We start from the raw sequence: 67,266 nt of genomic DNA on the forward strand, positions 1-67,266 counted from the left end.
GGGGGGCGTGCCCTGCTCACAGGCCCAGGGCACAGAGCAGGTCAGGTTCCCGGGGCAGCCAGACTCCAGGGTCCCAGAAATGAGGATGTGGGGTGTGTGAGTCAGGGCTGATGAACAGGGGGGGAGACGGGGTCAGGAGGAGGCTTAGAGGTGCAGCCCTGAGATAAGCTTCAGGCTTTGGTCCAGCTCCTCTTTCTGAGCCCCCGCTTGCTTTACCCCCGACCCCTCCCAGGAGGGGGTCCTATCCGAGTCCTGCCCTGGGGCTCCATGTCCTTCCCCTGAGGCCTCTCCCGGACCCCACTCCTTACCCGTCACATGCAAGGAGAGCTGGTTAGACTTATAACTCCATAGTGTACTTCCTCTTTCCACACGAAAAAAGTATGAACCTTCATCCCTCCTCCTGGCGTCTCTGATGTCCAGGGAGCAGTTGTTGTCTCCACGGTCCCCTAGGAGGTGGAATCGGCCTTGGGTCTCTTCCTGAACTTTACGATCTGGGTTGTTTGTGGCCACTGGGGCATCCAGCTTCTCATTGGCCCCTTCCCGGAACCAGTAGCCAAAAGCTGGGACAGAGTCGTCCCAGTAGCTCCAGGGATAGTAGAAGGAGCAGGGCACGCGGACACACAGGCCCTCCTGCACCGTCACGGACTCCCGCACTTGCAGCCAGTAGTAGCTCGAACCCTGAGCCAGGGACCCTGCGGGGGAACGAGGGTCAGCCGCAGCCCCTGCCCCGCCCAGCCCTCTCCCCGCCGCCCACCCACCTGCCCACAGCAGGGACAGCAGCAGCGGCGGCATCTCTGAGACGGAGGGCTCCTGGGCGTCCTGTGTGTGAAAAGAGAAGCAGGAGGCGAGAGGGAGGCAGGGCTGCGGGGAGACCCCCGGGAAGCCGGGGAGGAACACGAGACTCCGCTGTGCACAGAAGAGGAACTGCAGAGCCGCAGCTCGTCCCCCCTCCGCGCAGAGCGGACGGACACCCCGCGGCCCAGAGACCCCGGAGACCTGCCCAGAGAGGAGCAGGCGAGGAGGAGACCCCTGCCCTGCCCCCCATCTCGGGTGGGTCCTTCCCGCCCCAGAGCCTCTGAGGACACGGGGACGTAGGACACGGCGAGCCTCCTAAGGGCCTCCCGTCTGAGCACCGCTGTCCACACCAGGGAGCCGCTCAACCCCCGTCTCGACCTGGAGGCTCACAGCCTCACCTAGACCCTCGGGTGGCCGGTCCTGCAAGACGTAGGGCTCTTTAGGGTCTGTGTGAGCGTCTGGGGCAGAAGACAAGAAGGGGCTCCTGGGTGACGTGAAGGCAGCAGCCAGTCAGCCACTCACTCCTTCACCCAACAGTGAGCACGTTGGGCTGGTGACCTGGAGACCAGAAGGGCTAGGCTGGCCTGGTCCCTGCCCAGGAGATGCTCCCACCCGGCCCCATCACTTCCTCCCAAACAGGCAGCAGTGTCGGGCTTTAGAGCTGCATCCCTGGTGAGATTGCCGAGTGTCTGGCAGCGTACTGGGTATTTTCTAAAAATATGATATGGGATTTTTTTTTAACTTCTACTATGCTGATTCACAAACTTTGAATGGCATCTTCAGAATAAAAACCACGTAGAGGGCTTCCCTGGTGGTGCAGTGGTTGAGGGTCCACCTGCCAATGCAGGGGACACGGGTTCGAGCCCTGGTCTGGGAAGATCCCACATGCCGCGGAGCAACTGGGCCCGTGAGCCACAACTACTGAGCCTGCGCGTCTGGAGCCTGTGCTCCGCAACAAGAGAGGCCGCGATAGTGAGAGGCCCGCGCACCTCAATGAAGAGTGGCCCCCGCTTGCCGCAACTGGAGAAAGCCCTCGCACAGAAACGAAGACCCAACACAGCCAAATATAAATAAATAAATTAATTAATTAAAAAAAACAAAAAGCAAGAAAACCATGTAGCATCTTCATGTAAAACAAACGGGCAAGCACATGTTCTATGTCAGTGCAAAGGAAATTTCTTTTTTTTTAACGAGCCTCCAAATTATTTATTTTTCAATTTAATTTAATTTTTATTTTGTATTGGAGTATAGTTGATTTACAATGTTGTGTTAGTTTCAGTTGTACAGCAAGGTGATTCAGTTATACATATACATATATCTATTCTTTTTCAGATTTTTTTCCAGTATAGGCTATTACAGAATATTGTGTAGAGTTCCCTGTGCTATACAGTAGGTCCTTGTTGATTATCGATTTTATATATAGTAGTGTGTATGTGTTAGTCCCAAACTCCTAATTTATCCCTCCCCCATCCCCTTTCCCCTTTGGTCACCATAAGTTTGTTTTCTATGTCTGTGAGTCTGTTTCTGTTTTATAAATAAATTCATTTGTATCATTTTTTAGATTCCACATGTAAGTGATATTATATAATGTTTGTCTCACACACACACACACACGGTGACGTTTAAGACAGAGCCTGAGGGTGCTCAGGACTTGGAGAGGCAGGAATGGGGAGGGAAGGATGTCTCAGGGGAAGGGACTGAACATACAAAGTCTCAGAGTCACAGAGGTCCGGCCAGGCTGGGTGTGGAGATGCTGGGAGATGCAGGGAGAGGAGGGATCTGGGTGGAGAGTCCAGCAGGGCAGAGCCCGCCAGGGCTGCAAATCCAGCCAGTGGTGTGTGCACCTTGGTCTCTGGCCGTGGAGAGGAAACACAGCTGTTCCTGCTGTGCAGCAAGTGGCTGGTAACGGTCTCTGCGAACAGTCCGGAGGCCTGTGTTTCCCAGGGAGATGGAGGCAGGAGGCGGGTGGGTTCAGAGACCCAGGGAAGAGACGAGGCTGTTGGAATGACTGGGGTCAGGATGGGGAGGAGACGGGCATCAGGACGAGCTGTGCTTAGGAGGAAGGATGGACAGCACTTAGTGATGATTGGATCCTGGAGAAGAGAAGGGGGGATGAAAGGGGGGAAACCCCGTCCTTCCTTCTGGCCTTAGAGATGGGGGCCACCTTGTCATCAGTGTGGCAGGGAACCCAGCAGAGAAGTGGGTTTGGGGAGAAAGATGGCAGCTCCACTTTGGGTATGCTGAGTGGAGCAATCCTGGGGGCCATTCTGGGGCAGGTGTGCAGTGGGATGTTGGGTGGTAGGATGCTGACATCACTCACCTGAGGGGTAACCTGGAATGGCGTTTGCAACAGATGCGCCCCCTGCCGGCCTGGCGTTTGCATCTGACACGCTCCCTGCCGGCCTGGCGTTTGCATCTGACACGCCCCCTGCCGGCCTGGCTGCCTTCCTCCTGCGGGATGTCACTCTGAGCGAGAGAAGAGACCAGGCTCTGGTCAGATCGGGTGCCGCGGGCCGCAGACTCACTCACCCTGTTCCTTGTTCAGGGGCGGGGGGGGATGACCGAGGTGGGAGAGGGCAGGTCTGGCCCCACAGACCCTCTAGAGCACAGCGTCTACCTTCAACCCTGACACTGGGCGGGGAGGAGCCCCTGCCCCGGTGGAATCCTCACCGCCCCCAAGCCCCACCCCATTCCCCCTCCCGTCCGCCTCCTGCCGGCCCCGCCCCCGCCCCCTGCAGCGCTGCTTCCAGGGTGCAGCCACCTGCGCCCTGCCCTCCCCACCCCTGCCCTCCCCCCTCTCCCTGGGGGTGCTCACAGGAGGGCGATGAGGCAGAGGGAGAGGAGCGGGATCTTGACAGCCGCTTCCCAGATGGCCGTCAGAAACACCTCTGCTGCTCCGCGCCCCGACTGCCCTAATTCTCACAACAGCCTTATGGACAGGAGACATTTGATAGCCTCATTTTCCTGGAGGAAACTCTAATTTGAAAAGATACATACACCCCAATGTTCATAGCGGCTCTATTCACAACAGCCAAGACATGGAAGCAGCCTAAATGTCCATCGACAGATGAATGGATAAAGAAGATGCGGTACATATATACAATGGAATACTACTCAGCCATAAAAAAGAATGAAATAATGCCATTTGCAGCAACATGGAGGGACCCAGAGATTGCCATACCGAGCGAAGTAAGTCTGACAGATAAAGAGAAATAACATATGACATCACTTATATGTGGAATGCAAAAAATGATAAAAATAAATTTATTTACAAACAGAAACAGACTCACAGACATAGAAAACAAACTTATGGTTATGAAAGGGGAGGGATAAATTAATAGTTTAGGATTAAAAGATACACACTATTGGGCTGGGGCGGGAGCGCGGAGGTGTCGGCGGGCAGGGCAGCAGCCAGGAGCCGGGGGCTCGGGGCGTTGGTCGTGTTTCCCTTCGGGCCCGGTAGCCGCGGAGGGGACCGGGCGGCCGGAGCCGGGGCTCGGGAGCCGGCACCCCTCGCGAGACAGGCGGCAGCTGCCGGGCCGCTCCCTTCTCCGCCCCCCCGCGCGCCCAGCCGGGGGCTGACGCGGCCCCTCCCCCGTCGCCCTGCGGGGGCCCTCGCCGCCCCTGCGGCCCTTCACAGCCCCCGGCTGGCCGCGCGGGGGAGCTCGGGCCGCCCGGAGCTCTGGAGTCCTCAGCCGCTTCCGCCCGGGGAGAGCAGTCACCGCCCCCCGCGCCGCGCCGGCAACCCGGGCCCGACTGCAGGGCCGGGAGGCGGGGCCGGCCCGGCCTGAGCGCCCGCCTGGGCGGCCCTGGCGCTCGGGTGGCCGAGAGAGCGCAGCCCGGGCCGCGGGCTGTTCGTGGATCCGGCGCGAGGCAATTTCCGCAGCATGACTAACCTCTATGGTTCCGTCCATCCCGCGGACCCGGTGTACCTCAGCACCCGCACCCACGGGGCCGTCTTCAACCTCGAGTACACTCGCCCGACGGGTCAGTGCTGGTTGAACAGACGGAAGTTCTGCTTTTTTTTTTAAAAAATGTTTATTTATTTATTTATTTATTTTTGGCTGTGTTGGGTCTTCGTTTCTGTGCGAGGGCTTTCTCCAGTTGTGGCAAGCGGGGGCCACTCTTCATCGTGGTGCGCGGGCCTCTCATTATCGCGGCCTCTCTTGTTGCGGAGCACAGGCTCCAGACGCACAGGCTCAGTAGTTGTGGCTCACGGGCTCCAGACTCAAAGGCTCAGTAGTTGTGGCTCACGGGCTCCAGACTCGCAGGCTCAGTAGTTGTGGCTCACGGGCTCCAGACGCGCAGGCTCAGTAGTTGTGGCTGACTCACGGGCTCCAGACGCGCAGGCTCAGTAGTTGTGGCTCACGGGCTCCAGACGCGCAGGCTCAGTAGTTGTGGCTCACGGGCTCCAGACGCGCAGGCTCAGTAGTTGTGGCTCACGGGCCATTTGCTCCGCGGCATGTGGGATCTTCCCAGACCAGGGCTCGAACCCGTGTCCCCTGCATTAGCAGGCAGATTCTCAACCACTGCGCCACCAGGGAAGCCCTGGTGTTCTGCTTTTTGATCCTGTATCTTCAAAGCACGTAAAAACGCTTTCTGAAGCTCACGAAGACTGTGTAAATAATATAAGGTAATACATGCACGTGGTACAAAATTCAAAGGTACAAAAGGGTAAACAGTGAAACATTTCTTGATTATCGGCTGTTTGCTACCTGATCTGATGACACTGCAATAGCACTATGGGATCTGAGAAAACTGAACAGCAAAGTATGCACTTTACATGGTCACACTAGCTGGGTGAAGAACATTGAATATGATACTAATACAAGATTCTTAGTAATGTCAGGATTTGATGGAAATGTCATTATTTGGGACACCAACAGGTTTGTGAATAGGAGATCATGTTAGGATTATGAACAACAAAAAAATGTTTTTAAGATGGTAAACAAATTCAGTGTTCTATCTTAGCTCTCATTTCTCTTTAGGAGAAAGAAACTGGCTTTGGTAAAAAACAATCAGAAAGTGATTCCATCTTTTGTTCCTTGCACTTAGTCACATATTGTGACTAAAAAACTTGGAGAAAATTATGTGGAAAGGAGACCAAGTAATATAGTTAATGATGAAAACTGGTTTATGAGTTTCCTGAATTTAAGGGATTTAAGGAAAAATATTTTTGTTATTATTTCCTTTGTGGAACTGAAATGTTTTTCACTCTTTGGTCCTTCAATTCTAAGTCTATTTTGTAATTTTTGCACTGTGTTTTCATGCATTAAAAGAGTGGTTTCTCAGTTAAAAAAAAAAGATACAAACTATTATATATAAAGTAGATAAACAACAAGGACCTACTGTATGGCATAGGGAACTGTATTCAATATCTTTTTTAAAATTTAAAAAAATTTATTATTTATTTTTTTATTGGAGTACAGTCACTTTACAATATTGTATTAGTTTATACTGTATGGCAAAATGAATCAGCTATACATATACATATATCCCCTCTTTTCTGGATTTCCTTCCCATTTAGGTCACCACAGAGCACTGAGTAGAGTTCCCTGTGCTATACAGTAGATTCTCATTAGTTATCTATTTTATACATAGAATCAATAGTGTATATATGTCAATCCCCATCTCCCAATCAATATCTTGTAATAACCTATAATGGAAAAAAAAATAATCCTGCTTTTACAGGTGGAGAAAGTGAGGCTCAGGGGAAGAAGGTAACTTGCCTGAGATAATGTGGCAGATAAGTGGCAGCATTTGGATTGGAACCCGGGCAGTGGGGTTGGCGGGGTGTTCCTCTATAACCACAATCTCTCAAATGCTCTGCACCCACCCAGCGGTCCTGCATAGTTAGGGAGCAGTTCACAAGACTACTTTCATTTCTTTCTTTTTTTTTTTAAATTAATTTATTTTATTTTTGGCTTCATTGGGTCTTTGTTGCTGCATGTGGGCTTTCTCTAGTTGCGGCAAGCGAGGGCTACTCTTCGTTGTGGTGCGTGGTCTTCTCACTGTGGTGGCTTCTCTTGTTGTGGAGCATGGGCTCTAGTTGTACGGGCTTCAGTAGTTGCGGCACATGGGCTCGGTAGTTGTGGCGCACGGTCTTAGTTGCTCCGCGGCATGTGAGATCTTCCTGGACCAGGGCTCGAACCCGTGTCCCCTGCATTGGCAGGCAGATTCGTAACCACTGCGCCACCAAGGAAGTCCCAAGACTACCTTCATTTATAACGCAAGTTGCAAGTTCAGGGGTCCCAAAAACCACCATCGGTTCTGATGATTCACTGGGAGAACTCACAGAACTCACTAAAAGCTATTATCCTCATGGTGACAGTTTATTACAGCATAAAGATACGGATTCACGTCAGTCAAGGGAGGAATGCACGGAGCAGGGTCCAGGGGAGTTCCCAGTGTGGACTTTCCAGTTGTCCTCTTCACTGGAGTCACAGACAGGATTGGCTCTTCCCAGCACTGATGTGTGACAATATGCCAGCCAAGAAGCTCACCTGAGCCTTGGTATCTAGGGTTTTTATTGAGGCTCTGTTACATAGATATGGTTGGCTGTACACATGGCTGACCTCAGATTCCAGACTCTTCAGAAGTAGAGCTGATACCTCGTGACCCAAAGCCTCCATCATAAACCCCGAGACTATCTGGTGTAGCACAAGGCCTCCAGGTAAACAAAGACAGTCTTATCAAGAGGAGATTCTAGGGCTTCCCTGGTGGCGCAGTGGTTAAGAATCCACCTGCCAATGCAGGGGACACGGGTTCGAGCCCTGGTCTGGGAAGATCCCACATGCCGCGGAGCAACTAAGCCCGTGCGCCACAACTACTGAGCCTGCGCTCTACAGCCCACGAGCCACAACTACTGAGCCCACGCGCTACAACTCCTGAAGCCCATGCGCCTAGAGCCCGTGCACCGTAAGGAAGAGTAGCCCCAGCTCGTCAAAACTAGAGAAAGCCCACATGCACCAATGAAGACCCAACACAGCCAAAAATAAATAAATAAAAAATAAATAAATTTATAAATAGATAATAAATGTAAAAAATAAAAAAAAAAAAAAGAGGAGATTCTAAGGGTTTAGAACCTTCCCAGGAGTTGAGGACAAAGACCAGACCTCTCTTTGGTTAAAAAACCCAAAAGTCAACCGAGTAAATTTGAAGATCTACTTGGCTTTATTTAAGTGATTCATTAGTTGGACAGCGTCCCATTTAGCAAGCAGAAAGGCGCTCAGAAGGGTTGTACAAAATGTAAAGTTTTTATAGGCAGAAGGAGGGTGGGGCAAGTTACTAGCCAAAGAAAAGAAAAAAAGGATTGTTTCAGGCAACCTCACCTTTCTTTGGGGGAAAGGAAAGGCAGGGGTCTTATTATGTAGATCACCTAACTGGTGCCACCCCTGGTGTAAGCAGCTTTTGGCAGGAAGGAGCCCTTCGCAGGAAAGAGCTCCCTGCGGGAGGACCCTCTGTCTTCTCACTAACCTTAAACGAGGCACCCCCATGCTCTACTCATCTCTGGCCCTAGCACACCTTTCATATCTTTTGATCACACAATACCTTGCCTAACTTGTTGGTTCTCTCCATAGATCAAAGAAGCAGAAATGAAGAATAAGTAATTAACAGATGACCACGTCTCCGCCCTAGCTCCCCCTTCAGTAATTTTGTGAACAAACTGTGTGAACAAGATAGCATCTAAACAAAAATCACACGAAGTCCACGAGCCCGCACACAATGGGGAACGGCGATGACTCTGACGCTCTATCTCAAGGATTAACTGAGATTACTTCCCTTTTTCCTTTTAAAAGCTTTCACGTTGGGCTTCCCTAGTGGCGCAGTGGTTGAGAATCTGCCTGCCAATGCAGGGGACACGGGTTCGAGCCCTGGTCTGGGAAGATCCCACATGCCGCGGAGCAACTAGGCCCGTGAGCCACAACTACTGAGCCTGCGTGTCTGGAGCCTGTGCTCCGCAACAAGAGAGGCGGCGATAGTGAAAGGCCCGCGCACCGCGATGAGGAGTGGTCCCCGCTCGCCGCAGCTGGAGAGAGCCCTCGCACAGAAACGAAGACCCAACACGGCCATAAAAATTAATTAATTAATTAATTAATTAATTAAAAAAAAAAAAAAAAGCTTTCATGGCCAAGCAGAAACTTCGGAGATGGTTTCTGGGGACACCGAGTCCACCACCTCCCCAGATTGCCAGCATTCTGATTAAAAGCAACTATCCTTTCTACCGACATTTTTCTTTCTCTCGAGCATTGATTGTTTGCGTTTTGTTTTTGTTTTTTGGCCACGTCACGCAGCATGTGGGATCTTATTTCGTCCACCAGGGATCGAACCTGAGCCCCCTGCAGTGGAAGCGGAGTCTTAACCACTGGACCGCCAGGGAAGTTCCTCAAGGACTGATTTTTTTGAGTGGTGAGTAGCTGGACATGTGTGTGGTAACACTGGGAGAGGCTGAAACTGCCTCTAAGTTAGTGATTAAGTTTTGGTTTGGTGATGTAGCTCGGCAAGAGTGACCCCATTTTCGGCCCGTTATATCTCTTTAACAGTGTGATTCCACTTTGGTAAAAATATGGACATGTGCACAAGTGCACATAGCATATCAGAACTGAAAAGATATGTAGGAAAAAGCTGGATATACCTCTGGGTGGTCAAATAACTTCAAGTTATTTTTAACAGTATTAATTAAATTATAATAGATAATTGTGTGTTTATTTATAAAATATATATTTTTATGTATATAGTTATACAAGGGAAATATATACATGTATAAATATATATTTAGGTAAATATGTAAATATCTAATTAAAATTATTTACTAGAAATATTTATGTTTATGAATATATATTTAGAAAACATGCATAACATAATTTTATTTAAAATCCTTATTAAAATAGTATTTGTTCTATTTTTTTGTTGTTAAGAATTTTCCAAATTTTCTTCAGCCACTGCATTCCTTTTTGCAGTTAAGAAAGTAGTATGTGTTATTATGAAAATAAAAGATGAACATATTCCAGGGAATTCCCTGGCGATCCAGTGGTTAGGACTCAGTGCTTTCACTATAAGGGGCCCAGGTTGGGGAACTAAGATCCCACAAGCCGGCATGGCCAAAAAAAAAAAAGAAAAAGAAAGAAAAATATGAACATATTTCCAAGTACAGTTTTGAAACCACAGAATGGTTTTGGGACTTAGTAGAGCATAGGTTCTTCTGTTTCAGTGCAGAAAGAATTCAGCGAGAGGCAGAGTGGCAGGTGAGGAAAGAGTTTATTAGTAAAGAACACTTGTGAGAGATACAGCAAGCAGGCAGGGAAGTGCCACCCCCAGAACTTAGTGGGCTACAGTTTTATAATCAAAGGAGGAAAAGACCACCTTCTTCCTTGTTCTTTGAGTCTTCCATCATCAGCTCCTCCTACATGTTGGGCAGGGGAGTTTTGACCCTGTATGGCCCAACCAGGACTGTCAACGGTGCTATGGAAATGAGCATAAGGGCTGTAACATATACTAAAGTATGGTAGATCATCTCAGGTTTCAGTATAATGTCACCTTTCCCTATATTTTTGTTTTTAGTGCATGTAGAGAAGCATGTCGTAGGAATCATTAACTTACTGAGCTCACTGGGCAGGATGTGGGTCTCATTCCACCATTGTTTTATTGTTTGGGGGAATGTCTTATGCTTTCCTTGCATTTTTTTTTTTTTTTTTTTTTTGCCAAGCAAGCCCACTTGGTTTTGCGGTTAAGCAAGCCTGCTTTCTTGAGTGATCATTAACTTACAGGGGTCTCGCATACTTTTTTCTCTACTTGTAATCCCATAGTGGGATTAATGATTTAATCACCTACTTTGTCCCTTTATCTGTCCCTATCAGTTTGAAAGACCTTGGGTTTTTTTTTTTGCAGATATTTAATTCTTATTTTCTTCTTCTTTTGTACACAAAAGGTAGCAACAGCATATCTATTTTTCACTTTGTTTTTGAAAGACCTTGTTGATCAGACACTTCTGGGATGTGCACTCTCTCCTCCACCTTCTCTGTGTCTCACCTCTCTGTGTCTGCTTCTCTCTCTCTGAATCTGGTCTCAATAAGCACACATCACATTCTGCACAGCTCTATACCCGCTGCCCGACTCCCTCTGCATGGAGTACCTTTTGCTCCTCTCCTGCAGCATTACCCCTGATGCTGAATTTTAGGAATAGCCTAAAGGCCCAGCATCAAGGGAAATCGTTCTATAAATTCTGGTTCAGGCATATAAGAGCGCGCCCTGCAGCCAGTCAAATTGGCCATGTTGAGGAACATTCAATGACAAGGAGAGATACTCATGTGAAATAAAATTCACATTTTATGGTAAGACAAGAAAAATTTAAACGTAAAAAAATTCTTCTCTGCCCTTTGGCCTCCTCTCTCCCCGCACCGTGCATTGTGTATCTGCTTTGGGCATCGACTAAACCTCCCCCATCAGCAGAAATACCAGCTCAACCATCAAGAGCGACATTCTCCCAGCATCAACAAGGCAACTCCTTAAAAGACAGCATTCCTTCTTGATCTTGTAAGGGGTCACATGACCTACCATGATGATGACATTTAGATCCGGGTTACGTAAACTGTCAATCATACAACATTTGATGTAAAGCCCTCTGTCTCAAAAAACTTGTATAACTGTGCCTTGATTTCTTTTTTTTTTTAATTAATTTATTTACTTATTTATTTATGGCTGTGTTGGGTCTTCGTTTCTGTGCGAGGGCTTTCTCTAGTTGCGGCAAGCGGGGGCCACTCTTCATCGCGGTGCGCGGGCCTCTCACTATCGCGGCCTCTCGTGTTGCGGAGCACAGGCTCCAGACGCGCAGGCTCAGTAGTTGTGGCTCACGGGCCCAGTTGCTCCGCGGCATGTGGGATCTTCCCGGACCAGGGCTCGAACCCGTGTCCCCTGCATCGGCAGGCGGATTCTCAACCGCTGCGCCACCAGGAAAGCCCGACTGTGCCTTGATTTCTAACTGGCAGAACAGTTCTCAGAAATTTCTGAGATGCTCTTCCCAGGTTACAATCCTCAAATGTGGCTCAAATACAATTTTCCATTTATTTTCTTAGATCGACTGATTAATTTTTTTGTTGACACACGATACTTTGGGGGGGGGGGCGGGGTGGAAGCAACCTCAGGAAGCTGGTCAAATGGGATGACAAAATTTGAAAACTGGGCACGGCACTGCCTAGTGTTAAAAAAGAAATAACAAGAACAGCAATCAAGCATTTGCTGCCCACTATAGTAAACCAAGAATTAATTGCAGTATCAAACCCTTCCAGAAATGTGAACTTTATTTTTTATCTATTTATATTTTTTGGCTGCACCGTGTGGCATGCAGGATCTTAGTTCCCCGATTAGGGATCGAACCCGTCCTCCCTGCAGTCTTAACCACTGGACCGCCAGGGAAGTCCCTCAGAAATATGAACTTTAAACAGTCAAGCTGAATTTTCCTGATTAACACTAATGAGGTCATCTGCATGATAAAAGTCCCTACCTTTCCCTTTCCTTGAAAGATGGCCTGGCCCCAAATAACCCTATCTTTTCTTTTGTTAATACTTTCTTAGCCCACCCTCCTTCCCTATAAAAGCCTTTCGGTTTGTACTGCCCATGCGCAAAGCCCCCTTCTAGTTGCTAGATGGGATGCTGCCTGATTCATGAGTCACTGAATGAAGCCAATTAGTTCTTCAAATTTCCTCAGTAGAATTTTGTTTTTTTTAAGAGATTGGTGACAGCGACAGGATCCAAAGGGAACTTGTTCTTTAGTAAAACATACAGAGGTTTGACCATAAGAGAGAAATTTGGAATCCAATTTTAGTAATAACCAGCTAGCCCAAGAAAACTGCAGAGTTGGTACTTAGTTTTGGGTTTGGGGAAACTTAGATCATCACGAAACCTATCTGGATCTAGGTGTAGCCCTCGTTCTGAGAGCAGATGCCCTAAATGTCAAACCTGGGTTTGTGCAAACTGCAGTTTTTCTTTGGCAACCTTACGTCCCTTTAAGGCTAACAGCTTTAGGAAGTGGATGCTGTCTTCCTGTAAAGAGGCTTCAGGAGAGCAAAGAAGCAAGTCACCCACATATTGCAGCAAAGTAGACCCCTTAGGGAACTTTATATCATCCAGATCAGCCTTCGGGATTTGTGAGAAATAATGACTCTCAGTAAACCCCGGAAGCATTACTGTCCAGGCGAATTTTTTTCTTCCCCAGTGAAGACAAAGAGGTATGCACTAGATTCATCAACTGGAATATACTAAGGGTCGCACTTCATAAAACAATTACAGTAAAGAATCTACTTCCAGTGGGAGTGGGTGCCCACAACATATGAGGGTTAGGAATAACAGTGTCAAGGGATAACAATGTTGTTTATTCCTTGAAGATCCTGGACAAACCTCCATCCTCAGCCCTTAGGTAGTGGCAAAACAGGAGTGTTACAGGGGGCTGGTAAAGGGATAATGAGGCTTTGAGCCTTGTCATCTTCTATTATGGTCTTTAAGCCTTGAAGGGCTTCTTGACTTACAGGATATTGATTAATTCTGCAAAGTGATTTTCAGGGATCTGTTTGAAGTTTGCTGGGAGATGTGCTGTGACTTTTGCCAATATCAGTTGCAGATTTTGCCCATAAGGAGGGTGGTACCTGATTCAGTAGACAAACGACCAGTGTTTCCAGAATCAGCATTAGTACTGCCAGAGATGGAACAAATACAAGATATCAGAGTGTCATTTAATTCACCTGGTTGGCTGCTGTGATGACTACTGTCAAATTCTAGAATTATTTCCCCCTTTTGGGAGAAAGATATTACAGCATGACACTTCTTCAGGGAGTCTCAGCCTAATAAATGGATAGAGGTGGAAAAGCTAAGGAGAAAAGGGTGAGTATCTTTCAAAAGGCCTAAACAGAAGGGAACAGGTTCAGAGGCAGGAATTTCTGGAGGTTTCTTAGAGATCCCCACTATTTGAATTGTTTTAGTACTCTGAGGCAGGGCTGGTTTTTTTTTTTGTTTGTTTGTTTCAAACTTTGTTCTCATAGAATTTTTTTTTTTTTTAATATTTGTCTGCGTTGGGTGTTCGTTTCTGTGCGAGGGCTTTCTCCAGTTGCGGCGAGCAGGGGCCACTCTTCATCGCGGTGCGCGGGCCTCTCACTGTCGCGGCCTCTCTTGTTGCGGAGCACAGGCTCCAGATGCGCAGGCTCAGTAGTTGTGGCTCACGGGCCCAGTTGCTCCGCGGCATGTGGGATCCTCCCAGACCAGGGCTTGAACCCGTGTCCCCTGCATTGGCAGGCAGACTCTCAACCACTGTGGCACCTGGGAAGCCCCAGGGCTGTTTTATAGTAGTGGGGATGAGCACCTAGAGTGTGTCTCCAGTGTCAGTTAGGACCAGAGAGATTTATTCCCAATCTGGAGAAATGTTTCTCCAAACCAATTAATAGGGAGAATTTGGGAGAGCCCCTGAAGTTCCTCAGAGCCCCGTCATTGAGAACTGGGAGGACAATGGCAAGGCTGATTAGAGGTTAAGCCCTTTAATTTACAACAGTCCTCTCCACTGTCCTGGATCTTTGCAGTAATAGCAGAAACTAGGAGGGTTTTGCTTTCTTTGAGGGGTCTTCAATTGCTGGAGTTGAAGATTAAGAATTCTGGTGGTCTTGGGGCTTCCCTGGTGGTGCAGTGGTTAAGAATCCACCTGCCAATGCAGGGGACGTGGGTTCGATCCCTGGTCTGGGAATATCCCACATGCCGGGGAGCAACTAAGCCCGTGCGCCACAACTACTGAGCCTGCGCTCTAGAGCCCCCGAGCCACAACTACTGAGCCCGTGCACCTACAGCCCAGTGCTCCGCAACAAGAGAAGCCACCGCCATGAGAAGCCCACGCACCGCAAGGAAGAGTAGCCCCCGCTCGCCACAACTAGAGAAAGCCCGTGCGGTAACGAAGACCCAACAGAGCCAAAAATTAATTAACTAAAAAAAAAAAGAAAGAAACAAAGAAAGGAAACCTCGCTGGGGAAGGATGCTCACTGATGTAGAAAATGTTCACAACTTGATGCTAAGTTAGAAACGCGTAATGCAAACCTGCATCTGATAGGACCATGCTGTGAAAAGCACAGATTAGTTAATTGATATGGACGTAATATTACAGTGTGTATGTATGTGTTTTCCACAGCTTTATGTGTAGACACACACACTATATATATACAGATATATATATACATATATCTGTGCAAAAATTGTAGAAACTCTTAACTATCAACAGTGCTATTTCAATTTCCTTTTTCTCACTTTATGCTCTGAAGTTCTTTTTTCTTCACAAAGCATGTAAATTGTTTTTATACTTAGAATGAGAACCAATAAAATTAAAACAACATAAAGTTTGTTGAGACCCCCATAATGCCATTTCTGCAATTGTTTTCTTGAGCTCTCTTCATGGATGTGTCCAAAACTACCTAATTTGTTCATCCCCAGGGCGGTTAGAATAGAAAGAAGGAAGGAAGGAAGGAAGGTGGGAGGGAAGAGAGGAAGGAAAAGAAGGACAAGGAAGGAAAGAAGGAGGGAGGGAGGGAGAAGGAAACAGAGAGAGAAAGCGGGACTGTTTCCTGGCCACATCTGGGGAAGTGTGCAGGGCCAGCTTAGTCCCTGTGGTCATAACTGCTCTTAGGAAGCACTTGATTGTTTGCATGTTCGCGAAGCAGTTAGGACAGTGCCTGGATACAAGGCCGTCCCTGGACCCACTGCTTGAGACCCCTTGTGTCACCGGATCCTCTAGCCTTCATCTCCTCATCTGTATCTCTCTTGTCCCTGAGTCACTGACTCATTTACCCCCTTTTTCCAGTAAAAATCAGAAGTCCTCAAGGGATGTTATTTCCTGCAAACACATGGCCATGGGGTCTGCTGGTTGCTTGACCCCGTGGCCAGTGAGGAAGAGACCCTCAGAATCAGGCAGGGGGTTAAATCCCAGCCCTGCCTTGAGTAGCTGAGTGACCCTGAGGCAGCCGCATAACCTCTGTGAGGCTGTTTTCTCATCTACATAAAGGGGTTACACTCTGCGTTTTACAGGATCCTTCAGGGCACCAGGCACAGAGTCTCACACAGGCCAGGTGCTTGGCAAATAGCCCGGGAAGCCATACGTGCGTCTGATTGTTTTTTAGAAGAAAGCTACTGTCAGGCTCCAGCGCCCAGCTGGGACCCAGCAAGGGCACCGGTGGTCTTCCGCACCCTAGTTCATTCCCCTGCCTGATTCAGAAGTAAGAACCGCCTCCTGGAATTTTGAATTAATCCCCCATCTGAACTGGGGGTGAGGTTGAGGTGGGGGCAGGCGGGGAGGGAGAGTGATGAATTCTACTGTTCAAACCCAGAGGGCCTCCTGGGTGGGGCTGGACAGTGGCCAAGTCACATCATTTTAATAGGGACCTTCCTCTTGGGGGAGGGCTGAGGTTTTTACCCAGGAAGCGCAGGGAACAGAGAAGGAACAGAGTGGGCGGGGTTTTCTGCCTGTCACTGCCTGGAGCCGCCCACCGAGGAAGGGTCACCCCAGGATCGCAGCTGCTGGTCCCAGGAAAAGTTGGGATGGTTGTATGTACAGTGATTCTGGGAGGAGAAGGGAACAGGGACCATAGTCCTCGTCAGCAGAGAATCAGGACTGTGAGGTGCCCTGAGAAGTTCTTCCAGATGTAAATTGTCAGGATTTGAGATGGGTACAGGCTGCCCCAGTCACAGGCTCCCAGCTCCCTCGCCTGTGTAGACAGATTGGAAAGAGACGCGTGCTATTGCATCTCAGTGCCATTTCTATATGTTCTGCTCACACATCCCCCCCCCTCCTTTTTTTGTGGTCTCTGTGCTCAATTATTTAACCACCATATCTATGCATTACAGATATTTCCAAAACCACCTCATCTGAATAATAGAAAACTAAATACATCCTGTGTTAACCACTGCATATACCCATTGACAGAGGTGGGCACGTGTACTCTTTCTATATCTACACTTGTGTCTCCATAAAAATATCAAATCACTCTGTTGCACACCTGAAACTAATATAATATTGTAAGTCAACTCTACTTCAATAAAAATAAATAAATTTAAATTTCTTTTTTTCATTGAAGGTAAATTTATATACAGTGAAATGCATAAATCTGACCTGTATAATTCAATGAGTTTTGATAAATACAAACACTCATGTAACTACTGTCCCAATCAAAGTATAGAATATTTCTAGCATCCCAGAAGGTTTCCTTGTGTGCCATTTAAGTTAATAAACACCCCCCCCCCAACAGAGACAGCCACTGTTGTGAATTATATAGATTCTATATACTGTTACTATAGATTAATTTTGCCTATTCCCGAACTTCATATAAGTAGAATTGTAGAGTATGTGTTCTTTTGCATCTTTCAGAAACCAGTATGTATTCAAAACTCATTTTGTATTCAACATGTATTCACCATGTATTCAAAATTCATTCATCTTGTTACATGTGTCAATTGTTCATTTTTTATTTTGAGTACTAGTTCTCTGTTGTATGGACATACCACACTTTGGTTATCCATTCTCTTTGGGTATTTGGGTTGTTTCCACATCTGGCCATTATGAATAATGCTGCTGTAAGCATTCATATACAAGTGTTTGTGTGGATGTTTGCTTTTATGCTTCTTGAGTAAATCTCTAGGAGTGGAATTGCTAGGTCATGGAGTGGATGTATTATGCTTAACTGTACATGAAACTGCCACAACATTTTCCAGAGCAGTTGTACTATTTACATTCCCCCCGGAAATGTATGAGTTCCAGTTCCTCCACATCTTCTCCAACATTTGGTGTGCTCAGGTTTTAAAATTTTAGCCACTGTAGCAGATGTGATAGGGCATCTATTGTAATTTTAATTTTCATTTCCCTGGCACCCAATGGTATTTTCCTGTGCTTATTGGCCATTTGGATCTCTTCTCTTACACAATATATGAACGAGTTCTTTTTCCCATTTTAAAAATTCGTTTGTCATTGGTGTAAAAAACAAAATTCAGCGGAGCACATTTATGTATCTAATTGGCTTTATTAGTCAGTGCATGAATCAGACAGCATCCCACTAAGCAAGTAGAAAGATGCTCCAAGGAGCTGTACAGAATGGAAGGCTGTTATAGGCAGAAGGGGGCAGGGACGAGGAAAGAACGAATTACCCCATCTTGCTTTGGGAGATAAAGATGAATATGGGATATTATCTCACTAGTGCTGACCAGGAAATTCCAGATTGACTGGTTAAAGTTCACATTCCTGGGAGGTTGAAACTGCAATTAGGTTAGGTATTAAGTATTGTTTGCTGACATGGTGCTTAGCACATATAACTCCATTTGGGGCCTGCTACATCTTTTTTCAAACATTGTTTATTAAACATGGTTTATTAAACATGGTTTATTAACTGGTTTAAACATGGTTTAAACATGGTTTATTAACTGGTAAGAATTCTTTATATATTTAAGTTCAACCTGTCTTTCAGGGATCTATCTGTCTACCTATCTATCTATATAGACAGATATATAGATTTGATTTTCTCCCAACTTATAGCTTACCTTTTATTTTCTTAATTCTGTCTTTGATGAACAGAAGTGTTTAATGAGGTCTAATTTAAATATATATTTTTTAAGCTTAGTATTTTGGATGTCCTTTAAGAAATCTTTGCATATCCATAGATATTCTTCTAAGTTTCCTTCTAGATCAATGCTGTCCTATAGAAATAGAATGCAAGCCACATACGTAATTTAAAAAGTTTTACTAGCCACCATAAAAAAATAACTTGGTGAAATTACTTTTAATCATATTATATTTAACCCAACATATCTAAAATATTATCATTTAAACATGGACTTGTCAACTGAAAAAAAATGCACAACGTGAGAGTTGTGAGTTAAGTTTTATTTTGGGCAAAATGAGGACTATAGCCTAGGAGAAAGCATTTTAGAAAGCTCTGAGAAACTGCTCCCAAGAGGTATGAGGGAAGGTGAGTTTATATGTGATTTTGGTGAAGGGAGAGTACATGCAGTCAAGCACATATTTTTTTGCAGAAGGTTTCTGCTAGTCTCGTGAAGGTTACTCCTAGTCACGAGGAGCAGACGTCACCCTGAAGGATTTTAGTGCTTTTCTAGATACGAGGAGATGCAAGAATTGGGCTCATAAGATTTTCTCCTGAAAATATCTAACTATCTGAAGACCTGTTCTGCCAGTTTTTCCCAGAGCACAGAGTGCCTCATTTCTGCTCTCCACACTGAACTCCTTTCAGGGGGTGTTGAAGGTCAGCAGCAGCAGTGGCTCATAATTTGACACTTGTAGAGGTAGATGGCAAGGGCCAATTTGTAGGTGACAGAATCAATATTAAAAATTATGAATGAGGTATTTTATCTTCCTTTTTTGCATACTAAGGTTAGCACGTTTCAAGTGCTCAATAGCCATGTGTGGCTCGTGGCCGCCATATTGGACAGCACAGCCGTAGAAGCGTCATAGGTTTCACTCTTACTTTTAGGCTTATGATTCATCTTAGACTAAATTTTTTCTGTGCGATGTGACAAGGGGGTCAGGTTTATTTTTTCCAAACCTTGATCCACTTGTTTTACCACCATTTGTTAAAAAGTCTTTCCTTTCTCAGTCGGATAGACACGGTGCTGTTCAATTGACCGTGCGTGTATATGTGCACGTGTGTATCTGCGTATGTGTGGGACTATTTATGGGTTCTGTTCCATACCACACTCTCTCGTTTACTCTAGCTTTATAATAACATCTGATTTCTCCAACTGTGTTCTTCTTTTTCAAGATCGTTTTGCTATTCTAGGTCCTTTACATTTCCATATAAACTTTAGAATCCACTTGTCAATTTGTGTGTGTATTTCATTTATATCACATATACTTATACATACATATATACACAGTTATAAATATACATATGTATACATATACACCCATATACATGTCTGTTGACTGGGATTACTTTAAATCAATATGGAGAAAACTGACATCTTTCCAATCCATAAACATGATATATTTTTTCATTCATTTGAATCGTCTTTAATTTCTCTCAGCAATGTTCTGTGTTTTCAGTGTCGAAGTATTGCATATTTTTTTTTAAAGCTGTTCCTTTATGTTTTTGGTGCTCTTATAAATGGGCTGGGGTCCACTTTTAGGACCAAGTTGATCTGCACTGAGGGTGGAAAACTTTACAGGAGTAAAATCCTATCAGAGCACCTGACACCAAGTGTTTGCTGAACACAGCCTGGATCCCTGAGCTTTGAACAGAAAGGTCCTACTGGGAATTTCTCCTGACTCTGGAGAAGACCAGCATTAGACCTCAGTCCCTGTATGTTGGGTCCCTCCTGGAAATGCCCACCCACCTGGCCTTCACCTGTCTCTGTCTTTGAAAGCCGAACTCAAGAGGTGGCTTTAGTGCCTCATCCAGTTCTTTGATTTCTTTCCACCAAGGCTACCTTATGAAGTGATTGCTGTGATAGATTCCTTTCTTCGCTTTGGTGCTATAGGTGAATTTGGGGATCATGTTGTTTCATTCATCAGATGGTCGTGTGATCACTTGGGAACCTTCCTCAGTCATTTGGTTTGTCTCTCTAAGGGGGGGAGATCATGAGCTGCTGCTTGACCCCCGTCTCAACCCAGAAGCCCACCTCTTACTCCCATTAACTTGTCCACCCTCAGTGCAGATCAACTTGACCAGATCTCTCAAAACTGGATCATATGAAGAGCAACCATTTTGCTTTTAGGAACTTATCCCACAGACATACACACACACATGAAAGTAGACACAGGGTTATTCCTTGCAGTGTTTCTGTTAGTAGATTAAATGAATGCCATGATTTTCCGCTAACAGACAAAATCAGAATGCATCCATGTGATGGAATACTCCACAGTCATGGAGAAGAAGGAGGGCAGTCTTACTACTGGTATCCATGACCTCTTATCTTTTAGGTGAAAACACCAAGGCTCAGGGCAGCATAGGGACACTGGTTAGTTCCTGCGAGGGGACCGTGCATCTGACAGACTCTGCTGAGCATTTGGCATGTTGCGTGCTCAAAGGTACTTAAATAAACAATTGTTAGGGAAAGCAAAAGGAGGAGGCAGGAGAAGTCATCAGGACAAGGTTGATGAGGGGCTTTGAGAGGTAGAGTCTGCCGCGTGGATGTTGCCCTGCTCTGGGGGAGCCAAGGAGGGAGTGGACACGTGTGAGGGGAGTGAGGGGCCGGGGGGACAGCTGGGCACAGTGGCCATGGGGGCTGAGGGGGGGGGGCACTGGGTTCACCCACAAGGGGGTCTCTGGTCACCAGGGTGGGTCCAGGATGAGTCGGGGGCCCAGCCCAGCCCTGAGCAGGAAGCAGCTCTGCTCCCTACAGCCAGGCAGGGGGCTCCGTCCTACGTGTGCTGTTTCCTCAGAAGACAGTCATGGTCAAGTTCATGGACAGTCTGGGACGGAAAGACTTAGTGGATCCATGTCAATGATGAGGCCCGGGTGGATATGGGCCCCGTGTCCCCAGAAGCTGCATAAATGGGGAGAGGGTGGGGGTGGGCATCCTCCTCACCCCTTCCCAGACTAGATTCCGGGACCTGTTGCCCAAGGCCCTGACAGCCCCTTCCCCGCTGCCCTCAGGACCCCGTCCGTCAGGGGCTCAGGCGTCCTGGCCCAGCTCTCACAGTTGAGGCGGACAGTCCTCGTTGTGGTCACTTCGGCTCCAGGCAAGGTCACCTGACAGCTGAGGTTGGTGCCGTGGTCCTGGGGCTGTGGGGTGAGGGTGAGCATTGAGGAGAGGTGGGTCCTCGGGCCCAGGGAGGTGAGGGCAGCTGGTGTCCAAGACAAGGTTGGGGGCATGTCCCACACATAAGCCCAGGGCACAGAGCAGGTCAGGTTCCCGGGGTGGCCAGACTCCAGGGTCCCAGAAATGAGGATGTCGGGCATGGGGGTCAGGGCTGATGAGGAGAGGGAGAGACAGGGGGATTAAGAAGAAGGTTAGAGGCGCGGCCCTGAGAGAAGCCTCAGGCTTGGGTCCAGCTCCTCCCTCTGAGCCCCCACCTGCTTTACCCCACGCCCCATCTCGGGAGGAGTGTCTCATCCCAGCCCTACCCAGGGACCTCTAAGGCCTTCCCCTGTGACCTCTCCTGGATCCTACTCCTTATCCGTCACATACAAGGAGAACAGGTTAGACATGTAATTGCATTTCATTCTTCCTCTCTCTATCCTAAAAAAAGTATTTTCCATTGTCCCTCCTCCTGTCATCTCTGATGTCCAGCAGTTGGTCTGGGGGTCCCCAAGGAGGAGGATTCAGCCCTGAGTTTCCTCCTGTAGCTTATGATCTGGATTGTGTGTGGCCACTGGAGCCTCCCAGTCTGTATCTTGGAACCAGTAGCCATGAACTGGGGTAGAGTCAGTCTAGCAGCTCCTGGGATAGGAGAAGGAGCAGGGCACATGGACACACAGGCCCTCCTGCACGGTCACCAGCCCCTGCACTTGCAGCATGTAATCCCTCCTGGACTCCCTCTGGCCCTCGGCCCCCTCCCTCTACCACAGCAGGGCCAGCGGCAGCGGCAGAAGCATGTCTGGGGTTGACAGTGCCAGGGACCCCCAGGGAAAGTCTGTTTCTCAGGGTTCGTCTCTCAGGAACCAAACGTTGCAAGATTTAGAGGAGGCCCCAGCAGGAAGATGTGGGTGAGGTCAGAACAGTGAGCCTCTTCAGAGGAGGAACTTCACAGCCAAAGACTGTTGGCACCAGGGGAGCCCTTAGAGATCAACCACCCACCACCCCACGTCCACTCCTGGGGACACTGGACCAGGGAAGGTGAGAGACTTGCCCAAATTCACACCCCATGCTGGGCCTGAGCTCCATTTCCTGCCTCCCTGTCAATGCCCTTCCCCTCAGGGGTCATTTTCTGCAAAGTGAAAGTTGGTCCCTTCTGGCCAGACCCCTTGAGTCGCAGGGTGTAGTTTGTGGAGGTCGGTCCAGCCGGGGTGGGACGTAGGGACATGGGGGGTGGAGGGTGAGGAGGTTTACTGTCCTCCCTCCCTCAGTGTCCGGGTGATGGGCATCCCCTCCCTGCTCATGAGGCCACACACCGGGCCCAGACGCTGTCCCTTGAGCCACTGTCCTGTGGGGAGACAACAGATGTCCTAGCACCCGGAGCTGTGATGCAGGGATGCACGGGGGGTAGGGTGTCGCCGTCCCCACAGGGTTGGAAGTTGAGTGTCAGGAGGACAGGGTGGAGGGGAATCTCGGGCAGTGGAGGTGAGGATTCTGTGTATTAACACACATGGAGGACTTGGAGGGGAGGTGGGCTTTCAGGATGCCTGGGAAACAGAGCATGGTTCTCTGTACGGATTTCGAAAAGGATGGGAAACTAACCCATGTGGTGCGCCAGGATTATTTCTTCACTGCTGGTCTGTCTCAGACCACACTTCTCTTTGTTACTCCAGAGTGTGGTGGGGTCTGTCAGCCTCTGGGGGCTTTGCCCACGCAGGTTCTGCCCCCAGAAGTACAGGTGTGCAGGAGACCTGGAGCGAGGAAAACCAGCCTGGCAGTCGCCCACCCTCGGGGATGGTCAGGATTTCATGAGAAGAGACATGCACTGAATTGACAGAAGATTATTTTTAACTGTGTGGCTGGGGGCTGGGAGGAAGTGGTGGGAAGGCACGGCAAGTGGTGACTCCTCAGAGCCATGCTGGGTTTTTTTTGAAATATTATTGGGGAGAGATGTAAGACAACTTAGTGATTCATCACAAAACGAACACCCTCCAAGAAATAGAACGCTGCCAGCCCCCCAGGATCTCCCTCTTGTTTCTCCTCCCCATCCCCACACCCCACTCCTTCAATAAGCCCCTAGCCTCACTTTAATGCTATTTGGTTCCTTGCTTTTCTCTGTAGTTTTAACATCTGAGCATGCTGCCTTTAGTACTATGGCTTTGCACTTGTTTTTCTTAAGACTTGGTATAAAGAGAGAAAACTGCCATCTGTTTTCTTCCATTCAGCTTCATGAATCTGCCCGTCCTATATCATCCCCTTCCTGGAACCATTACCCATAACCCGGGGTAGGGTCGGTGCTGGGATAATTGAGAAGGGAAGGTGCAGGGTCTAAGCATGCAGGGCACACGCACGCCATCACCAACTCCTGCATTTTCAGCTGGTATCTCATCCTGCAGCCCCATCCTCCTCCTGCCCCCCCCCACCCCCCGTCCTGGCCAACTCACTCTCTCCTAGCAGGGGCAGTTACAGCATCTCTGTGCTCAGAGGGGCTGGGCTATGCCCAAACTATTTCCCATGGTCCCCAATTTGCAAAGAAAAGCAGAATAATTGGAGGAGAGACACAGGGAAGCCACAGAGAATCTAACAGTGTGCGAAAGAGGAACTTATGACCACAGGACATCAGAGCTAGGAGGACTTTTAGCCCCACTTATTCAATTCGCAGAAGAAGACACTGAGGTCCAGAGTGGGCAAGTGGATTGTCCAAATCACACAGGAGCCCTGTCTCATGCACCATTGACTGCACAGGGAGACACTTCATCAATCTTTGCCCAGGGTTCATTGGCTGGGTGATAGGAAGTGTATGTTAATATGGGAAGGAAGAATTGTCAACTCTTACCATGAGGCGAGGGAAGAAATTTCAGGCATTCATCCACCATCCACACTGTGCCTTTCGGTTTCTAGTAAAGATTCAGCTCTTGCTCTGGAGGAAAGCAGCATCTGGTTGGGGGACAGTTTACCTGACAATTTCAGTGCCATAGGGAAAATGCCTGTGATGGGGGAAACAAGGGCAGGGGATGGGTGGGGCTCTTGTTCTTCTGGGCTAGAAGGTGAGTTCTCAGAGAGGAGTAGGCCAGGTAGACATAGTAGGGACTTCCAGGCACTCACAGGGTATGTGAATTCTGCAGATGGTCCTGGACTCTCAGGTACTATGTTCTCAATCCCACTTACTCTCCCACTGCGCTGGGGATCCTTCACCAGCCACCAAGTTCTGTGCTCTGTTCGTGACCAACCCCACCTCTGCCCCAGCAAGGGGTCGGGCCTCTGCCCAAGACTTGCTCCTAGGGATCCTGGGGATCCCTGGGAAAGGGCGATGCCACTGTCCGTGGTGCTGATTCAGAGTCGAGCGCTGACTCAAGATGTCTGCAGCTCTGGGGCAGAGGAGGGGGAGCTGATCACAAAGAACAGGGACCCCAGGTCTGTATTCAGGAGGGTCAATATGTCAGATGTGCTGGAAAGGGCCCAGGTCTACCTGGGAGGAAGCGCTCCGGGGAAAGGAAGACCTCTGTTTCTCCTCCTTGACCTTCTGGCAACCCTCAGGAATGTCCTATGGACATTCAACAACATAGGCTGTTGACACCGGTCCAAGCTCAGGGAAGGTGAAAGCTTTGTGCTACCCTTTTACAAATATGGTCCCATTTCATTTTCTGAACACCCCTGACAGAAAGGGGGTAATGCCCCCAACAGATAGAGGGTGCAGCTGACAGACGGATGAGTAGCTGTAGGTACTAGTCTCCAAAGACCACTCCAAACAGTCCTACCCCTCCCTTATGCAAACATGGTTATCCTTTTATTACATAATGGAATTTATTATGTCTTCCTCTCGAATCTGGATTGGGCCCATGACTGCTTTTACCGATAAAATGTGGAGGACAAGACGTCCTGAGATTTGTATGGCTCAGATATTAAGAAGGCCTGGCAGCTTCTGTTCCTGCCTCATGGACCCCTGGGTATCTGTGTAAGCAATCCAGGGGACTCTGATGGAAAGAGTTGCTACACAGAGAAACCCTGAGGGGTTAGACCTTCATCCCCAGCCCCAGCAACCGTTTCAGCATGACTTCCTGAAAGAGCCCAAGGCAAAACGAGAAGTGAAACTGCCCACCTGGTCTCTGGCCAATTCGTAGCACCATGAGACAGAATTAAATGATGGTTTGGGCCATTGAGTTTTGGGGTGGTTTGCTGTGCAGCAATACATAACCAAAATAGCAGCCCACACGAATTATAGTTAATAGGGGAAAAGTGAAATTGGAGGCTTACTCACCACCAATTTTCTCACGTACTGTATGTAAGTATGTATGTATGTACGTATGTATTTATTTATTTGCTGCAATGCACGGCTTGCGGGATCTTAGTTCCCTGACCAGGGATGGAACACGGGCCATGGCAGTGAAAGCACCGAGTCCTAGCTACTGGACCGCCGGGGAATTCCCCCACATACTGTATTTAAAGGATGACTTTTAAATGGTAACTTGAAGCCTTCAGTGAAGATAACCTGTGGAGGCTTTGTCGGGCTGGTGAGCTCCACGCAACAGGATGGTGCTGCCCGTGGTGCTGAAATAGAGCCAGGTCCTGAGCTCAAAAATCGCCCAGCTCCAGGAGGGGTCTGATCCCTCAAGCACGGGATCCAAGACTCAGGCCAGGAAGGCAGGCATATAACCTGGAGTGGTGAAAAGATAAGGTCTTCTTAACAGAAAAGGATTGGGGGACAAGACCCTCTTATCAGTGGGCTGGGGTTCTCTTATTTTTCTCTCCGCTTCCTAGTTCATCCTCAGGGATGCTTCTGCATGTCTGCCCGTCCTAATTGCTTAAGGGAATAAAGGACAGTGAGTCTACAGGAAAGACCGTGGGGCCTAAGGTCAAGGACACTAATGGGGACCAGAGAGAGAAGGATTACAGGAGAGTATTGGGCCTTATGTAGAGAGATTGAGAAATGAAATGACAGGAACTCATCAGGGAGGGACCATCAGTTTCAGCAAGTAATTATAATAATAGTAAGAAGTATTCATAATCCTAATTAACTGACTATTATATTTCGGGAAAAATGTTAAAATATGTTTTCTCATAAGACCTTACTAGGTATGATTTGTACTTATTAAATAGAATGTTTAGATCTAGGTTTTGGAGGGACCAGCTGACTCTCCCTCATTCTTGAATCTTGATTGAACACCTACTCTATGCAAAGCACCATCCCACACATGAGGTTACATGGTGTCACGGTATGGTCTATAACATCATCAACACCAGGTCCAGCTTCCCAGAGCCAAAGACATTTGATTACCATCTTGGTAGACTTCCTTCTTTTTTTTCTGGGCATTTGTTTTCTCTATTATATGTCCTATTGGAAGTATGATTTTATGTTGTTCTATTTTATTTTTCTGGGCAATTACCTAGTCTTCTAAATTCAATTCTCACTTTCAAAAAAATTATTTATTTATTTAGTTGCACCAGGTCTTAGATGTGGCAGGCAGGCTCCTTAGTTGTGGCATGTGAACTCTTATTTGAGGCACGCAGGTGGGATCTAGTTCCCTGACCAGGGATCGGACCCCGGCCCCCTGCATTGGGAGCACAAAGTCTTAACCACTGTGCCACCAGGGAAGTCCCCTCACTGTTTTTTTAAAAAAGAGGAAATGTGCTATATTTAATAAATCTTTCAATTGAGGTTGGGCATTTATTTTACTTCCACTTTATCTTGAGTGAAAGTGCTTTTCTTTCCTTTTTTTTTTTTTCGGCTGTGCCGCGCAGCATGTGGGATCTCAGTTCCCCGACCAGGGATCGAACCTGTGCCTCCTGCAGTGGAAGCGCAGAGTCTTAGCCTCTGGACCTCCAGGGGAAGTGCCCCCAAATGCTTTAAATTCACCATCTCTGGAGATTCATTTTACCAGTTGTTTCTAATTTGGCAACTGGAATAAACTTTCTAGAGCACAAACCACTCTTTGTAGGTGTTGTTAATTCAATTTGACTTCACATAAGCCCTTTAAGGCAGGTATTGCTATTATCATCCCCGTTCTACAGATGAGCAAACTGAGACAGTGCATGTAAAGTGCTAAGCACACTAATAACCTCTGCTTGAATTTTTTTCCCCTGATGCCCTGGCTAGCAGTGATTGAGGCTCAGCTTCCAGAGTCCCTAACACCCACGTCAAGCTTTGTCACCTGTATTAACTATGTCTCTCTCACCCCCACCAGGCAGAGGGCTCAGAGGCCTGTGACTTCGCTTGTGTCACCAGAACCTAGCACAGGGCCAGCCTGGCACGAGGAGACCTCAGGAAATGACCATTCAACAAATGAACCAACGAGCCAGTGATGACAAAAACTGGCCCATGATGACCCTTGACGGTGACTTCATGGAGGCCATCTCATCTTAAACTAAGGCATCATGGCTCCCCTGTCATGAGGAAAACATGGCCTCCACAGTGCCTGTCAAGTCACTCGTGACATCACTCACCACAGACCCGCACACCCTGGGGCTGTGCACCTCTGTCTTGGGATCCCTGAGGCTCTGGTCCCTTCATCGTGAGGACCTTTGAGCCCTAGTTTTGGGGGGATCTGGTTTGGGGACCCTGGGTCTCAGTTTCTGAGGCCCAGAATCTCTGGTCTCCTGCGTCTAAGAGATCTGAACCTTTGGTCTTCTTTGGCCCCCAGATTTCAGTTTCCAGGGCCTGGGGGGATGAAGTCTCCAGGTCTCTGGGCTTTGGTTGGGGAGAGTTGTCTCTGGAGTCCTGGTTCTCTCGGCTGCTGGAAGTCTCAGGGGTCTGGGTCTCTGGGTCACTGGAACTCCGAGTCTCTATGACACGGGGCCTAGGGACTAGTGAGTTTCAGGGATCTGAGTCTTTGGAACCCTCAGTCTCAGAAGTCGGAGGCTCTAGGGCTGACGCAGGCGCAGAGACCTCAGCTTACACACACACTGCTCCGTCTCCCCACCCTACACGTCCACACGCACCATTACCACCCCTGCGGGCCACGCCTCGATCCATTCCGAACCCCCACCCTCAGGATCTCTGCGCTGCGCATGCGCTGTCTCCTTTTATACCCACGACCAAACCCCGCGCTCCCACCTTCAATTCCCACCCGCAACCCCACCTCAAAGGGTAAAAATAATATGCTCTATAATCCCTCTAAAAGACTATAATAATCCCACAAAAGCAGATAACCCGAATATAGCCATTTCGCCTTTTAAGCGTCCTGCACAGCAACAGATTACTAGTACAGCGAACAGTACACGCCCCACGTCCCTTGCCCGTGCGCAGGCGCAGAAGGAAACAAGGCAGTGCATTTTGGGAGTGGTAGGCAGAGCGAAACAAGGGGCCGCAGGGGCTGCTGGGAGTTGAAGGCCGAGGGCCCAGTAACCACAGGTGCTTCGGGTGGAGCTGTTGCATGGGGTTCTGGGAGCCGTAGGCAAGACAGCCCCCAAGGCCTTGTGGTAGTCGTAGTCTCTGGAGCCACTTCCGCGCCGGAGTTCCGCGTGTTCGGCAGTCGGGACCATCCAGCACCGCGTTCTACTCAGGTATTTCCTCACCAGCTGGTCGGCTCGTGAGCGCCAGCTCTTCGTTGCGGTGCCGTGTGAGGGTTGAGGGTCTCTCTGGGGGTGATAGCACTCGCCTTTGATTTCCCAACGCTTGTATCCCAGAGGCCTTCTGACCAGGATCCCCACTTTGGGCACTGCGGTCCGGCCTGTCTCTTGCTCGCCCATCCCCTCCCCCAGGTTGGAATTCGACCATTTCCCTGCCCCCGCCTCCGACTGGGTATGTCCGGGAGGTCCCTACTCTGTCCCGGAACCTCTGTCTTGACAGAATGATGTTACACACTATCCGTCCTTCCGACAAGGCTGCGATTCGGAGGCATCCCTGGGGTCTGGGTCTCGTCTTCCGGGCGCATTTATTATTCCCTCAGCCTACAGATCTTTCCTGAGCATCGACCCTGTCCCAAATCCCGTGCGAGGCAGGGGAAGTCAGTGGTGGCCGAAGCAGACCCTGTCCCTGCCTTTAGTGAGCTCACAGTACAACGGGGGAGACAGGCCTGTCACCATGAAGGATACCGTCATGATCCGGTTGGGATGGGGGCATACATGGGGCTCTGCGAGCCCAGAGGAGGCGCCTGACCCAGCCTGGGGTCTATAAAGTCTTCGAGGGGAAGATGCTTAACAGACACTTCAAATCTGACATGTCCAAATGGAATTCTGGTCAGTGTCCCCGCTGACTAAATGGTCCCATCATCCTCCCAGGTGCTCAGGCCCAAACCTCCAAGTCATCCTTCTTTCCTCTTTCCTCATGACCGCACCCTCCACCCCAATCCAAGTCCTGTGCAAGTCCCGTGGACCCTACCTTCAAAATAGATACAAAATCCCACCTTTTCTTGTCATCTCCACTGCCAGCACCCCGGTCCAGGCCACCATCATCTCACTGACTATTGCCAATAGCCTCTTCCCTGGCCTCGCTGCCTCTGATCCTGCCTGCCACGGCCTGTTCCCCACACAGCAGCCAAAGGGAAACTTTTAAAACCTAAGTCAGATCGTATCCCTTCTTCGCGCAAAACCCTCCCATGGCTCCCATCTCTCTCTGAATAAAATTAAAACTGTATCATGACTTACGAGCCTCTGACAATCTGCACAGACTCACTGCCTGCCAGGGTCTTCCTCACTCAGGAGGTAGACCCCTAGGACCGAGTGACCATAGATTTAGGGGGAGAAGAGAGATGAGTCCAGGGTGACTTTATGTCTTGTCCTGGGGAGGAGCTGGGAGGAAGTGGCAGTCCTCTCAGGAGACAGGGGATAGCTAGGCAAGAACAGGTTTCTCCCTGTGGGGAGCAGGGTGATTGGTCAGTTTGGGCGCCTAGGATCCCAGAGGACCAACGGGGATCCTCAGTGGGGCATTTGGAGGACCAGCCCGATGGACGTCATTATCCAGAGTCACCCACAAGGAAAATGAGCTGGGCAGGACCTGAGAAGCAAACCAGGAGAGCGAGGGAGAATCAAGTCAAAGCCGGGGGTGGGATGGGGTGGGGGGGGAGAGATTTCAAGGGGGCGTTGCTCAGCTGTGACGGATGTGCCGAATGGCCATGGCCAATGGGTCCTGAGGGCTGCTTACTGGGCCCAGTGACAAGGAAGAGTACTCTGGGCAGAGGGAAGGGCAGTGCTAACACTTTCCTGGGTAGGTGTTTCCTGCGGTGTTGGAGAGTAGAGGCCAGAGTGGCTGAAGGAGAGTGGAATGTGAGGTCAGAGAAAAAGGGAGACTCATCAGCCATAAGCTTTTACGAAAGTGAGATGAGATGCATGGGAGGATGTAGAGAAGATACTGGGCAGGATCTCACTGGCTGTTTTGTGGAGAATTGTATGTGTAGAGGAGGGGAGGGTGGGGCAGGGAGACCGAGGAGGAGCCTCCTGCAGTAAGAGAGACATGGCTCAGCTCAGGCTAGGGTCGCAGTTGTGGACATGCTAAGGAGTGTTGGGCTTCTGGATCTGTTTTGAAGCTATGAACAGGATTCGCTCCATTCTGGTTGGGCATATGGGGTTCGAGGTCTGAGGAGGATGCCCCAGGTGCATCTTCAGTGGCGCGTTTGGAGGAAAGGCTGGGACTTGACACTGCAGTTGGGAGTCACCCACAGGGAGAGTGGGAAGAAGGGTGAAGAAAGAGCAGTCATGGGTCCTGGACCACAAGGCTCCTGCCCTGAGTAGCTGGAGGGATGGAGCTGCCCTTTACCGCAAGAGAAGCAGGTTTGGGAAGGGGAATCAGGAATCTAGGTTTTGAGATGCCTGTCAGACGTCTGAGTTGCACTGGTCCTTAACTGGTGTTACAGGCAGTAAGCATACAAGTCACATAAAATGATTCCACACATTGTGGTAAATCCTGGAAACAGGGTGACTACTGCACTCGTTCAGCCTGGAGATGATGGTGGCTTGGGGAGGAGGGACTCAGTCGGGTGGGTTTTTATGGGTTTCCCAAGCAGGTGGGTCCAAGGAGAGAGGGTTGGAATTTTTGGCTGGGTGGGGAGGGATGAGGTGGGGGGAACAGAAATGAGTCAAAACTGGGCTGATCCAGGTCTTGATAAGGCCACAGAAGCTTTCGGGGGATTCTGAGACCACAGCAATCCTGGAGGCCCACACCACGCCCCCCCCACCCCCAAAACAGAAGAAGCCCCAGTTGATCTTGGAGGTATGACCCATGCTGCCTCTGTGTCTCCCTGGAGGAGATGACCGCCCTGCCTTTCAGAGGATACAATCGGGACCAATTCCTAGAGACAGTATCCCACCCCCACCAAGGTGAAATCCAGTTGGTCTTTTCTGTTCTTCCCCCTTCCCCTAACAGAGCTGCAGTTCCCTTGCCTCTCTCTGTTCTTAGATCACTGACTCCTCCCAAGCTCTCTGACCAGCCCTGGAAGCCCAGGTCAGTGATTACCACCCTGTCTTTCTGATCAGGGTTGTAAAAGGGCTGGCCTCCCTGGAGACTGTGAAACTGGTCCTTAAGAGGCACCTCCATCCCTCCAAACAGAATCCGACCTAATTCTGGGTGTAACTTGCCTGTCTCTCCCTCTCCCCTCCACCTCTCCCAACCAGCTCCTTCTCTTCTTGGTGTGTAATGGGTGTAATCCAAGAAGCCTTCCTGGAGGCACTAGCTTCCTTAAACTAGAATACAGTTGACCCTTGAACAACATGAGTTTGAACTGCGCTGGTCCCCTAATACTCTGATTTTTTTTTTTTTTCAATAAATACATACAGTACTACACCCTCCGCGGTTTGGTTGAATCCGCGGATGCGGAACCAGGAGGGCCGACTGTAAAGTTATGCGGATTTCGGCTGCGTCCCTGGCCCCCGTGTTGTTCAAGGGTCAACTGTATACATGTAACCCTCCCTTACTCTGGAAAAGGCCTACTCGGCCTGCACTATTCCTGGCACAGACACTACGCAAGCAGCCTCTCTGCAGGCAAGGACTCCCGCAATCCGGAATCCACGTGTAACCCGCCTCCCCTCTCCACCCATCCAGGAGAAGCCGACCCCTCCCGCCTCGCCAGGAGCCCGCGATGCCCGCCCCGCAGTGCGCCTCCTGCCGCAAGGCGCGAGCCGCCCTCCGCCGACCGCGCTCGGGCCAGGCGCTGTGCGGCACCTGCTTCTGCGCCGCCTTCGAGGCCGAGGTGCTGCACACGGTGGTGGCGGGCCGCCTGCTGCCGCCCGGCGCCGTGGTGGCCGTGGGCGCCTCGGGCGGCAAGGACTCCACTGTGCTGGCGCACGTGCTGCGCGAGCTGGCCCCGCGCCTCGCCATCTCGCTGCACCTCGTGGCCGTGGACGAGGGCATCGGCGGCTACCGGGACGCGGCGCTGGCGGCCGTGCGGCGGCAGGCAGCGCGCTGGGAGCTCCCGCTCACCGTCGTGGCCTACGCAGAGCTCTTCGGGGGCTGGACGATGGACGCCGTGGCCCGCAGCACGGCCGGCTCCGGCCGCAGCCGCTCCTGTTGCACCTTCTGCGGGGTGCTGCGCCGCCGGGCGCTAGAGGAAGGGGCGCGCCGCGTGGGAGCCACGCACGTCGTGACGGGTGAGCGCAGGCGCGGCACAGAGGGGCGCGGTGGGAGGAACGGGCGCATGCGCGGGCGAGGGGCGGACACTGCGAGGGGACTGAGGCGCGTGCCCCAGAGGTGGTAATGGAGACTGTATATCCTAGGGGACAGAGCCCAACAAGGAAAAGGGGATGTGCGCATGCTCCAGCATGGGGCTGGAGCCCACAGAAGGTTCATGCTGGGGTAGGGGGGCGGCAGGAGACAGGATGGGCTACGTCAGGGTTGGGGCTAGGCAGGGCATCACAAAGACTTTGGTGTCTTTGCCACCATCTGGGTCTACACAGATTGGCAAGAAGGGTGGGAGATGGGAGAAGTGAGTGAGTAGGAGTTAGTCTCTGGGGATTAGGTCTTTGATTCTTAATTTATTTTTAATTGTCTAACACTCTTGGTCTCATGGCCCCCAACTGTCTTTCTTCAGAATACTTCTCTGTCTCTGCAAAGCATCTCTCTGCCTCCTAACGCCTTTTTCTTGTTGGAATCTCTTCGATAACTCTCTTTTATTCTCTCACTTTCATCCATTCCTTCAACAAACTACCGGGTTTCTACTAAATGCCAGATCCAAGCTGTTATTAATATATATAATATGTATTACACATATATATTATATATGCTATTATCATCATCATCGGACTAGGGCCGAGAATACAACTATGCACAAGACAGACGTAAGTCCGAACCTTTGAACAACACAAATATAGAATGATAAACGATCATAAATGTTACTGAAAAAAATTACACGGACTATGTGAGCAAAAAGAGGACCTTATGATGTGGAGAGACGGGATCAGGGAGGTGTTTTGAGATCCGAGGGCTCAGGGTGAGGAGGTGAAGAGGAGTGAGGGTTGGGGGGTAGGTTGTTCCAAGCAGAGGGAACCATCTGAGCAGAGGCCCGTTTGAGATGCCCCAGGAAGACCAGAGAGCCTGGGAGGTGAGGCCCAGCAGTGGGCGGAGCTTGGCTCCACAGGCCCTTGTGGCGGTGAGGCATTAACACCTGCTCCTTGGAGCAATGGGGAAACCAGTGGTCCTGATATGAAGACTGTTTGACTTTGAAAAGTTCACTGTGGCAGGGGTGAGGAGCCTGGGTTGGAGGGGCAAGGCGGAGCAAAGGAGATGACCTCGGAGGGAGGCAGCTGGGGTGGTCCAGGTGAGAAAAGATGGTTGTGAGAATCAATGCATTTTTTATGGTGTGTAAATATTCCCTTACTTTCTCCCTGGTCTCTCTAAACAAAGATAACACAAAAACATTGCAGTCTGTGTTGTCAAAGGCACTGTGTCAACAACTATGAGTTTTCTATGGCTGCTATAACAAATTACCACAAATTGAGTGGCTTAAAAACAACACAAATTTATTAGCTTGCAGTTCTGGAGGTCAGAAGTTGAGCAAGGGTCTCACTGGGCTGAGACCAGTGAAGAAAGGTTGGCATTCCTTCTGAAGAGTCTATGGGAGAGTCCATTTCCTTGCCTCTTCTGGTTTTAGAGGCCACCTTCATCCCTCGACTCCTTCCTCCAGCTTCAAAGCCAGCAGCAGCGGGCTGAGTCCTTCTCACCTTGCATCATCTGACCTTGCTTCTGTCCCCACACCTCCCATCCTGACTCTTTCCCTTTAAGGACCCCTGTCATTACCCTGGGGCCCACCTGGATAATCCAGACTGCTCTCCCTATCTTAAGGTCAGCTGATTAGCAACCTGCATTCTGTCAGTAATCTTCATCTCTTTTGCCATGTGACCCAACATATTTTCAGGTTGGGGGGTGGGGGAGAATTCTACTTACCACAACGATCCTCTTTCCAATCTCCATTAAATGCCTTTTTTTTTTTTGCTGTGTGGCTTGTGGGATCTTAGTTCCCCAACCAGGGATTGAATCCCAGCCCTCCGCATCAAGCGCTGAGTCCTAACCACTGGACCGTCAGGGAATTCCCTGAAGTACACTTTCAACTGAGACTGAAATGATAGTTGTAGCATAAAGCACTTTTACTCACTACATGAAAGGGCACCTAGCAAGGGGCCTGGTTTGCAATACGAGGGGGGCAAATGAGGGCACGCCAAGTTGCTCCACGGGAGCCTGGTGTGTTCCCCTCTCCTTTCTCGCGGGGTCCACCCGCAGCCTCGCCCCGGCCGCCCCGCGGTACCGCGGCGTCTCCTCCCGCGGACCCGCCGGCCCCCGCGCCCCCTCCTCACCGGCTCGCGTCTCTCCCCCAGGACACAACGCCGACGACATGGCGGAGACGGTGCTCATGAACTTCCTGCGGGGCGACGCGGGCCGGCTGGCGCGGGGCGGGGGCCTGGGCTCTCCGGGCGAGGGGGGCGCCCTGCCGCGCTGCCGCCCGCTGCAGCTGGCCTCGCAGAAGGAGGTGGTGCTGTACGCGCACTTCCGCCGCCTGGACTACTTCTCCGAGGAGTGCGTGTACGCGCCCGAGGCCTTCCGCGGCCACGCGCGCGAGCTGCTCAAGCTGCTGGAGGCGGCGCGGCCGTCGGCGGTGCTGGACCTCGTGCACTCGGCCGAGCGCCTGGCGCTGGCCCCGGCCGCGCGGCCCCCGCCGCCCGGCGCCTGCTCCCGCTGCGGGGCGCTGGCCAGCCGCGCGCTCTGCCAGGCCTGCGCCCTCCTGGACGGCCTGAACCGCGGCCGGCCCCGCCTGGCCATCGGCAAGGGCCGCCGGGGGCTGGACGAGGAGGGGCCGCCGGGTCGCCGCGGGAGCCGCAGCCGTCCGGACCCCCGGCTTCGGAGCCCATCCCCGGCTTCTAGAGACTCCGGTTCTCCGCTGGGATCCGACGACGTGGGAGTGCGGGACCGCCTGTAAATGACACTGTGAAGGAACCCGAGTTACCTTAGGCCGGGCTTCGGTGTGAGGTGGGGAAGGGGTCGGAACCCCTTACCTGTGATCCTGCAGAAGCTGGGGCTCTGGGCTCCTGGGGCTGCGGAGGTCTCCTGGGTGTCTGGGGGACTCCTGGGCCCCAGGGAGGAGAGAACTAAACAACTTGCCATTCCTGAGCGAGTGGGAATTAGGGGGCTCCTTGCCTGTACCTCTGTGGGGTTCTGGGCGTGCTCAGATAGTCCTAACCCTTCTTGAGCGCCTACTGTGTGCTTGAGGTTTCATGTTTGCCTGCAGTGGGATAAGCAAAACCATGTAACTTGATGGGCACGTCAGTTACAGCAATCGTGATGCTTCTGTGTGAGCACTGTACACAGGGGAGGCGCTGGGTCGTCTCGTTTCATCCGCACCACGATCTCATTGGCTATAGCCTGGGCCCCATAACTGGCCTGAGGTCACCTCGCTGGAGCCCCAACTGGGGGCTCACACCCAGGTCTGCCTGGGGCTCCTCAAGACGGTGTATTTAGTCCTTACCCCCCCCTCTCCCTGCCCACCACCACCCGAATCTCTGTGTGATGGGTGGGGAGCCACTGGGTCAGCTCCCCAGAGCTCAGATTTCTGGAGGCAGAGCTGGGTGAACCTGGGTCAGTGACTTAACCTCTCTGGTCTTCCATTTCCTCCTCTGAGAATGGAATCAAAGCCTCCCACCGAAGCACTGTTGTGAATATTTGATAAAGCGTTCAATAAATGGTGTCCAACTTCGTTGTTCACATGAAAGTTTGGCCACCAGGGGGCTCTGGGTTGCAGGGTTGCCTCCCTGCCAGTCCAGACAGGTGTGAGGCTCAGAAACTTCCTGCCTGACCCCTGGGGAGACTTGGTGTCTTCAGTCCCACCTTCAAGCTGTGCTGGGCTGGTTCCTTGTCAGGAGTGCCTTCCTTTCCCATCTTCCGGCTCACATCCTCCAGGGGCCTCCTGGAAGCATCCCTGATTCTCTCCTCCCACCCTGCCCAGCCCAGGACATTAGGACTCTCCCAAACCTCAGCCCCTGCATCCTGTCCTCCAGCCATGCACACTCTTTGGGGGCTCACTTTTCCTAATTAGATTGGGCTGGAGGGCAGGGACCAGAGGCCCCGCCTCCTCCGTGAGTTAATTGAGCATTAGGATAATTATTCATTCGACAAACGTTTATTGAGCACCTCATCTGTGGCCCATGTGCCAAGTGCTAGGAATACTGCAGTGAGCAAAAGACAAAAGCCCCTGCCCCCATGAAGTTCACAATCTGGGAGAAACAGACAATAAGTCAATAAAAATATAATGTCAGGTAGTGATTAATGCAACAAATAAAAATAGGGCTTCCCTGGTGGCGCAGTGGTTGAGAATCTGACTGCCATTGCAGGGGACACGGGTTCGAGCCCTGGTCTGGGAAGATCCCACATGCCGCGGAGCAACTAGGCCCGTGAGCCACAACTACTGAGCCTGCGTGTCTGGAGCCTGTGCTCCGCAACAAGAGAGGCCGCGATAGTGAGAGGCCCGCGCACCGCGATGAAGAGTGGCCCCCGCTTGCCGCAACTAGAGAAAGCCCTCGCACAGAAACGAAGACCCAACACAGCCATAAATAAATAATTAAAATAGCTTTACCTTAAAAAAATAAATAAATAAAGCAGGATAAAGAGAGAGGGAGATAGCAAAAGCCAGTGTCCATAGGGGTCAGGGCAAGGCCTCTTTGAGGAGGTGGCATTTGAGCCGAGACCTGAAAAAAGCAAAGGAGTGAATCATAAAGCCATCTCGGGGGAGAGCTTTCCAGGCAGAGGGAACTGCCGATGCAAAAGCCCAGAGGTGGGAATAAAGTTGGTAAGTCCAGGGAACAGCAAGGAAGTGTGGTCAGGGCAGAGTGGGCAGGGAGAAGAAGAGCAAGAGTTGAGATCAGGTGGTAGCCAGGGCTGGTCCCGCAGCATCTCGCAGAGGCAGGAGCCCATCTCCGTTTTCTAAAAATCCCTGCAGCTGCGGTGGAGAGAACGGGCTCTAGGGGGCGCAAGATGATCACGGTCAATTGGAATGATTCTAGCGCACCAGGCCCTGCGGAACACTCCTTCCTTGCGTTTTGATCCCCAATTTTACAAAGGGTAAATTTTTGACTCAGAGGGGTGAAGTGACTTGCCCAAGGTCACACAGCAGCAAATCAGTGAAGGAGTTAGGGCTCTTGAACCTTTTTGCTATGCCGCCTGCTGGAAGCAAGAGGACCTGGGCCCTTGTTGCAGGTCGGCCACGGATTCACCCTGTGGTTTTGGGCAAGGGACTTTTCTGTAGCCGAGTTTCTCCCGTCACACCTTCACACCTTCACACCAGGAGGTGGGTGGTTGGTTAGATTTCTGTTGTGGTTTAGAGTAGCACTATCCAATAGGAATATAATGCGAGCCATATGTGTAATTTCAAAATTACGAGTAGCTATATTTTTAAGGGGGGGAGGGGAAAATTTAATAATGTATTTTATTTGACCCACTATATCCAAAATATTACTATTTTAACATGTAATCAATATTTTAAAACCTTGGGAATGGGACTTCCTGGTGGCGCAGTGGTTAAGAATCCGCCTGCCAATGCAGGGGACGCGGTTTTATCCCTGGTCTGGGAAGATCCCACATGCCGCGGAGCAGCTAAGTCTGTGTGCCACAACTACTGAAGCCCGCGCTCTAGAGCCTCTGAACTACAACTACTGAAGCCCACGCGCCTAGAACCGGTGCTCCGCAACAAAAGAAGCCACAGCAATGAGAAGCCCGCGCACCACAAGGAAGAGTAGACCAGGGAAAGCCCGCGCCCAGCAACGAAGACCCAACACAGCCAAAAATAAATAAATTAAAACCTTGAGGATATTTTACCTTTTTTTGGTACTAAGTTTTCAAAATCCGGTATGTATGTTACACTTACAACCCGTCTCTATTCAGATTCAACCACAGTTCTGTGGCAAATGTGTCAAGAGGGCCTCAAGTGGGAGCTGGCGAAAATGCTGTTCTCAGCTCCTACCACAAGGGGGTCACTGTGACCACACCTTGCATCGGGTGGCCATTGACCGAAGAGCAAAGTCTTTCTTTCCGCTGCCTGGTTGGGGAGTTTTGCTCTCTCCTCCCACCTCCCCACCGGTCCCCCTGGCCCGAGCCAGCCTCCAAGGGCGAGAGACACAGTCTGGCAGAAACCTGAAGGTCCCCTATGAACGCTGGAAACCTTCCATGACCTCAAGATCCATGTGCACATTCATTCATTCATTCTGCAAATATTTATTGAGCACTCAATTTGTGACAACAATGAACAAAATAAAAACCTGCCCTCATGGGAGAGGCCAAAAAAAGGAGGAAAATAAGTAGACTATGTAGTGTGTCAGATGGTGACAAATTGATTAATCGGAGGATGGGAAGCATGCCACACATTTAAGTAGGGTGGATAGGGCAGACCTCGAGGAGAAGATGACATTTGAGCAGAGACCCACACAAGATGAGGCAGTGGGCTCTGCAGATCTGTGGGAACAGCGTGGGCAAAGGCCAAGGGAGGCAGGGGAGTGGTGGAGCGGGTAAGTGGAGGAGAGAGGTAAGAGGGGCCCGATTGCATGGGCACAGCTGTGATTTTGAGGCGGAAGGCAAGGAGATTTTGGAGCCGAGGGGTGAAAAGGATCATCTCTTTATTCAGGAAGCCAACATTTGCTGGCACCTCCCAGGAGCCAGGCCCTGCACGGGGCACCGGGGAAACAGAGCTGGGTCAGCCCCAGTCTCTGCCCTCAATGGGCTCTCTGTCTGATGGGGGAGGCGGCACGGACCGACACTGGCAAATCAAGACCCAAAGGGATACGTGTCACGGCGGGGGTTCGTAAGGGCACAGGGGAGCCCAGAGGTGGGGCGGTTAACTTAGCGTGGGGCGTCATAGAACGCTTTCTGAAGGAGGTAGTGTTTAAACCAGGCCCCAGAAGATGAGTAAGAATGAGCACGGGGAAAAGGGTGGAGGAGGACGGGTGCACCTGCGGCCCAGAGAACAGCAGGTGGAAAGGCCTGCAGGGAAGGACACACCGTGAACCGGGCGGAATGGTTGCCTCTGGTGCAGGACGCCCGGGTAGGAGCTGGTGAGGGCGGCCAGCGTCTCCCCACCCCACCCCCAAGAGGGTCAGGATGCCATTGCACAAGGCAGATTTCCCGCTGGGGTGATGGGGCACCAGGAAGGGTTTAGAGCGGACAGGCCTCGCCCCAGGTGTCAGAAAGAGCTTTCTGGGTCTGTGTCTAGGAGGACTGTGGGGTGGGGATGGGGGAGGGGGACTTCAAGGCCAGGAGGCCAGGGAGAAGCCAAAACCATAAGCGGGTGGGAATGGTGGGAACAGAGATGAGGGCTATTTAAGAAGTCTGGAAATCCTACTAAACTCTAGGGTGTGCCTTGAAAGTATTAAGAGCTCCTGCCTAAACCCCCCAAACTGTAAATACAAGAGAAACCTCTCCTAAACAGGCTGAACAAAAATAAAGATGTTTGCCACTTAGGCAGGCCGTGGTGAACACGGGAGAGTCTTTCTGAGGGAGAAAGTCGTGGTAAACAAGGAGGGTGGGGCACAGGTGATGCCCAGGCAAGAAGTCTAGTCATCATGGAGCAGGGCTTTGGCTGAGGCAGAGGTCAGGAGATTTTTGAGCACAGCAGCGATAAGGACCATCTCTTTATTCAGGAAGCCAACATTTGCTGGCACCTCCCAGGAGCCAGGCCCTGCACGGGGCACCGGGGAAACAGAGCTGGGTCAGCCCCAGTCCCTGCCCTCAATGGGCTCTCTGTCTGGGAGCCCATGGGCCTTGGTGAATGCAGCCCTTACCTAAACACAAGGGGTCCTTTATACTTATCGAATGTCTGTGAAAGGACCAGGACTGATGAGGCAGGAATCCCCCACGCCTTAAGGTACCATCCCCTGGAGTCAGAAGCATTCTTTCCTGCAAGGATTTGGAACCCGATCTCAGAAAGATGGGCTTCCCCATCTTCCCCCTGTGTGTGCTCTCCCAGGGCTGGGTAATCAGAGATTCCTGTCAGGTCTGAAGATGTAGAGGCATTGGGTGCAGAGATTCTGGGGAGAGGAAGGCTCTCAATAATCTCACTCTCATTCAGCCTGTTTTCATAGAGGCCCTGCACATGCCAGCTACCAGAGTGGGCTCCAGGGATTCAGCAGTGAGCACTTTAGACAAGGTCCCTGCCCTCATGAAGCCTCAGTCTGAGTGAGAGAAATGTTTCTTCATTCCATAAATGTTTACTGAGCACCTACTATGTGCCAGGGAACAGAAGCCAAGAAAGCAGGCAAAACCCCCTGCCCTGTCAGAGTTGGCACTCAAATTGTGGGAGATAGACTACACAGAAAAGGAGATAAATAAAACACGAGGGACATCCGATGGTGATAAATACCATAGAGAAACAACAACAACAACAATAAAAAAGGAAGCAAACACATAAAGCTATTATAGATTGAAATGAGGCACAGAAAGGAAACCAACAAGGGGCTGAGATAGAAACTAGAAGGGAATGTCTACTCTAGAGAAGGTGATCACGGGCAGAGTGATGGGATGCGTGTCCCAGGCAGAGGGAACAGCAAAGACAGGCCCTGAGGTGGGAAGGCACCTACCATGTCAAGAAAGTCAAGGAAGTCCAGGGGGTCTGAGGCACAGTGCATGACGGAATGGTGAGGCTGGAGAGGCGGACATAAAGCCAGACACAGAGTGCCTTGGAGGTGTTTAGGTTTTATTACAACTGCAGTGGGAAATCATAGATGGGCTTTAAGCAGGGTTTAACATGATACTCTTTTATGTTTTAAGAACATATTGGCTGCCAAGTGGAGAATGAACTTAGTGTGGGTAGGAGTTGGGGGAGGTGGGAATGGGGTTAAATGTGGAAGCAGGGAGACTAGCTTGGATGCTCTTGCACCTGTCCAGGTGAGACGTAAGGGTAGCTTGGACAAGGGTGAGTGAGAGGAAGTAAGTGGGTGGATTCAGTGTCTATTTTGGCACTAAGGTGACAGGAAGTGCCAAAGTAGGAAGTGGGAGTGAGGGAGGGGATCAAGGATCACTCCCAGCTTTTGACGAAAGCAACTGGGGAGAGGATGGTGTCACCACCAACAAAGGGAAATAAGTGATTGATGATGGAGATGGAGGGAGGTGGGGCAGAGATGTTCGTTGGCTGTTGACAGGGCATCAGGGGCACCCAGGTGTGTATGCAGAAGCTGCCTGGCATGTAGCAGATTCAGGTGCTGACTCAGAGCCATCTAAGAGATTACCCAGAGAGAGTCTGGGTAATCAAAGAGACACGTGAAATCAGCAGCAGAGGAGCATGGAGTCAGATGGGCTGGGGTTCCAATCCAAGCTCCACCACTTGCTTGCTGGGCAACTGACCTCATTTCTCTCAGTTTCCGCATCTGTAGAATGGGTGTGATTGTGTGTACCACACAGGGCCAATGGGGGAATTAAGCAAGACGTGACACTTAGGAGGTACTAGAGAAATTGCCAACCAAGAGCTGATGGGAGACAGAAGACAAAGGTGAGGGTCCGTTTGTTTTTTTGTTTGTTTTGGTTTGGTTTTTCTGTTTTGTTTTGTTTCTTGTTTTAGCAGCCTGCGGGATCTTAGTTCCCTGACCAGGGATCGAACCCATGCCCCCTGCAGTGGAAGGGTGGAGTCCTAATCACTGGACCACCAGGAAATTCCCAAGGTGAGGGTCCATTTGCACATACCAGAAACATTCTTTGCACGAACTCTCAGCCGCTGGGGCTGTTCCAGGAGAAGAGGATCCAGCAGAGAACTCCCCACCCTCGACGGCATGGAGACAGATTTGGAGACAGAATGGCATGGCATTTAACAGCCAGAGGACCCAGGTTCCAATCCTGGCTAATGCCATTTGCACAAGTGACTTCTGCCTGAGACCTGGTTTCGTTATCTCTAACACGGTACTAACCCTAACCTTAACCTCATAAAGCTCTTGTGAGGATTACATGTGATAATGTATGGAAAGTCCTTGACAACCTGCCAGATTTGTATTATATAATGTTTTTTTTTTTAAATTTTTATTTATTTATTTATTTATTATTTATGGCTGTGTTGGGTCTTCGTTTCTGTACGAGGGCTTTCTCCAGTTGCGGCAAGTGGGGGCCACTCTTCATCGCGGTGCGCGGGCCTCTCACTATCGCGGCCTCTCTTGTTGCGGAGCACAGGCTCCAGACACGCAGGCTCAGTAATTGTGGCTCACGGGCCCAGTTGCTCCGCGGCATGTGGGATCTTCCCAGACCAGGGCTCGAACCCGTGTCCCCTGCATTGGCAGGCAGATTCTCAACCACTGAGCCACCAGGGAAGCCCCCAGATTTGTATTATAAATGGAGATAGAGACAGGCATTTGCTGACAGGGAGTCAGGAGCCCCCAGGAGCCCCCAGGAGAGAGGACCCCCTGGCTTCACAGTCTCTCAGCCTCCAGGTGGCCAGAGACCACCTCCCCCATCACCCAGTCCCACAGGTACACCCTGGCCCCTACCTCCATCAGAAGAGCTCCACCTCTAAAACCACAAAATCCCACATCCCACTCCCAGACTACAGCCTCCCATGCTTCCAGAGCTCTGCCACACCTGTTCTTCCACCTCAAAGACACCCTGACCCTCTTTGTGCAGCCCTCCCTCCACCAAGGCCCTTATTTCTGCACCTCCTTTACCCCTACATTCCGCCCCTTTACCACGCCCCCTCCCGCTGTCCTTTGCGGGAGGAAACAAAGCAAAATCATTTGGCTGCTCAGAGGACGCCTCTTTAAATTCCTGGTCACCAGCCTCACCTGGGAACCTGCTCGCCATCCTCACCTCCCCAGCCAGGTGCCCGTTGAGATGAGTTGGCCTGGGCCTCCTAGTCTCCCTGGCCCAGCCCCCCCTCCACTTCCGGCCACCCGACCCACACCCCACCTGCAAACTCCCCCACCCTTTCCTTCTTCCTTTCTGAACAAGGGAAGAGGTGTCTTTCCTTTTGTCTGGGGCTAATCCCACCACTCGGCTGGGCAGGTGCACCACCCACGCCTTTGTTTTCGGGCATCCCTGAGGTTGTTAAGAGCTCTCCGCCTGGGTTTGCTTCACGGTGCCACCACGCAGCTTTGTGTAACCTTGCATGGGCGTCTCCACTTCTCCTTCTGCACATGGAGAATAATAAGTGTACCTTTCTCACCAGACCGTGGGAAGGGTTCGGTAAGTTAACTTACGAAAAATGCGTTAAAACAGTGTTGGACACACAAATCAGTGCTCCGGTGGAACTGAGGCTCAGATCACCTCGGGAGACCATAGAGAGGATTCAGAGAGTCCAGGAGTTTGTACGCTTCCTCCTGGGCTTACCAGCTGGGTGACCTTGGACAAGCCACTTCCCCCTTCCCCCAGCCTCCGTTTCTCAGACTGTAAAATGGGCCCAAGATAGTCCCTAGCCCATGGAGTCTGGACTTTCCATGACCTCACCACCCTCATTTCCTTCTATTTTCTTCCCTGGCTCATGCTGCACCAGCCACACTGGCCTCCTCACTGGTCCCCCGACACATCAGACCTCCTTCCACCTCAGGGCCTTTGCACATGCTGCTCTCTCTGTCTGGAACAGTCTTCCCCCGGTATCCCTGACAATCTGCAGGTCTTTGCTCAAAGATCCCCTCGGTCAGGCCTTCCCTGGACACTGACCTCTTCCCTGCTTTCTTATTCTTCTTAGCACTCGTAACTTGCAATAGTATACATTGTATTTATTTAACTTCCTTTTGCTTGGTTGCCTTTCCTTCCACAATGGAAGCATCAGGAGGGTACGGATCTCCGTCTATTTTGTTTATTGCTGTATCCTCAGCACTTAGAACCGTGCCTCATACCTAGTAGGTGCTCAAGAAATATTTGTTGAATGGAAGGAGGGATAGGGAGAAAGGGAGAGGGGAAGGGAGGGAGGGAAGGCGGAATGAAAGAAGCTAACCCACATAAAGAAGTTACCTGGATACACAAATTGTGGCCTGTCCATACGGTGGTGTATGATCCAGCCTTAAAAAGGAAGGAAATTCTTGGGACTTCCCTGGTGGTCCAGTGGTTAAGAATCTGCGCTTCCACGGTAGGGGGTGCAGGTTCGATCCCTGGTCCAGAAAATAAGATTCTGCATGCCGCATGACGCAGCAAAACAAAGTATAAAAAAAAGGCAGGAAATTCTGACATGAACCTTGAGGATATTATGCTCAGGGAAATAAACCAGACACACAAAAAATAATCACACAATTACTACATGATGGCACTTATATGACATACCTAGAGCAGTCAGATTCATAGAGACAGAAAGTAGGATGAAGGTTACCAGGGCCTGGGGGAGGGAGGATGGGGAGCCCGTGTTTCACGGGGACAGAGTTGCAGTTGGGGAAGATGAAAAGGTTTTGGAGACAGATGATGGTGATGGTTGCACAACCAAGTGAATGTACTTCATGCCATTTAAAAATGTTTTAAGGGGCTTCCCTGGTGGCGCAGTGATTAAGAATCCGCCTGCCAATGCAGGGGACACGGGTTCGAGCCCTGGTCCGGGAAGATCTCACATGCCGCGGAGCAACTAAGCCCGTGCGCCACAACTACTGAGCCTGCGCTCTAGAGCCCGCGTGCCACAACTACTGAAGCCTGCACCCATAGAGCCTGTGCTCCGCAACAAGAGAAGCCACCACAATGAGAAGCCTGCTCACCGCAACAAAGAGTAGCCCCCGCTCACCGCAACTAGAGAAAAGCCCGCGCACAGCAACGAAGACCCAACGCAGCCAAAAATAAATAAATAAATAAATAAAATTTATTTTAAAAAATGTTTTAAATGGTAAGTTTTATGTTATGTATTTATTATATTTATGTATTTATTATGTTATGTATGTATTATACTTCACCACAATAAAAAATTTTATTTTTAAAAAAGTTTTGAACATTAAAAAAAAAGCAGGAAGAAGAACATAACACAGCACCTGGCTGAACCAAGACCTCAGTAGACGTGTGGGTTTTGTTTTTGTTTTTGTTTTTGTTTTTTGACAATTTAAAGCTGGAAATTCATTTTTTTTAACTTTTAATTTTGTATTGGAGTATAGTTGATTAACAATGTTGTGTTACAATGTTTATTGCAGCTCTATTTACAGTAGCCAGGACATGGAAGCAACCTAAGTGTCCATCAACAGATGAATGGATAAAGAAGATGTGGCACATATATACAATGGAATATTACTCAGCCATAAAAAGAAACGAAATTGAGTTATTTGTAGTGAGGTGGATGGACCTAGAGTCTGTCATACAGAGTGAAGTAAGTCAGAAAGAGAAAAACAAATACCGTATGCTAACACATACATATGGAATCTAAAAAAAACCGAAAAGGTCATGAAGAACCTAGGGGCAGGACGGGAATAAAGACGCAGACGTAGAGAATGGACTTGAGGACACGGGGAGGGGGAAGGGTAAGCTGGGATGAAGTGAGAGAGTGGCATGGACATATATACACTACCAGATGTAAAATAGATAGCTAGTGGGAAGCAGCCGCATAGCACGGGGAGATCAGCTCGGTGCTCTGTGACCACCTAGAGGGGTGGGATAGGGAGGGTGGGAGGGAGACACAAGAGGGAAGAGATATGGGGATATATGTATATGTATAGCTGATTCACTTTGTTATACAGCAGAAACTAACACACCATTGTAAAGCAATTATACTCCAATAAAAATGTTTAAAACAAACAAACAACAACAAAAAAATGTTGTGTTAGTTTCAGGTGTACAGCAAAGTGACCCAGTTATACATACACATGTATTTTCAAATTCTTTTCCCATTTAGGTTGTTTTATAATATTGAGCCGCGGTACCCAGCTTAGACAGCCCGCCCTCTGGAAACACTTTCCCCGCCCCTGGGGCTTCATCAGGCCCTTCAACACTGCCACTCACTCCCCTACCACCCCCATTAGAGCACACATCACACCAGACTGAGTTTCCTGTTGCCTCTTGGGCCTTTCCTGCCAGACCGTGAGTTTCTTGAAGGCGAGGACTGTGGCCATATGTTCATTCATTCATTCATCATCAAATATTTTTTGAGGACCCCTATCATGGCAAACAATACTGTGGCAGGCGGAGTAGGGAGCAAAACAGCCCAGAGTGGAGTCTGACGGGAGGGGAACGAGTAACCTGGCAGCGACCCTGAGGGAACTAGGGGCTGGGATGGGGGGGATACGGCAGTTAACTGAGCCCTATTCGCGGTTGCATCCCCAGCACTTTTTTCTTGCGCTCCCTGGGGTTTGCCAAGGCCTTCTGCTTAAGCCGAGTGTTCTTTCTAGGAAGAGGGAGATCTCAGGTTTACCTAGGCCTTCTAGCTCAGCAGAGGGTCCCCGTGAGTCCCCCAGATCACAGACTTCTGCTCAAATGGAGGGGGGCAGGGCTTGCGCTTACCAGGAATTTGTTTTGTTGTTAATTCTTTAGTTTGAAATAATGATAGACTGACAGGAAGTTGCGCAGAGAGTACAGAGTCCCAATACCCTTCCCCCAGCTTCCCCCAGTCGTGACAGCTCAGATAACTGCAGTCCAAAATCAGAGCCGGGAAATCGACGAGGGTACCATGCTATTGACCAGACTACAGGTCTCATTCGGTGTTCATTGTTTACGTGCATCTTTTTGCCTGTGCACGTATGTGCACGTGTGTTTCTGTGTAATTTTATCCCAAGTGTAGATCCGGGTAACCACAATGGCATCAAGATGCAGAACTGAGCGCTCACAGAGCAGCCGCCTGTGCCGCCCCGCGCCGTCAGAGGGGGTTCTGTTTGTGCGTCTCGCCCTTCTGGTTTCCCAGGGCCTGAGCCAAGACCTTCAGTTCAAAGCAGCGAGGCCCCTCAGCAGAGCCAGTTCACGGGAAACAGACACGCACGGGGGGCTAGGTGGGCATAGGCACAGAGGGACTCCCTAGGGGCGGAGACCAGCCCAGGGGGAGAGCGGAGGAAAGTGGTTTGGGAGCAAGCCCCGGGGTTGGTGAGGGAGGGAGAGTGCACAGATGTGACCTCCTGAGTCGCTGTGTGGTGGTCGGGATGGGCTGCCCAAGCCCAGAGACAGATGCAGTCATTAGGGAGTTCAAGAGGCTGGGGGAGGGGCTGAGGCCAGCCAGCCCTGCCCAAAGATAGGATGAGTCCCCCAAACCCAGGCCCTCCTCCGTCTGCCTGGAACCAATCCCCACCTCATCACTCTGTGTCTCCTGCTCTCTCCGGGTCCCTCTCCCCCTCTCTCTGGGTCCCTGTATCCCACTCTCCCCTGACCTCTCTGCAGAGCCTGAGTTGGCGGACACAAGTCCTGCCCTGACCTCCCCTCCGCCCCCCGCTCACTCCCTGCCGGGGCCCTTGCTCCCGGACCACAAAGTGAGAAAGCCTAGGAGACAGGACCACCCAGCACCAGGTGCCCCAGCGCCTCCAGTCTCCTGCCGGCTCCTCACCCCCACCCCTTTCTCTCTCTTCCTCTGCGGCTGTGTCTCCTCTTTCTCAGTCTCCTCTGTGTCCCTCTCTCCCTCCATCTCCCCATTGTCCTCTGCCTGGTCCTGCATCTCCTCCTCACTGTTCCCTGTATCACCACGTCCTCATTTGTCATCTCTTGGCCTCCTTTCATCATCACTGCTATTATTCTGTGTGGGTGTGTTTGGAGTTGGGGTACCTCCGCCTCCTTTCTCTCTCTTCACTTTTTTTCTCTTTCTCTGTGCCTGTTTCTATTCTGCCTTCCCCCTTCTCCCCTCTGTTTTTCTGTTTCTGTCTCTCACTTTGCCACACTCACCTCTCCATGAATGTCTGTCCCTGTGCCCTGCCCCCATCTGTTCTGTCTTTTGCTGTCTGCCTCCCTTCCCCATCTATATTCATCTCCCGCTCGTTCTCCATCTCCCTGAATTCTCTCTCCCTCTGACTCTTCTCTCTCTGGCCTGTATTTCTCTGACTCTTTCTCTGCCTCTCCACCTTCATATGCTACTTCTCTCACATTTCCTAGACTCTCTCTCCTCCCATGGGAGCCCCTCTCTCGGCCTCTGTCCCTCCCTCTCTCAGCCCCTCTCCCACCCCTACCCTGTCCACCCTGCCCTGGGGTCCCCCTCCCTGGATTCCTTCCAGATTACAACACCTTCCCGTACCAGGCAGGCGGGTTCTCATTAACAATTGTGACTACTTCTCTGGTGAGAGGGGAGAGGGAAGAGATGGAACAGGGATCCTGGAATGGGAAGTAGGCAATAAAAAAAAAAAAAAAAAAAGTCAGAAGGGTGGAGGAGAAGCGCCAGCTACTCAGGCCAGAGATAAAAGGCCTCCATGAGTGACAAGGAAGCAAGACATCTTCCCCGCTCCTCCAGACAGGAGACATCCAGGCAGGACCTGAACCCTTCTCAGCATCCTCTCTCCAGCCACCAAGGAGCCCCCAGACCCTGCCCTCCTGGTCTCTGTTCTCTATTCTGTCCCTCATCCATGTCTCTATGGGTCTTAGTCTCTGTCTAAGACGCTCTCTCTGTCTCTGACCTACCTGGTCTCTGTTCTCTATTCTGTCCCTCATCCATGTCTCTATGGGTCTTAGTCTCTGTCTAAGACGCTCTCTCTGTCTCTGAACTATACCTTCTGCGTCTCTCACAGCCTCCTTAACCCTCACTTTCTCTCTGCATTTGCCAGAATCCAGCCCCCAGCCCTCAGAATGTTCCTCCTGCTGACAGCGCTTCAGATCTTGGCTGTAGGTAAGACAACAGTGGGACCTGGACCCTGAGAAGAGGTGGGGAAGGGTCCTGGGGACCCGACGTGCTCACAGGTGACCTGGTGAGAAGGGGCAGGGAGTAGTTTGGGGATGATGGCTGAGGTGCATGCTGGAGGGGGGGGGCCTGAGTTCTAAGTTGTGGAGGTATTAGGAGATCGCAGGGTCCAGGGAGTTGTAGGAGATGGGGAGAAATAAGAGAGGAATTGAGTAGAATTATGGGGTCTTGACTGGGTCTTCCTAGAAAGGACAGCAGGACACTTCTTGATTGCGTTAGGGAAGAACTAATACGGGAAAGACAGCGTGTTGCCAGAAATGATGGTGGGAATGATGATGGGGTGGTGAGCTCCTGGCAGGGAGAGTGGTGTGGCGCGCAGAGTGGGTGCGGGGAGAGATAGTGGATCCTGGGGCGTCACATGGAGTGAGAAGTTCGGGGAAGGAACAGGCAGCTCCCTGAAGGTGTTGGAAGATTACTGGGTGGAATTGTGTTGTATTGTGAAAAGTGATGACAGAAAGTATTCGTGGAGAAGCAGAGTCAAGCATAATAGCTGTATCAGGACCCTGGATGAGGTGGCCCTGGGATCCAATAATAGATACTATGGAGGTGCCTGGGGGTGAGGGGGTGTCAGAAAACTCCCTGGTTATGTTGGGACAATAATGGGGGCAGTGTTGGGCATATCTCATATAGGGTGGGGTAGCTAAAGGTGGGTGGTTTAAGGATTAGGCAAAAAAGGGGGCATTTGTGGATTCCGGATGTCCTAGAGAGTTGGGGGTAGATGGAGAGCGTTTGTTCATCTACTTTCCCCACTCCACCTCACGCTTGCCTTCTCCTAGCCATGGCACAGAACCAAGGGAACAAGATAATTGGTGGCTACAGATGCACCCGGCACTCCCAACCATGGCAGGCAGCCCTACTGACAGGTCCCTGCCGTAGTTTTCTCTGTGGAGGGTCCCTGCTGTCCGAGCGATGGGTGATCACCGCCGCTCACTGCGCCCGTCCGTGAGTGACCCTCTCCTTTTTCTTCTGCCAAGTGAATTCCAGAGTCTAGCCCTGTGTAGAACCCAGTGTAGTAGCTGGACCCTGGTTTGGGGTCTAGACAAGAGCTTAGAACAACAGACCCAGCTCAGAACATGGAATCCAGCCATAAATCTTGAACTCGGTTTAGATTCTAAAAGCAGATCAACCATTTAGAACCCATACACAAGCTTAGAGTCCCACACAGAATCTAGAATCTAACACATAACCTGAGATCCATCCAGAGGCCAAGCTCTACCTAGAGACTAAGATGAGGAGCCTGTTCCAGAGTAGTGGTTGAATTCTGGACACAGTCTACCTTCAGAAACTCAGGACCCCTCTCAGAACACTGCCTGGAATCCAGAGTCAGGTTCAGAACCCACAGTCCAGACATAAATCCAGAAACCTGTTTACAGCTCAGAGTGTAAGATAAAGACAGAACCTGAAGCTTGTTCTAGATCCAACATTTAATCCAGAGTCTAGTCTACAGCTCCTCTCTGAGCAGCCTAGAACCCAGACCTCAACCCGCCATCTACATCCCAGAATGAAGACCATAATCTAAAGCTTCATATCGAACCCAGAGCCCTTCTCAGATTCTAGACTGAAACCTGGACCTCAGACCCCAGACTAGAAGTCAAAGTCCAGATAAAAGCTCACCCAGTGTCCATAAACCAGATCTAATGCCATAAACTAAAGTTCAGTGTAGAACCTAGGGCCCAGAGTCTAGAATGGAAACCAACATCTAGAACCTGGGATAACCTGACCATAACCTGGAGCTCCATCTAGAACCTGGAGCTCCATCTAGAACCCAGAGCCTGACCTGAGGTCAAGGGCTCAGACCAGAGTCTAGAACCAAGAGCCCAGACTATCACCTGTAATTTGATCTAAAACAGAACCCAACCTAGAGTCAAGAATGCAGACCGGTGTTTAGAGCCCTGAGCCCAACTGGAGCACAGAGCTCAAACCATTGTCTACAACCCAGGTCATAAACCAGAGCTTAATCAAGACCCCAGAACTCAACCTAGAAACTGGAGCTCACACCAGTATCTAAAAAGTATGCTATCATCCAGATTCAATCTAGAACCCAGCTCCTAGCTTAGACTCAAAAGTTCAGGATGTTTAGAGTCCAAAGGCCAGGCTGGAACTGGAATGGGGCCTCCCTGAAGCAATGGAGTAACTGGAAAGGATACTCCAGAATACCAATTCTGATTTAGAGCCTAGAGCCACAGCCCAGAGTCTCACTTAGAATTCAGAGTATTGATGCAGGTTCAGACCCTAGGACAGAGCCAAGAACGCTCAATCATCACCTTATACCCAAGTCAGAAGGCAAAGCGCAGCCCACAAGGGGAAGGGGAGAATGGTAAGACTGGGTCCAGAGAGAAAGCCCAGGCTGGGGGAAAGGGTGCAGGATGCCGGGAAACACTCAGCCTGCAGTCAGAGGGAGGGTTAGGCTTGAGGAAAACTCATCACCAGGGAAGGGAGCGCCGCTGGAGGGTGGGGACAGGTCTCCAGGTCAGACCCTGAGCGGCGCTACTCTTGGGGGTCATGGGCCAGGATCCTTCGAGTGGCCCTGGGCAAGCACAACATGAGGATTTTGGAGGTCACACAGCAGGTGCTGCGTGTGATCCGCCAGGTGCCACACCCCCAGTACAACTCCCGGACCATCGACAACGACCTGATGCTGCTGGAGCTGGAGCGGCCTGCTCGGCTGGGGAGGGCAGTGAAGCCCATCGCCATGGCCAGCTCCTGTGCCAGCGCAGGGACGTCCTGCCTTGTGTCGGGCTGGGGCACGATATCCAGTCCCGTCGGTGAGAGTCCTGCGTCAGGAAAGAGAGGCTGGAAGTCTGAGTCCTGGGTCTGAGGGAGGAGGGGCCGGGGGCCTGGATCCTAGGTCTGAGGGAGGAGGGGCCGGGGGGCCTGGATCCTGGGTCTGAGGGGGGAGGGGCCGGGGGCCTGGATCCTGGGTCTGAGGGAGGAGGGGCCGGGGGGCCTGGATCCTGGGTCTGAGGGGGGAGGGGCCGGGGGTCTGGACCCCTGGGTCTGAGGGAGGAGGGGCCGGGGGCCTGGATCCTGGGTCTGAGGGAGGAGGGGCTGGGGGTCTGGATCCTGGGTCTGAGGGGGGAGGGGCCGGGGGCCTGGATCCTGGGTCTGAGGGGGAGGGGCCGGGGGCCTGGATCCTGGGTCTGAGGGGGGAGGGGCCGGGGGCCTGGATCCTGGGTCTGAGGGGGAGGGGCCGGGGGCCTGGATCCTGGGTCTGAGGGGGAGGGGCCGGGGGCCTGGATCCTGGGTCTGAGGGGGAGGGGCCGGGGGCCTGACCCCTGGGTCTGAGGGGGAGGGGCGGGGGCCCGGACCCCTGGGTCTTGTTGAGGGGGGAGGGGCGGGGGCCCGGACCCCTGGGTCTTGTTGAGGGGTAGACCCCATCGTAACCCCTCGGTGCCCCTGCAGCCAGGTTCCCCAACTTTCTGCAATGCGTGAACATCAACATCTTCTCGAATGAGGAGTGTCAGCGGGCCTATTCTGGAGCCATCACCCCTGGCATGGTCTGCGCAGGGGTCCCCCAAGGCGGGAAGGACTCTTGTCAGGTGAGGCCCAGGGAGAGAGCACGGGCAGGGGGATTGTTTGGAGCAGGGACTTAGGTACAAAAGGACCGCAGGAACATGAAGATCAGGGGAACCCCCCTCCCCCACACACACACACACAGAGAACGAGAGAGGTTGTAATAGCCAGGCTGCCTCCACGCTGTTCGCCCTTGGGTATTGGACCTCAGTTTCCTCATCTGTCCCCTGGGGGTAGCAGGTCTTAGTCGGTGGAATGAGATGAGCTAGTCCATGGAAAGAGCACAGAGCTCTGGTCACCAGTGTCATTGCCATCATCACATACGGGCACCTGGAAAGCCGGGCTCAGGTCCTCTAGAGATCGTAATCCATCCCTGAGCGATGGCTCCAGAGACAGGGGATGTGGAAACACACACATAGTTTTCTAGAGACAGAGCTAAGATGAAGAGGGGCCCAAGGGATAGAGACAGAGTGGGAACCAGTGACCCCAACGCCCAGGGGCTGAGATCTCCAGAGCCCCTGCCCAGGGCTCTCAGCCCACCCCTGTCCCATCTTTGCCTCTCGGGTTCTCCATGCCCACGGCTCTGGTCATCTGTCTGTGGATGTCTCCATCTCTGTCTCTCCCCCTCAGGGTGACTCCGGGGGACCCCTGGTGTGCGATGGAAAGCTCCAGGGCCTCGTGTCCTGGGGGATGGAGAACTGTGCCCAGCCTGGTTACCCCGGCGTCTATACAAACCTGTGCAAGTACCAAAACTGGATCCAGGAAACCATGCAGGGCAGATCGTAGCCGGTGTTACAGGACAGCGCCTGCCCTCATGCTCCCCAAGACCCTGCTCTTCCCACTCCAGACCCAGGGATCCCGGCCCCCAGCTCCCCCTCCCTCAGACCCACAAGCCCAGGCCCCCAGCATCCTGCTCCTGACCCCAGGCTCAGAACTCCCCTTTCCCAGAGCAGTTCCTTCAGGGGTTCTCTCTGCACCCCACAACATCCCCGTCATTATTCAAGGCGCCCCTAAGACACACAGAGTAGGAGCGTGAAGGCAAAGGCGCTGCACTGGCACCATATTCCGAAGAAGACAATGTTCAAAACTCTTAGTGTCTGTAAAAACCAGGTAAATACTACTAATAAAACTTTAACAATCCTAAATTCCGTTCTCCATTCATTTAATTCATCCAACAGATATGCACACAGGGGTCCAATCATGCCCAGCCAGGAGGCATGTTCCAAAGTGCATGGTGTCCCCTGGGGGTCTGCCCCCTCACCATCCACTGTACTTGGTGTGGTAGAAGGAAACGCCCCAGCCTTGCACGGTGACCCTGAGCAGGACTGCCCTTCCCCCAGCCTCCTCTCAGAGTCCTGTGAGCAGGGACTGCTGAGGTCCCAGACAGGGAGGGCAAAGACCTGCCTTGTTTCCTGGAAAACACTATGCAAGTGAAGAGATCCTCTTTTTCCTAGTCAGATCTCAGGTGAGGAGAGTTGAGTTAATCACACTCAGGTCCTGACAGAGCTCTGCTCTCGTTTTATTTATTTCCATTTGTCATCCCTGGCTCTGGTTCCCCTCCCTCCCCAAAGGCATCAACACAGATGGCCTTGAATACCCTGCATCCTTGGAACACATGCACCGTCACATTGTGTTGCTTCTAATTTACACAAAATCATTGTGTTATGAATCTCATTCTCTTTCTTACTTTCATTCAAGAACGATTATTTATCGGGCACCTACTGTGTAGAAGGCATTGGTCTACTTATTGGGCACCTACTATGCACCAGGCATTGGTCTATTTACTGGGTACCTACTCTGCGCCAGGCATGGTTCTAGGTACTGGAAGTAGGGCTGCGAACGAGCCAGACAAATCTAAATGCTTCTCGTCACAGAGCTTGCGTTCTAGCAGGAGGTCACAGACAAGAAACAGTAAACATAATTTAAAAGCAAAGTCGAGAGTCCCTATGAATAAAAAAATCATTAAACTTGGGCTGGGTGGCAGCTCTTTTGCGTGTGCCAGGGCCAGCTCATCCCAGCCCATAAGAGCCTCTTGGCAAATTTTCAGGAATTTTGAGAGCCGGTTGCTAAACACAGCCATTATTAAAAATTAAATTACATAAACTTACAATTAAGTAATGTATACTTTTTAAAAGTCAATACTCAAAACTCATCAATTCCTAATTATTTTTCCTGCTATCTATGCTTGGAGGCTATTTATGTCTGTCACGTTCCATCTGTAATGGTGAGCATCTGGGAATCCCTTCCCGATCGCATGTCCATCCTCTCGTGGTTCTGTGCTTGGGTACCGCAGAACTCAGATACGGTTCACCTGCCACATGTGTTCACCTGCTCTGTGGGGGAAAGCCCAGGATCAGAGAGTTCTGAGGTGGCAGGTCTGGAACCTGTCTTACTACAATAGCTCAAAAGCTTGCTGGGGTGAATATAGCCAATATTTTATAAAACTATAAACGGAGCATAACCTTTAAAAATTGTGAATCACTATATCGTATACCTGGAAATTATATAATATTTTACATCAACTATACTTCAATTAAGAAAAAGAAAAAAGAGAGGAAAACAAGATTGCTGGGGGGACTTCCCTGGTGGCACAGTGGTTAAAAATCTGCCTGCCAATGCAGGGGACACGGGTTCGATCCCTGATCCGGGAAGATCCTACATGCCGCAGAGCAACGAAGCCCCAGGGCCACAACTACTGAGCCTGCGCTCTAGAGCCACAAGCTACAACTGTTGAACCCCACATGCCTAGAGCCCGTGTTCCGCAACAAGAGAAGCCACCGCAATGAGAAGCCCCTGCACCGCAACAAGAGTAGCCCCTGCTCGCCACAACTAGAGAAAGCCCGGGCGCAGCAACAAAGACCCAATGCAGCATTAAAAAAAAAAAGAAGATCGCTGGGAAGTGGGTACTACAACTTTTGTCATGGTGATACAGACACACCTGGGCTCTCATGTGTGGCAACCACACAAGCTCTGCGGAGGAAAGGAGTTGAAAGCAGCTGTGTACTTGAGTAGCTCTGAGCCCCCAGAGAGATGAAGACACGGACCGTGCTGTAATTCTTGGCCTGCATCCTACTATAAAGCTAAGTAAAAATAGTTTAGATGAAAGTAATCTTTAATCTGATTTCCAACTCATATTCCCAGCTGCGATGGTTACGTACCCTATTTTTTTTTGCTTCTTAGATGCATATCCCTCTCCCATTTTTACAACCTCCGTAAGCGAGAGGCTCCGTTTATAATTAGCTGATAGTGTTATGTCTTAGCATTACGCCCTAATTACATCGACGGCTCCTTTTTCTTTCTCAGTGGTATACAAAATAATAGTGCCAATACAACTGAGGCATTTTAGATTGATGGAATAGGGTATGAAGGCAGGTGGGTGTGGGTGAGGAGTCAGGTTTCAGTATTAAATAGGCGATCTTATTCCACCAAAGATGGTGTGACGTTATTTCACACCAAAATACTGTGTTAACAGCCTATCCATGTTGCTGTCTGCCCACCTGGTTCATTACTGCTCACTGCCACGGTGCTGGTGTTTTCTCAAGCTGTGTTGTCCGAGATGGTAGCCACTAGCCACATGTGGTCATTTAATTTTTAAACTAAAATTATCTAGATTGAATATGCATCACAATTCCGTTCCTCGGTCGCACTCGCCACATTTCTGCTGCTCTATAACCGTATGTGGCTGATGGCTGCCATATTGGACAGCACAGATAAATAGATTTCCATCATTGCAGAAAGTTCTGCTGGACAGGACTGCTTGAGTCTATACCCTTGCTCCTAGTGTGGTCCAGGGGACAGCAGTATCAGAATTATCTGGGGCTTATTAGAAGTCAGAGTCTTGGACCCCACCCCAGACCAACTGAACCGGAATCTGCATTTTAACAAGACCCCCAGGGGACTCCATGCTTATTAGAGTTTGAGAAGCACCTCTCCATGGTATACATCCACCATGTTTAATGACCCAGTCCCCCAGTGATGGACACCTAGTTTCCTTCTACTACCCAAACACTACTGCAATGACCATTTGGGGGCAGGTCCCTTATAGAACTATAGAAGACTTCTTTGGAATATCACAGGAGTAGGACCACTGGACCAAAAGTCTTACTTTTAATCAATTTCACCAAGTACTGGCAAGTTTTTGCCCAGATAAGAAGGATTCGTATCTCTCCACACCCTCAAAAATGCCTGTAGTTCATTCATTCATTCAGCAAATATTTACTGAATCCTATTATGTGCCAGTTACTGCTCTAGGAACAAAGCAGATAACATTGTTGCCCTCGGGGAACTCACTTCTGGAGGTGAGGCAAACAAGGGGCAAATAAATGATTAAAACATGAAATATTGGGAATTCCCTGGCAGTCCAGTGGTTAGGACCCAGCACTTTCACTGCCGTGGCCCAGGTTCGATCCCTGGTCGGGGAACTAAGATCCTGCAAGCCTCATGGCGTGGCCAAAAAAAAAAAAAAAAAAAAATTAAATATTACAGATGGGAGTAAGCGCTTTGGAGAAAAATAAAGCAGAGTAAGGGGATAGAGAACGTCAGAGGAAGGTTATAATTTTAAGAGGGTTATGCAGTGGGTGGTTAACTCAGCAGGGCTATGTTGTCCAAACCCTGCATATTACAAAAAAAAGTTAGGCCCTTGCCTAGCATCTGGGAGATAATCTCTAAGCCTTTGTAATATTCTGCTTAATAACAGTGTCTTTCTTTACCTGGGGGCCTTGGGCCATGCCAGATAGTCTATCCTAATAGGATGATTTGTGATGGAGGTCTCGGGGCATGTCTGACCTGAGGAGGAGCTGGAGACAAAGGCCAGCCATGCAGGCAGACAGCCATGTGCCTATGTGACCGACCCCCAGTAAAAAACATAGACACCAAGGCTCAGGTGGACTTTCCTGGTGGGCACTCCTCTGTACGTGTTGTCACACACTGTTGCTGGGCAAAGTAAGTGCTGTCTGTACGACTCCTCTGGGAGAGGACAGCTGAAAGCTCAGGCCTGGTCTCTCCTTGACTTGGCCCCATGTGTCTTTTTACTTTGCTGTAATAAACCAAAATCATGAGTGCAGGAGCTTTTCCGAGTTCTGTGGGTCCTTCTTGTGGTTCCCTGAACCCATCTCAGGGATCTCCAACTACAATGGTCAAGGAAGTCTTCATGGAGAGGATGACAAGAATGGAAGAAACCGGGTAGACATCTGGTTTGGAAGAGGGCTACAGGAGTGGGCATTAAAGTACTAAAGTTCTGAGATGGGATTGTGCCTGGCATGAGAGGGGCAGGAGAAGAGGAAGTGGTAGGTGACATCAGAGGACTACTGGGGCCAGATGGTCTAGAGCCTTGTTGGCCACCGTAAGGATGCCTGACTTTCACTCTGAGTGAGGTGGGAGGCACTGTGGGCTTTCCAGAAGAGGTGTGGCCTGCCCTGACTTACATTTTATAATAAAAGGTCACTCTGGCTGCTGTGTGTAAACAGTGTAGGCAGACAAGAACAAAAACAGGGAGACCAGATAAGAAACTCGCGATAATCCAGATGAGAGATGATGGTGGCTGGGAGGGACCAGGGTGGCGAGGATGGAAGATGTTGAGAAATGGTCCGATTCTGGATCTATTTTGAAGGTAGCGCTGGCAGGGTTTGGTAACAAAATGGACGTGTGATGTGTGAGATAAAGGAATTCAAGGGCGAGACTGAGGTTTTGGCTGAGGAATGAAAGGACGAAGAAACGATTTACTGAGACGATCAAGACTGTAGGAGGAGCCCATTTGGGACGTGAGAGGGGTGAAGGACAAGAGTTGGGTTTCGAACGTGAATCTATTGAGTAGGCAGTTGGGTGTCAAGTTGAGAGTTTAAGAGCAAGGTCTGGCTGGAGACATAAAATTTGGGAGTCATCAGCATGTAGATGGTATTTAAAGCCACAGGAGCAGATGAGATCACCAAGGGAGTGAGCGCATAGACAGAGAAAAGAAGAGGGCCAAATGCTCCAGCATGTAGAGACTGGGGACGTGAGTAGAAAACAACATCAGTCACGAACGAGAAGCAGTCAGTGAGTAATGAGGAAGACCAGGAGGAAGGTAGTGTCTCAGAAGCCGAGGAAAGACTTTGAAAGACCAGGGAGTGAATCGCTTGTTAAATGCTGCTCATAACTCAAGTTAGCTGAACCCCAGAGAGCTAGCCACTGGGTTCAGCAACATGGACCTTATTGGTGCCCTTAAAAGAGGCACAGTTGGTGGAGAAGTGGGGGTGGAAGCCTGCATGGAGTGGGCCCGAGAGAACAGGAGGAGAGGAATGCCACACAGGACGTGTAGCCAACATTTTGGAGCATTGCAGTCAAAGGGAGCAAAAAACTGGGTCAGGGGCTGAAGGAGAGCACAAAGGTTGAGAGAAGGTTTTTAAAAAATTCTTTTCATGGAACATGGGAGAAATTGTAGCATGTTTGTATGTTAATGGAGAAGAAAAAAAATGGATGATGCAGGCAAGGGGGTAGAGGACTGCTGGCTGGAACAGTGTCCTTGAGGAGGTGAGAGGGGATGGGGTACCTGACACAAGTGGAGGTGTCTTTCTTAGATGGAGGTGAAGCTTGTTCATCTATAGAAATGGGAGAGGAGGCGGAGCATGTGGGCACAGATGCAGGGAGGTGGCAAGCCTGACCTTTCTAGTGTTTGCTATTCTGATGGGTGAAAAGTGGTATTTCGTTGATGTGTGAGATGACTGGGACCAACATCCTTAATAACGTGGATCCAGCTCTAAAGAAGAAGCCACGTGTCTCAATTTCTTGTGCATCTTTCTCTCCAAAAGCCCAAGTCTGATTTCTCCCCAGGCGTCTCTCTTTCTACCTCTTACATCGTCTTGCCTTTGTCTCTCCCTACATTTCCTCTGCTCTCTCCCATCCACCTTGTTTTTCTGTCTCTGTGTATTTATCCCTTTGGGTCTTTCTCAGTCTCCCCATCCCTTCACATTTGCATCAGGGCCTCTGCTCTGGGCATGGGTGTAGGGCCAACTTCCTCATCCCAGCCAGCACTTCCAACCAGAACTTCCAGTTCCTGCTTGACAAAGAACCTCATTTTGAAGCCAAGCTATAGGGTGGGGCCCCCGGGAACCTCAGGCTGCCTCCATCTCCAGCTTTACTTATTTAACAAGCATGTTTGTGGCCTTTGGTTAGTGTCAAACTCTCCTCTAAGCATCTTCAAATATTAACTCATTTAACCCTGCTCTATGAGGCAGGTGCTATTGATAGCACCATTTTACAGAGGCACAGAGTGGCCATGTCACTTGAACTCAGCTCTGAACCACTAGGAACACTGTCTCTTTTTCTAGTCCTTTCTCTTTCTTGCTCTAGCCCTTCTCTCTGAGGGGGACAGACCCTGATCTGATCTATGAGACAGTACCCCTGGATTTGGTCTAATTGGCATGTGACTTTCAGCTGCTCACTGAACTCCATGGGCTCCAGTTGCCTTATTGATCAAGTGAGGGGGTAGAATACCCCCAATTCTTGGTGGGTCCATGACCTCACTTCAACAAGAGTCAGCCAATCATAAGCCCTAATATCAGTGCTGACCTGGTACCCACCCCTCAGCAAATACCGAAGCCAGCCACCCCACTCCAAGTTCCAGCCTTTCCCAAGGGAGAAAGGCTTTTTCTGGAAGTGTGGACCTAGGCCACAAGAGAGCACAGGTATCCCGACTTCCCACACAAACCTGTCACCTCACTTAACCCGCATCCTCCGTCCTGCCACTCAGCCTGAACCCAACTCAACTCAAAAAGAGTGAACTCGGTCCCTACTCTGGGTCCAGTCTTGGGAAGTGGGGTAATTCCAAGGTGGGGAAGGACAGTAGCCTTTCTGTCACCTTGAGAGGCACTCAGAGCTATGACCCAGCCCACTCCTACCAAAACCCTACCCTGACACAGATACTCGACCTCACACCGAGTGCTCATTATCAATGTCAACGCACAACACCAACTCAACTGTATTTCAACACCTCCCCATCCAAACACTCAGTCTTGGCCTCATCTCCAGCCCCAACCCAACTGGGACTCTGTCAACAACATTATCCCCAGATCCCTCCCATCTACAACTTAATTCTATCCCCAAAACCAACTCCAACCCCATCCTCAGCCCAGGTCCATTCTCTTCCCCAAACTCACCTGCATTCTCAACACAGTCATCAGAGCCCCTCCCCGCCCCCCAACCACCATCCTAAACCCTACCACAAACTTTTCTTCCTAGTGTAGGGAAAAACTGTGAAAGACTTTAAGATGGACCCAACAGATGTCATCAATGGAAAACTAGGTGGGTTATCTGATTCTATGGGGTCTCAGCTTCTTTTACTGTCTTTGAGCTACTTTACAACTCTGTAAATGATAAATAGTCGATAGCAGTGCAAATAATTCTTGTCCATAACCGTGCAAATGAGGTTTGTCAGGTGGAAGTACAATTCTCTCCCCTCCATATAGAATAAGCCAGTTTTGCATCTATTTGTTCATTCATTTTAGCACTTCTTATTGCCTATACATGTGTGGTTCTTTGTAACATCTTGCTAGCTCCATCGCTTATTAACAAATCCAAATAACATCTTTGACATATGGTCATTTTATAGATGCAGGAGAGTCACGGTTAGATACTTTAAAAAAAATTATCTTTTCACACTAGATTTGACCCTTATATCCAAACTTTAACTCCCCCAATATGGACCACACCAGTTTTGAGATGAATACTTACTCCATCCATCTCAACCCCTTATCCTTATCATGACACCACTGCTGTCTCTCTTTCCAAATATCATCTGGTCCCCGTCTCTGGCTTTCTTTCAAATTCTGACTCCACCTCTGTCCTCTTTAATCCCTAATCCTACCCCCTCCACCCCCTAGGATTAGCTCATGTCCCCACCCACAGTTCCAGGAGACGCCTACTCACTCCTAAAACACCCTTCCTCCTTCCTCTTCCCCATCATCCCGTCCCCAGAGCTTCCTGATTCCTGCCTCTCCCTCCCCACCTAGGTCCCCATGGACTGCCTCACCCATCTGACCCTGCCCTTAAAAGGCCATTTATCCAAAATATTGCTTTCCCAGGCCCAACCCCTGCCCACATCCAAGTCTAAGTTGACTTTCTATCCACCTATCTGAAGATTCCTTTCTTGTGTCTGATTGGGGGAGGAGGGAAGGGTAGAATAAATTTGGGCATCCCTGTGTTTTCCAGAAGAAATAGGGCTGGAGATGAGGCTGAGATGTGTTGAGTTTGATGTAGAGAGATAAACTTGAGATAAGGCTGTTGATGGGAATGGGTATGAGGGATAGGCTGACGGTAAGGGGAATCGTTAAAATTAGTTGGGATGTGGGAATAGAGTAGAAAATGGCCAACCAGGAGCTGACGTATATTAAGAATGTGTATAGGGTTGGAGGGGGGATGAGAAAGTGGCATAAAAAATGGGTTGATGTTAGGGAGGGCCTTAGGGATTTTGGGTGGGCCTGGAGAAGGAATTGGGCTTTTCCCTTCCCTCCACGTGGGTCTTGCTGCCTGAAAGTTCACAGTGGGTTCAACTTGGGCTTGGGTGGAACCAGATCTGGGTCCTAGCTTGTCCTGGTAGCTCCGCCCCACACGAAGGGCCAAGCCCAGGCGCGGGGTTGGGGGGTGTGCATGGCGACAGCCAGCTGAGCCATTGGGGGTGGAGAGGGGACGGCCAGCAACAGGGAAATGCTGAAGGCGCTGGGGGCAGGGAGTTCAGGGGTTAAAAGTCATGGGTCGAGGCTGAAGTTTGAGGCAGCTGGCAGTGGAAGCTCTCCCTGAGAGGGGAGAAAGGACAGGAGAGGGTAGAGAGGGGCGGGAGCGTTCACCAAGGACCCAGCTCGCTGGAGGGCAGGGGTGGAGGGACTGGCCACCTAGTGTGAAGGGCTGCAAGCCAGAGCCCCAGGTGAGGGAGGTGTGCAAGCTGCCGCTCCCACCACGTTCCTGGGACTCTCCCCCCACCCCCCCCCCACCAAGAATGGCACTTAGGGAGGGGCTTGCAGATTCCAGGGTCAAGGTTTTCAGAGTAAAGGAGAGGACGTTCAAGATTGGGAAACGCAGAGCAGGGTGGGTAGGGAGTGTCCAGAGATGGGGGTTCTGGCCAGCGCTTAGCACCCTCTTCAATTTCTCAGGCTCCGCCCGCCCTGCCCCCCACCCCAAAGTCACCACGTGGCCCCTGGCCGCCGCAATCGCTTTCCTGACGGTGGCCTTGTCAGAAGGTAAGAATGCGCGGGGGTGGAGGCCGGGTGGGGGGAGGGGAGGGGAAGGGGGAGGGGCGTGGGAACCGCGAGCTCCGCCCCCCGCCCGCTCGGGGCCGGGTCCCACCGGGACACAGGAGAGCTTCCTGCTTGTCCCTGCGTGACCTGGTGTCCCAGTTGGGGTCAGTCCACTCTCCCCACCGACCGCAGACCCTCTCCCAGCTCAGATGGGCTCGCCCTAGTTTTAAGTCTTCTTCGGGATCTTCCGAACCAGCCCGTTTGCTGATTGTCCTACTCTGCATTGGAAAGCCCACCCCCAAGACCCTCCCACGTTCAAGGCCTCCCCAAAGTTACAAGAGACAGACATGGGTTCAAATCCTGACGCTGCCACGTTGAGCAAGTAACTTAGCTTCTTTCTTTCATCTGTAAAAATGGGAACCTTAAGTCCTGACCACAAAGGGTGGTTGTGAATATTGAAATGTAATGCATGTAATGTGCTCACCGCCTGGCAGACAGAAGGGACTGGAAAGTTAGTTGTTATTACTACTTTATTGGTAGTATTCTGTCTCCTTTCTCAGGCCCTTCCAGAACCTTCTAGATTGTTCTTTAATCCTTGAGGAGACCCCAAACCTATCTGATTCCACCCAGAGTTGGTCCGCAGAGATTCCTCTCCTCACATTTAAGCCCCCTTTCCCTGCCCTTGCAGGCAAGTTCTCTGGAAACCCCATTCATGCATCACTCATTCATTCAACAAACAGCTGAGCACCAGGCAGAGTGCCGGGTGCTGTAAAAGCAGAGACAGAGTTCCTGCTCTCAGCACCCAGAGCCTAGAGGAGATGGATGCAGACATTATTCAAACAATTACCCAAATAATTAGATAATAATTAGTTAGAACTGTGACACGAGGTGATGGCTTCAAGGAGCCAAGCCAGAAGCCCAGAGATATCATGGCAGCTCCTGGCCTGGAAAGGCCCCCAAAAGGCTTCACCCTTGAGCTGAGACCTGAAGGAGGGAGGGGTCCTCAGGCACCCATCACCACCCTTGGCCTGAAGGTGGGGTAGCTTCTCTCCTTTGGTGACACACCTAGGACTCCCATGTCCCCTTCTGGGTGCCATGCCCCGGGGCTAGGAGCTCCACATGCATCGTCTTGTGGAATCCTTAACAGCCTTATGAGGTAGGTGCACTATAATTACTCCAGTTTCACAGCTGAAAAACCCACGACTCTGAGAAAGCAAAGTCCCCAGCAGTGCCTGAGTCAGGATCCTAATCCATGTTGCCTGTGCTGTCTTCCACACCCTGGACTTTATGGTCTGGCAAACCATCTTTATTAATTTCAACCGAATGGTCTTCTTAGAGGCAACTTTTTTTTTTTTTTTTTTTTTTTTACTTAAAATATATTTGAAGTTTATATCACCGTTCTAAATGGAAAACAGCATCCTTTGCTATACATAAAAGGTAAGAGAGAAAAATCAATTCCACACAATGAACAAAAACAATGTTTATTGTATTGGACCACCTGAAACTGCCTATAGTTGACCCTTTTTGACCTCCCCTAAAATAGCAATTGCAGATAGTTCAACTTAATTTTGGGGTTGCCAGCTGAAGGTAACCTTCTGCTTCCTCCTGGTTTTGAAAGGTGAGCTCAGCAAGACAAGAGAGGTGTTGAAAGGATATTAGCACCATCGTGAAACTTTCTCCTGACAAAATCAGGTTTGAAAGAGAAAGGAATGATGACTCAGTTTCTGAGGGTGCAATTAATAGCAGTCCCCACTTACTGAGTGCTTGCTCTGTGCCAGGTCCTGTGTGTGTCTTGGATGTAGGATCTTACTGAACCTACAACTACCCGAAGAGAGACAAACGATTACTTTTCCTTCTTTACAGCTGAGAAAACTGAGGTTGGAGACTTGTCCCCAGCCAGAAAGTGGCACATTCAGGATTAGACTTTCTCTGTCCCTGTGTTGCCTGCTGTGCCTCTAATGCCAGGCACAGTGCCTGGTACACACAACATTCATTGCTTGAGTAGCTGCTGTGTGCCAGACATCGCTAGGTCCTGGGAATGCAGCACTGAATAAAGCAGTTCAGGTGCCTGTGGTCAGTGCAGCTTACAGTCAAGAAGAGGAGATTAAACGTAAACAAAATATAAAGAGAAAGGAATAGTGATTGTAGCTATGATGAAACTCAACTTGGGAGATGTCATAGGGAATGACAGGGGGCGGGGAGTTTAGGAGGGGCAATATTAGACCAGGTGACCAGGAATCTGGGAAGGCCTTTCTGAAGAGGTGACATTTGAGCTCAGCTCTCAGAGTCAAGAGGGACCCAGATACGCAGTCTTTAGATTCTGAGTGCCATCCAGTAGACTATTTCACGTATATAATGTCTTATATCTGTGCTGTCCAATGTGGTAGCTACTGGCTATGTGGGGCCTTGAACATTTCAAATGTGACTGGTGTGACTGAAGAACTGAATTTTAAATTTCATTTTAATTAATTTAAATTTAGATAGCCCTATGTGGCTAGTGGCTACCATACTGAACAGGGCAGGTCTAGAGAAAGAACTGTCCAGAAAGAGGAAGCAGCAAGCACAAGGGATCTGGTGTGTTTGAAGAACAGGTCCATGGGTCTGGAACAGAGTGAGTGAAGAGGAGAAGTGGGAGATGGGGTTGAAGAGACTAGCAAGGGTCAGATGATGCAGAGTGCTGCAAACTTTGTATCTGGGGGTGGTTAGCCTATGAATGGTACGTAAAGTCATGAAGGCACTCAGTAAATGTGTGTTGAAAGGATGGAGGGATGGATGGATGGAGGGATGGAGGGATACTGCCTGTGTAGATGGGTAGGTTAGGCTCACTTCTACATCCAGAAATCAATCCCTGTAGTGGGCGACTCCTCTCTACTACATAGAAAATGGCACCTCCCAGAGGCCAACAAATGAATCATCAGTTCCTGGTCACCCGGAGCAAAATTCTGAGTCTCTCCCCAAGCCCATGAACCACAACACCAGGCCTCCTTTCCCCGTGAACCCCAATTCTCTTAACATTTTCTCTTCTTTACCAGACATCTCTCAGCAGTACCTCAAGATTCTCAATGGCACCAGTGGGACCAATGGGCTCCTCCCCAGTGGCTACACCTGCCCCCCCACTCTCAGCCTGGAAGGTAGCCCTACTAATGCAAGGGCGGCCGCTCTGTGGGGGGGGGGGGTCCTGATCCACCCAAGATGGGTCCTCACTGCAGCACATTGTCTAAAGGAGTATGTGGGGGCCAGGGGAGCATGGGGTAGGGATGAGACTGAGACTGGGGTGGTGGGTGGGTGGAGCTGAGTTTGAGGATGAGGTTGGAACTGGGTTGGGATGGGCATGGGGGAGAGAATGAGATTTGGAGTGGAGATGGGGAGGTGGGTATGGGAATGGAGTCAAAGTAGAGGGTTTGGATGGAAGTGGAGTTGAGGATGTGGAAGGAGACATGTTTGGAGATGAGGAAGGAGGGATGGGGGAGGGTTAGATTGGGGATGGAAACGGAGATGGGCTCCTGGGCTCCTCTAACCACCCCCTTCGTGCACCCACAGCGGGTACAGAGTATACCTGGGCAAGGACGCCCTGGGGCATGTGGAAGATGGAGAGCAGGTGAGGGAGGTAGTTCGATCTATCCCCACCCTCTATACCAGATCAGCCCCACCCACCTGAGCCATGACCGCAACATCCTGCTTCTGGAACTGCAGTCCTCGGTCCAGCTCACGAGCCACATCCAAATCCCGCCCTTCTCCCACCACGACTGCCTCCCTGCTGGCACCTGCTGTCTGGTGTCTGGTTGGGGCACCACCACCAGCCCCCAGGGTTTGTGCCCACACAGGTGGCCTGAGGTCTCACAGAGTGGCCAGGGAAGCTG

At 50.4% G+C, this 67,266-nt stretch overlaps 4 protein-coding genes and 1 pseudogene across 4 annotated transcripts in view; 3 read left to right on the forward strand and 2 right to left on the reverse strand.

Moving 5' to 3' along the window:
- Positions 1 to 873, reverse strand: part of LOC118885402 (sialic acid-binding Ig-like lectin 5) — a 22,728-nt gene extending 21,855 nt beyond the window's left edge. Inside the window, exons 1-3 of the mRNA XM_036834039.1 lie at positions 759 to 873; positions 309 to 692; positions 1 to 107 (exon numbers count right to left, since the gene is read on the reverse strand). The exon at positions 1 to 107 is cut by the window's left edge and continues 172 nt beyond it. Coding sequence (XP_036689934.1) covers positions 1 to 107; positions 309 to 692; positions 759 to 792 — 525 coding nt within the window. The 5' untranslated portion in view covers positions 793 to 873. The remainder of the gene's footprint in view (positions 108 to 308; positions 693 to 758) is intronic.
- A 20,483-nt stretch (positions 874 to 21,356) lies between these two features.
- Positions 21,357 to 22,355, reverse strand: LOC118885404 (annotated as a pseudogene).
- A 6,627-nt stretch (positions 22,356 to 28,982) lies between these two features.
- Positions 28,983 to 36,665, forward strand: CTU1 (cytosolic thiouridylase subunit 1). Its single transcript, XM_036833486.1, is given in 4 exon segments — positions 28,983 to 29,055; positions 32,528 to 33,072; positions 35,293 to 35,786; positions 35,789 to 36,665. Coding segments are annotated over 3 exon segments (1,050 nt in total). The 5' UTR covers positions 28,983 to 29,055; positions 32,528 to 32,564; the 3' UTR covers positions 35,837 to 36,665.
- A 12,516-nt stretch (positions 36,666 to 49,181) lies between these two features.
- On the forward strand, positions 49,182 to 54,336 carry KLK14 (kallikrein related peptidase 14). The gene is made up of 6 exons (XM_036833517.1): positions 49,182 to 49,327; positions 49,555 to 49,616; positions 50,465 to 50,630; positions 52,200 to 52,453; positions 53,091 to 53,227; positions 53,832 to 54,336. The coding sequence occupies exons 2-6, from the start codon at positions 49,577 to 49,579 to the stop codon at positions 53,985 to 53,987; spliced, it is 753 nt and encodes a 250-aa protein (XP_036689412.1). The 5' UTR covers positions 49,182 to 49,327; positions 49,555 to 49,576; the 3' UTR covers positions 53,988 to 54,336.
- Positions 54,337 to 63,144: 8,808 nt separating this feature from the next.
- Positions 63,145 to 67,266, forward strand: part of KLK13 (kallikrein related peptidase 13) — a 7,606-nt gene continuing 3,484 nt past the window's right edge. The window contains 6 exon segments of the mRNA XM_036833494.1: positions 63,145 to 63,409; positions 66,439 to 66,514; positions 66,516 to 66,570; positions 66,573 to 66,631; positions 66,947 to 67,023; positions 67,026 to 67,214. Of these exon segments, the coding sequence (XP_036689389.1) occupies positions 63,169 to 63,409; positions 66,439 to 66,514; positions 66,516 to 66,570; positions 66,573 to 66,631; positions 66,947 to 67,023; positions 67,026 to 67,214 (697 nt within the window). The 5' untranslated portion in view covers positions 63,145 to 63,168.

Source organism: Balaenoptera musculus, chromosome 19 (assembly GCF_009873245.2).
Source record: "Balaenoptera musculus isolate JJ_BM4_2016_0621 chromosome 19, mBalMus1.pri.v3, whole genome shotgun sequence".
NCBI classification, from domain to species: Eukaryota; Metazoa; Chordata; class Mammalia; order Artiodactyla; family Balaenopteridae; genus Balaenoptera; species Balaenoptera musculus.

Bases quoted from the DNA above. Each gene is read 5' to 3' on its own strand.
- KLK14 (XM_036833517.1), top strand. From the start codon at position 49,577: ATGTTCCTCCTGCTGACAGCGCTTCAGATCTTGGCTGTAG. The intron at 49,617-50,464 runs GTAAGACAACAG...GCCTTCTCCTAG, and splicing joins GCTTCAGATCTTGGCTGTAG to CCATGGCACAGAACCAAGGG. The intron at 50,631-52,199 runs GTGAGTGACCCT...GTCATGGGCCAG, and splicing joins GCCGCTCACTGCGCCCGTCC to GATCCTTCGAGTGGCCCTGG.